The 72089-nt window shown below is 39.9% G+C and overlaps 1 protein-coding gene across 1 annotated transcript; it reads right to left on the reverse strand.

Moving 5' to 3' along the window:
* Positions 1-12887: 12887 nt before the first annotated feature.
* On the reverse strand, positions 12888-42967 carry LOC125411839 (uncharacterized). Its single transcript, XM_087910351.1, has 9 exons — positions 42741-42967; positions 40266-40350; positions 33556-33646; positions 31171-31297; positions 21442-22184; positions 20393-20483; positions 16517-16629; positions 14760-14886; positions 12888-14192 (listed from the first exon to the last, which is right to left on the reverse strand). Exons 3-9 carry the CDS (start codon positions 33583-33585, stop codon positions 13114-13116), a joined length of 2310 nt encoding a protein of 769 aa, XP_087766477.1. The 5' UTR covers positions 33586-33646; positions 40266-40350; positions 42741-42967; the 3' UTR covers positions 12888-13113.
* Positions 42968-72089: the final 29122 nt, after the last annotated feature.

The following is a 72089-nucleotide window of genomic DNA, read 5'->3' on the forward strand; positions in this document are numbered from 1 at the left end:
AAAATACTGTGACATGATACTCTCCAACACCACACTGTGACTTTCCAGGCTCTAAATTCCAATATTAGGAACCCAGTACAAGAAGATACATTTCTTTCCTCTCATTTTGTTTTTGTTTTTATTTTATGGATTGTTGAGACAGGGTTCCACTATGTAGCTCTGTCCTGGAACTTGTTATATAGATCAAGTCGACCTCCAACTCATTGAGATCCACCTGTGTAAGCCTCCCCAGTGCTGGGGTTATAGGGTTTGCCACCAGTCTTATCAAAGGCACTTTTCAGAATGCTGTATTTACATCACAGAGTGTATATGTCTCAGATGGAAAATTAATGGTGGATAAAAAGTTTACTTTTAAATGTTTGTTTAAAACCATACCTGTGAAACTCACTACATATATATTTATGTGTGGATTCAATTAATATTGAGGGCATTCCTTTCAAGACTAATTAATATCTAAAAGCTCTCCAGAAATACCAAGTTCCCAGTTCTATGCGACACTCTTGAGTAAAGAACACAGAAGTTCCAATGCATAATTGTAAATGTGAAAAGTTTTGTTGATTCCAACACACCAACGAGAACTATGTCAGCAAATATCAACAGATAAATATTCTACAAGAGTATTTTTATAAGAATGTTTTGGCAATCATCACAAGATCAATGAAAAAAAGGGATTAGTCCACTTCACATGATCTAACATTACATGAACTAACTCAAAAACACGTTTCCTGTTGCAATTCATGCTAAAGGTGCTTTTAAGATAAAATGCAATTTTACCAACAAAAGTAAGACATCCAAGCAGAATTTGAGAGCCGGCTTCTTTATAAACAGTAGAGAAACTGATCAAACCCCTGGTCCGTTCCCTTATGTCCCAGTCCTGCAGCTCCTCTGACCTTAGAGGTTCCAGCACAGTTGGTCTGCGGTTCCACCACTGCGCTGCTGACTGGTGACTTTCCCAGGCCGTTCCATGCGGCGATTGAAACTCAGGGGTGGGGGTTCGTGTCCCCACGCCACAGTGTCCTCTGTATCCAGATCTGCACAACGGGATTCCCCATGGTGCAGGCTCCCTAGCAACAAGAAAGAATGGGTACTTCTGGGGTTGACTCCTCTGTTCAACTTTCCTGGACTCACTCACTGGGTGTTTTAGCTTCTCTCCTTTAACCCTTCGCATTCTCCAAGCTTCCTCTACACCCACCCAAAGGTCAACCTCTGTTTCAGGGTGAGCATTCCAGCCACACTGAACCGTCCCTCCCATTCTTGCCTTCCACATGCTCCTGCTGTCAGATTGCCTTGGACCTGCTCTGCACAGCCTCCCATATGCTTGCTGCCTGACTAGACCAAAACTGGATCTACTAGGACGCTGCACCCCAATATCTGACCCCCACACGGAGTTCTGAAACCTTCCAGATCAACAATGGGCAGCCTAACCTTGACTTGACTACTAGAGTCCCGAGCTACAGACTTAACTCTAATGGTAAAAGACTACATTCAGATGCCAGGGTCCCATCGTCAACACAAACAAGACAAGTCAAAACCAAATACTCCAATTGTGCCTTGGGAAGAGACATTTTTAGAAACTTGGATTTTGGGGAAAAAAAAAAAGTGTCTCCAGGATGTTAGCGCATCGCTAACAGCCCAGTGCCGAGTTTATTCCGCCGTATACTACTTGTCACTAGATGGTGTTCTTGTCATTTTACTAACTCAAAAACAAGTTTCCTTTTGCAACTCATGCTAAAGGTGCTTTTAAGATAAAATGCAATTTTGTTTAAATGCAATGGTGAAAGCAGAGACTTTCGCTGTCCCAGATGCAGGAAATAAGCACGGTATGTGGTCCCAGGCCTAAAAAGTCAGTTAGATCATCCTGTCTATGGCTCTGCCTAGCATTTATTGGTCACAGAGGCTCCAAAGGCACCCAAAACGTAAGTCTGTATGAAGAGCCAAAATTGACATTATATTCTTCCTGTTTGTTCTTTTTCTTTGCAATGTAGAGTCTCTGATCGTGAGTAATGTTATAATATGAAATGTTGAGGATCATCTAGATTGTTTCCAGTTTCTGGCTATTACAAATAAAGCTGCTATATACATAGTTGAGCAAATATGACCATCCTTTGGATATATGCCCAAGAATGGTATGGCTGGGTCTTGAGGTAGGTTGGTTCCCAGTTTTCTGAGGAACTACCACATTGACAAGTTGCTGTACAAGATTTCACTCCCAACAGCACAGGAGTAGTCCCTTTTTCCACTAGAATGAGCTGTCACTTGTATTTTTTATCTTAGCCATTCTGATAGGTGTAAGATGAAATCTCAGAGTCGTTTTGGTTTGCATTTTCCTGATAGTTAAGGATGTTGGCTAATCAGGTTGATGTAAATTGCCTTTATTATGTTTAGGTATGTCCCTTGTACCCCTGATATCTCCAAGTATTTTATCATGAAGGAATGTTTGATCATGTCTAAAGCTTTTTAAGCGTCTAATTAAATGAACATGTGGGCTTTTTCTTTCAGTTTGTTTATATGGTGGATTACATTGACAGATTTTTGTATGTTGAACCATCCTTGCATCTCTGGGATCATGCCAACTTGATCATGGTGAATTATCTTCTTGATGTGTTCTTGGGTTCCATTTTGAGTATTTTGTTGGGTATTATTGCATCAATGTTCATGAGGGAAATTGATCTATAATTCTCTTTGTTGAACCTTAGTGTGGTTTGGTTATTAGGGTGACTGTGTTATCATAAAATGAAATTGGCAGTGTTTCTTCTGTTTCTGTTTTGAGGAGTACCAGCATTAGCTATTTTTGAAAGTCTGCTAAAATTCTGTACTAAAATCATCTGGCCCTGGGATTTTTTTTTAATTTGGGAGAGTTTTAATGACCACATCTATTTTCTTAGGTGTTATAAGTGTATTTATATCATTTAACTGATCTTTATTTAGCTTTGGTAAATAATATCACATATATTGATAAAATTGTACTTCTTAAAATTTTTCTAATTTTATGGAGTACAGGTTTTATAAATATGACTTATTGGTTCTTTGGATTTTCTGTGTCTGTTTTTATGCTTCCCCCTTTCGCTTTTGATTTTGTTAATTTGATATTCTGTTTGTGTGTGTGTGTGGTTTTTCGAGACAGAGTTTCTTTGTAGCCTTGGAACCTGTCCTGGAACTAGCTCTAGTAGACCAGGTTGTCCTTGAACTCACAGAGATCTGCCTGCCTCTGCCTCCCGAGGGCTGGGATTAAAGGTGTGTGCCACCACGCAGCTAATTTGATATTCTTTTTGTGTCTTTTAGTTTGGATAAGAGTTTGTCTATCTTGTTCATTTTCTCAAAGACCTAATTTGTTTCATTGGTTCTTTGTATTGTTCTCTTGGTTTCTATTTTATTAATTTTAGCCCGCAGTTTATTTCAAGCTGCATATTCATCTTAGGTGTGAATAATTCTTTTTTATGCTAGAGCTTTCAGGTTGCTGTTAAACTGCTAGTATGGAATCACTCCAAAATATTCATGAAAGCACTTAGTGCTATGCACTTTCCTTGTAGCATCACTTTCATCGTGTCCCATAAGGTGGGTATGTTGTCTGTTCATTTTCATTAAATTCTAGAAAGTCTTTAACTTATTTCTTTATGCCTTCCATGACCCAGTAGTAATTAATGCAGGAGACAGATGTTCAGTTTCCATGAACATGCAGACTTTCTGTTGTTTCTGTTGTTGTTGAAATCCAGCTTTGATCCATGGTGGTCTGCTAAGGTACAAGGGGTTATTTCAATTTTTAATATCTGTTGAGACTTGCTTTGTAACTGAGTTTATGGTCAATTTTGGAACAAGTTCCATGAGGAGCTAAGATGAAAGTATATACTTTTGTGTTTAAGTGAAATGTTTTGTAGATATGTTTGATTCCATTTGATTCATAATGTCTGTTTGCGCCATTATTTACATTTTAGTTTTTTGTGGACGACCTATACACTGGCGAGAGTGGGGCATTGAAGCCTATTAATGTGTAAGTTTCAGAATATGATTTAAACTTTAGTAATGTTTCATTGCTCTTGCATTAGGGGTAGAGATGTTGAAAATTGAGACATCATCTTGGTGGATTTTTCCTTTGAGGATTATGAAGTGTCCTTCCCCATCTCTTTTGGTAAATCTGCTTGAAGTCTACTTTTTAGATATTAGAATAGCTAAAGCAGCTTGCTTCTTGGGTCAATCTGCTTAGAAAATATTTTTCCATTTTACTCTGAGGTAATATTTATCCTCAATGTGTGTTTATTGTATGCAGCAAAAGAGTGGATCCTGTTTTCTGTTAGCCTTGTTTATTTATTTATTTATTTATTTATTTATTTATTTATTTATTTATTTAGGTTTTTCGAGACAGGATTTCTCTGTAGCTTTGGAGCCTGTCCTGGAACTAGCTCTTGTAGACCAGGCTGGCCTCAAACTCACAGAGATCCACCTGCCTCTGCCTCCCGAGTGCTGGGATTAAAGGCGTGTGCCACCACTGCCCGGCAGCCTTGTACTCTTATTAGGGGTTGAATATATTGACAATGAGATATATTAATGACAAATGATTAATTCCTATTATTTTGATGGTGGTGTTGTTTGTGTGTGTATGTGCTTCCCTTCTTTTGGTTTTGCTGGTGTGATGATGTGGGATTCCCCTCTATATGCTGTGAATAGGTTTTATTACCACTGGTTAATAAGCAAGTTGCTTTCATCTATGGCAGAGTAGAATTGAACTATGCTGGAATAGAGAGAGAGAAGGCAGAGTCAATGAGATAACATATTGCTGTTGAAGGAGAAAGACACCAGAACCTTACCAGTAGGTCACAGCCTCATGGTGACACACAGATTAATACAAACGGGTTAATTTAAGATGTAAGAGTCTGCTAGGAATTCATCTAAACTATTAGTCAAACAGTGTTGTAAATAACATAGCTTCTGTGTGATTATTTGGGTCTGGGTGGCTGTAAAATGAATGAGCATTCTCCTTTTAAAATTGTTTATTTCCGGTGTTTTCATGGGTATAGTTAACCTCCTTGGAGTTTTCCATCTAGTACCTTATGTACAACTGGATTGGTAGATAGATATTGTTTAAATTTGACTTTGTCATGGAATATCTTATTTTCTCCATTTATGGTGGTTGACAGTTTTGCTGGGTATAGTAAAATGGGCTGCCATTGGTGGTTTCTTAGAGTCACATCTGTACAGGCCTTTCTGGCTTTAGAGCATCTGTTGAGAAGTCAGGTATAATTCTAATAGTTCTGCCTTTATGTTACTTGAACTTTTCCCCTTGAAGCTTTTAATATTTTTTATTCTGTATGTTCAGTATTTTCATTATTATGTAATATGGGAACTTTCTTTTCTGGTCCAATCTATTTGGTACCCTGTAAGCTCTTTGTACTTTATCAGCATCTCCTTTAGGTTTGGAAAATTTTCCCCTATGAGTTTGTTAAAAATAATGTCTGGGCTCTTGAGTTGGGGTTTTTCTCCTTTATCTATTTCTATTATTCTTGGATTTGGTCATTTCATTCTGTTCCAGGTTTCCTGAATGTTTTGTAAAAGGAATTTCTTAGATTTAGTATTTTCTTTGACCAACCTATCTATCTATTCTATCATATCATTAATGTCTGTGATTTTTCCTTTATTAATGATGCTTCTGTCTGTAGTTCCTATTTACTTACCTAGATTTTTCACCTTCCAAAATTCTCTCAGTTTTTCTTCATTGCTTCTATTTCAATTTTCAGGTCTTCAACAGTTTTATTCACTTCCTTTACCTGTTTTATTTATTTATTTATTTATTTATTTATTTATTTATTTATTTATTTATTTTCTGCAAGGGATTTATTTCCTCCAATTGTTAGTTTTCCTGGCTTTCTTCATGGTTTGAACTTCTGTCAGCATGACCTCTAGGCCAGCATGGAGTCTCCAAGTAGCTAATTAGCTTGGCAAAGGGCCTCTGCTTGTGTTGGGGGTGGGGCAAGTGATGAGGTGGGGAATGGGGATTAAGGATAGTATGTAGTGTCACAGAGAGTGGAAGAGAGTCTTTAGACTGATGTGGCATGCATCTGCTTTTCCAGCTTGCAAGATCTGCACCTGTTCTTCTGATTAATGTGCTATTCACTTGAGCATTGGATATCTGCCCATTTTTTATTTTTATTATTTATTTATTTATTTGTAGAGGCAGAATAGCAGGGGTGGGTGGTAGAGCTGGAAGAGAGTTAGAAGCTTGTTTCTTTCAGATCCTAACAGGGGGCATGGGTGGGTTAAAAGGGCAGATAGGTCTCTTATCTGTTCTGACTCCAAGAGCTGTCTTACAAGGGGAGAATAGTTGTCTGGAGATGATGGTAAAGCCTTGCTCCAAAATCCCAATGGTATCTTCTGTGATTCATTTCTAGGGGTATGCCAAAGGCACCAAACAGCATTCTTACCTGCCACTGACACCTAAGTACTCTTAGGTGTGCTGGATCCTATGATTCCAGTTATAGATCAGCCAACAAAGCAGCCTGAACCTGTTGAAGAGCCTTTTCCCATTCCCTGCCCCATATGAAGTGAGCAGCTTTCTGGGCCACTTGGCTATTAGACAGGAGTAACACATGGAAGTAAAGATTCTTGAGAATTTTTCTGCTTATTCAAAGCAGACAAAAATTTAGTATGCCTTTTGTCTATTTGGTGTCTGGAAACACCATATTATTACTTATTAGTTAGTACCAAAAAGTCCATATGAGTCATGCCACCATAAAATTCATTTTGCCCATGCTAACCATTACTGGCTAGGCAATTATGGAAATGTTAATAATTGTCTAAGCTTTGTCTGTGCTGCTCATTACAATAACTACAACCACCTTGCCTTTGGTGATTTAGTGTTGCCATCTGGCCCCTCCTATCTCAGGGGCCCTATTTTTAAGAGCAAACCTATTGTATTTAATTCATTGAATTGAGCAGCAACCACTGACACCTCTGAGGCTGAAACTTAACTTTTCAATGTAGTTCAGCCCATTTTATAAGGAGGTTTCAGTTTGATTTTGTGCAACTAATGACTCCTGAACGGAAGATTCTCTTCCAGAGCACAATTAGAAACCTTTATACCTTATTCAGATTTGGAGCCAGTCAATTTTATCACTGAGGTCTTTTTTGTCCTTTACGGTATTTTAAGAAGTCACTTTTGGCACCAAAATCTGTATTACTCAGGGCTCTCTAGAATAACCGATCTTATAGAATAAATTTCTGTGTATCTGCCCCCTACATTTCTCTCTCTCTCTGGATCTATATCTACATATCCCTCTATATATTGATAAATAAAAGAGAATTTATTAGAATGACTTAAAGGCTGCTGTCCAGCTAATCCAATAACGGTTGACTGTGAACAGAAAGCTAAATAATCCAGTAGTTGATCAGCCCACAAGGCTGCTTGTCTCAGCTGGTTTACACTACATGCTGAAATTCCAAAGTAGGTTTCAATGCCGGTGAACAAATGGATGTATTAGCAAAACAAGAGTAAGCAGGCAATGAGCAAAGTATTTTTCATCCAGAAAACTTTTTTTTTTTTCGTCCTTGTATAGGCTTCCAGCAGATGTGGTCCAGATTCAAGGTGTATGTTTGATCCTCAAGACCTGGATCAAAGGTGTGTGTCTTTCTCCCTCAAAGGTATACTGATTCACCTCAAAACAAGCCAAAATAATAAATAATCTCAGAATTGAGGTTATGCCCTCAATTTCAGAACTGTAGTTCACTCCAGATGTAGTCAAGAGTAACCATCACACCTAGTAATGTCAGAAGCTATATCTCTAAAATCTCAAGAATATGTCCACCCAAAAACCAGCTGAACAAAGACAGAAACAATAAGCACACCAGAGTAGATGGAAAAAAGCCCACAAGGTTTCAACTATAGAGTGACAGGCAACTGGAAAATGTTTATAGCAGCGAAAATAGTGTCTCCCATGGATGAGCACACCAATTGCTTCTTTAATACCAAGTGCTCAACCCTGAAAACAAGTAACATTATATGGACTGAGTAGTTTATTTAGATATATATGTATGTAGGAAGATATGTAGTATGGAAAAACAATAAAAAGTTATGGATTTGAAGGAGAGCAAAGAGGGCATATGAGAGAATTTGGCAGGAGAAACATCAAGGAGATATGTTCTAATTACATAATAAGCAGAAATTAATAATATGTAAACAGCAAAACAAGCCAGGTGGTGGTGGTGGCACATGCATTTAATCCCAGCACTTGGGGGGCAGAGGCAGGCAGATCTCTGTGAGTTTGAGGCCAGCCTGGTCTACAAGAGCTAGTCCTAGAATAGGCTCCAAAGCTACAGAGGTCTCTTGAAAAAAACAAAAAAAGCAAAACAAAAATAAAACAAATGAACAAACAACAACCCAAAGTAAAACCAAAATGAACAAGTTATATACCTGCCAGGGAAATTAGGACTAGGACTCCTTTCAGTTTCCATGCTGCCCGAGCTACAATGTTAATCATCAGGAACAGAAATAACTAATGTTGGCATAAATGTGGGGAAAGGAAGTCAATACACTGCTCTGTGAGTGAGAACTAGAGAATCAACTTCTGAAATCAATCTAGATGTTTTAAAAAATGAATAAAAAGTATTGTGTGACCCAATTAGAGAATTGATGTGATACTATTCCTGTACAGACAATGACAAACATCTACTTATCATAGATAAGGAAACACTGACAAGCCCAAATTGGGAAGACAACAAATTCTAACCTGGTAAACCAATGAGCCACCTTTTTCTTTGTAGAGTTGGATTGTCTGTCTATATGTCTGTACATCAACAGTAAGGATGTATGAAGTAGCCTCATGAAATATGTCTTACAAGTTAAATGTAACTTATGTAATTTAAGTAAATATGATTTTACAATTTGAACAGAGGTTTCCACATGGGTAAAGAGTGCTGCTCCCAAGACACCAGAACTATTAAATGAAACTCTCTGAACCAGCAGCTACTGTCTATCATGGAGTCCCCATTGTCACACCAAGCAAAACAGGTCATTGTCAGTGCTTTCTTAGTCACCGTAAGTACATGGTGGTGCTGAAAACTCCAAACATTTTGGTTGCAAGAGAGCCATCTTGAACTTATGAAGGAAAGCTCTCTGCTGGCTATTGTAGCCCTGCAACATCCTGTGTGGGCTCCAGTCAGGGAAAGGATGTCAATGGTCTTACCACTGTAACCTGCAATGTACAATAACAAGCAACATAAGATGCATGCAGTGGTGCAATACTGGCACAACTGCTTATGGGCATAATCAGCCTTAATCTCAATAGGACTCATTCCAGTTCCACTGAAAGGAATTCTTGCCTGAAATAGCAAACATGGTAGAAGATCATGGGTTGAGATTACTGGTTCAAGGGCAGAATATAACATTTTGTTAATGATCATATTACTAATCTGTTATTAAATTATTCATCATCATTAAGATTTGTACTATAAACCTTAGTGAAGGAAGTTTCCTCATACATTCGGCAGTAAATAATCCACACTGAAATTGCTATTCAAAAAGTACCGAGAACAAACAATTCTGGAAGAATGAGGCAATTATTACATCATGGTTGGGGGAGAGTCCCACTTTTATGTGTATGGGTGTTTTGCCTGCATGTGCTTATAGAGTATATACATGAATTATGTGCATAATCCAGAAGGCATGAGATCCTCAGGTACAAGTCATACAATTGGGAGCTACCATGTTAAATGATGTGGAAGAGCAAACACTGAACCATCTCTCCAGCCCTGATCTTAGTCATTTGTAAACTAAATGAATACATGTACATGTTGTCACATTTGCACCTTAACTGTACAGCTTCTCATTGTCTTGATATTTGTGTGGTTTGACTATAGTTTGAAGATTTTGAAGGTGAATAAAAGATGAAAATTTATTGGAATATTTTGTTTTCTTTCATGATAAATTTTATGTATACTGTTTCAGTACCTGGCAAAGGATTAGTCAAAATGAATGTATTTGGGGGTGGAACTTCCAATGAATAGTAAGGTATGGGGATTATATATGGTTCACTTCTCTATGGTGTCAAAAGCATGCCTTTTCAGTGTACAACAAAATTAGAGGAAAAACAAAGGCTTTGTCACAATTTTGATATTACATTCTGTCCCTATGATTCTTTTTGAGACAGGGTTTATGTAGTCCTACCAGTCCTGGAACTCAGTATGTGATCATACTCAGAGACATCCTTCCAACTCTGTGTCCTGAGTGCTACTGGGATTCAAGGTGAACAATACATTGAATTGGGGTGGCTCACTTACAGTTCAGACGTTTAGTCCATTATCATCATGGTGGGAAGCAAGGCAGCATTCAGGAAGACAATGTATTGGAGGCTAAGAGTCTTTACATTTTGATCCTGTTTTAGTGTCAAAAACCAGGAGGAAACGCCAAGACATTGCAAGGCAAAGTTTTATTAATGGTTGGGTCTTATTTTCAGTCTCCCAGAATAGTAGAATGAAAACAGCCAAGATTAAAGGCAAGAGTAGTTTCTTTGTATCAAGCAAGAAAGTGATTAAAGAGTGGAATTTTGCAGTTATTTTTATGATCATGGGAATGGTACATGTTTATGGACAGAGAGTTAACAAACCACAAAACATCTTATGGTCAGTCAATTCTCAGAATAATGAAAACAGTTTATGATGTGTAATTCACAATGTTATTGAGGAAAAACTGCCCAAGAGTTAACCTCTAGCCGAGGTTAACATTGTTTAATTAAATGGAAAAGTGAAGTCAGCTGTCTTTAATTTTTAACAAACCAAAGGCAACAGGAAGTAAAGTATCTCAATGAGAATAGCTTGCAGATGACAACTCAAAGCCTGTATCCACAGTGACACCCTACCTCCAACAAGGCCACAACCACCCCAACAAAACTATATCTCCTTAAAAATCTCACTCCCTATGGGGGACATTTCCTTTCAAACCACTGAATTTGACTGCCTAGCCCCTAAAGGCATGTAACTATATCATAATGCAAAAAAAATGCAAAAGATCTTACTCTATCACAGTCTAAACATTTAAAAGTCCAGTCTCTTCTGAGTCATGTAATCACTTTCACTGTAATAAAAAAAAAAAACCACATACATACTTCCAACATATAATGACACAGAATATGCATTACCATTCCAAGACACAGGGAAGCAAATGTGGAAATACTGGACCAAAACAAGACCAAAAACCCATCAGGTATTCCAAACTGCATTTCCATGTCCAATGTCAAAATGTTCTTCAGAGCTCCAACTCCCTTCAATTGTGTTGATGGTAATACACTTCCTTCTCATGGGATGGTCCCACTCCCTGTTAGCAGCTTTCTTCAACAGATATCTCATGACTCTGGCATCTCTAACATCTTGGGGTCACCAAGGATATACAGGCTTCTCCTTCAGTTTCACACAATAACCTCTCTGGGCCTCCATTCGGCACACCCTGGACACATGTGTGGCCTTAGTGAGTTTCGTTACTCAAGGAGGAGGGTTCCACATACATTTCTTCTACCCTTGAAGTCAGAATTATGAGGTCAAAGCTGCTGCGTTCTCTTTCTTACTGGGATTGGAAATGGCCCCTTCACCATATTTGCTTTCAACAATTTCCTTTATTGCCTAAGGCTGGTTGTTCTGGAATCTGCTTTGTAGAAAAGGCTGGCCTCAAACAAGACATTTGCCTGGCTCTACCTTCCCAGTGCTGGAATTAAAAGCATGTATCAGTACACCTGGCTGTAAGTTTCTTTTAATTTTCTTTCACAAGTTGGAAACTTATCTGGGTAGGATGATGTCCTGAGGTCACCACTCCCATTGTTCATTTTCTAGCTCCTGGAACACAGAATTCAACTCCATTCCTAGTGCCCTTTTCCTTTGCAAATTGTTCTACATTTTGTATTTTTTCTTGCTAGACATGCTCATTTCCATTACAAAATATTCATTAGAGTTATCACTAATAGCTATATTGTAGAGTCTATATGAGGCTGTTTTGAGATGCCTTCTGTTAATGAAATTAACAAACTCCAAAACTTCCCTTTATCCTCACAGAGAAACTTTGGACAAGGGCAAAAGGCAGCTACATTCTTCATCAAAATATCACAACAATCTCTAAGACACATACTAACATTTTTTTACTACCCAATCCAGGTACTCATATTAAAATCACTTAGTACCACTGTCTTCCATGCTCCTACCAGGATGTCCCATTAACCAGCACTTAAAACAGATAACTACTTTTTAAATCCATAGTCCCAAGGTCCATATTTCTTCAAGCATTGTCAGGCCTATCACTGCAATACTTCTGTCCCTATTAGGGTTTCTGTTGCTGGTAAGAGACCCATGACCATGGCAACTTTTTACAAAGGAAAACATTTAATAGGGATGGCTCACTTATACTTCAGAGGGTTAGTCCATTATCGTCATGGTAGGAAGGCAGCATGCAGGGTGACAGGGTGCTAAAGTTTAGTCCTTACATCTTGATCCAAGGCAAAAGGAAGTGGACTCAGACACTGGGTGGTATCTTGAGCATACACGAGTAGACCAATGCTACTCCAATAAAGCTACATCTCCTAACTGTGCTGCTCCCTTTAGTGGCCACTTTCTTTCAAACCACCACAACCATGGATGGTATTAATATGAAATTTAGGATACTGAGCAAGGTAAATGTTTTAATTATAGCTTTCCCCAGGTGGTTGGACAGATAGCTTAATGGTTAAGAGTACTGGCTGCCCTTCCAAGGAACCAAGCTTCAATTGCTAACACACACACACACAACCCACAACTACCTATAACTCAAGCTTCAGTGGATCTGATACCTTCTTTTGGCCTCCACAGGCAGGAGCATACATACAAGGTAGAGGCATACATGCAGTCAAAATACCTAGGCATTTTTAAAAGCTTTTCACACAGAATTGTAGGATTTTAATTTAACATAAACTCTTTAATATTTTCCTAAGACTTTAAGATTCTTTCAAGGTTTTTACAATTTTACATTTATGTTTTCATCATGTACACTGTTGTGATTTGTAACACCATATAAATGCTATGTCATCTTATTTACAACAATATTTCTCTTCAGTATGAATCTTTTGATGTGTTTGAAGAATTGAACACTCAGTAAAACAAACCTCACATTCCTTACACATGCTGTCTCTCCCGAGTATGAACTCTGTAATGTGTTCTAAGAGTTGAACACTGGGTGAAGGACTTATCACAGTGTTTGCATTTGTAAGATTTCTCTCCAGTGTGAATTTTCTGATGTACTTTAAGATATGAGCTGCTAGTAAAATATTTGCCACATTCCTTACAAAAGTAAGTTCTCTCTTTAGGATGAATTCTTTGATGTATTTTCAGATTTGAATACCGGGTAAAGCATATGTCACAGGTTTTGCATCTGTAAGTTTTCTCCCTAGTATGATTTTTCAGATGTGCTTCAAGAGTTGAGCTCTTACAAAATGATCTGTCACATTCCTTGCATTTGTAAGGTTTCTCTCCAGTATGAACTCTCTGATGTCTTTTAAGATGTGAACTCTGGGTAAAGGATTTGTCACATACTCTACATTTGTATGGTTTCTCCCCAGTATGAGTTTTCTGATGTGCTCTAAGATTTGAGATCACTGTAAAAGATTTGTCACATACCTCACATTTGTAAGGCTTTTCTCCAGTATGAACTCTCTGATGTCTTTCAAGACTTGAGCAATTGGTAAAGGATTTGCCACACACATTGCACTTGTAGGGTTTCTCTCCAGTATGAATTCTCTCATGTATAACGAGGTTTGAGGGGAAATTGAAGAATTTACCACATTGCCCACACTGGTGTAGTTTTTTCCCTATGTAGATTGTTTGGGGCAAAAGATTGTATGCCGAGTTGAAATTGTCACCATATTCTCGCTGTCTGTTTTCTCTCTTTGCAGTGTACAGCCTCTCATCTTGAGTAATATTAGAACATAAATTTAAAGACTCCTCACAGTTTTTAGATTTATAAGGTTCTTCTCTGTGCATGCTTTCATGTCTACCTAGGATTGATGAGTTCATAGAGGCATCCCCGTGATTGCTGCAGCTGTAGATTAAATTAGAGTTTTCTGTAGCTTCTCTTGTTTTATAAAGTGCATATTTGGAGTGGTCATGAAGCATTTTGACAAGGTCATTACAACACTGACAAGAATCCTTTTCATTCTTCACATGTTGATAGACAGGATCACATATCCAATAGTTCTCTAGAAAAAAAATACAATTCAGATTACTAGAGCTTGTTCCAAATCAAACATTTGATAAATGACTGCCTCTTTAATTTTTCTGTTAAGTCGACCTGCAACTATTTCATATAGAGCTCCCATTAGTCAACATATTTTTTCACTATTATATAGATTCTTACAAAAAGAGAGTGACAGCCTTTGTGCAAGATGAAACAAATATTTGAGAACTCAGTAATTAGTCCTTGGGATTATATTTAGAATACACATCTTTATTTTTAAATATTATGTTCTCAGATAATGATGAAAAAAGTTTAATGCAATCCCAGGTTCATAGTGTTTGTACTTACTAATGAACAGCCATGAAAAGTACAGTTCAGATAATCTGATTCCTATTAAGATTAAAGGCTTACTTAAAAGAAACAAAGAGTTTATTTTTCTTTTTCAGGGATCATAAAAATGTTTTTTTCCTACTACCAAACTTTCCATAGTCTCCTCTTATTTCCATGACAGTTTATCAGAGTGCTTACAACTGTAAAGTAGGGACATAGAAAACATGAGTGAGGAATTCTACAAGAAAACTATGCTCACCCACAGAGATCAGGTTGTTATAATTCTCCAACATCACATCAACATACAAAGCCCTCTGAGCAGAGTTCAGGCATTCCCATTCCTCGTGGGAGAAGTTGACAGCTACATCACAGAATGTCAACAGACTCTGAAAGACAAAGCGCAGTTTGACCAGACAGATTTCTTTATGGATATAAGGAGATTTAAGAAAATTATGGATGTACATGAGTAAAGACCACTACTCAAATAATGATTTCTAACATAGTCACTCTATAATGAATGTCCTAACTCTATGAAACAGGATTGACACAATATTCTTACAAGCAATATGCATAAAACCAAAAACAGATTAATGTTTGCACATGGTTATCTGCTATGGATGCTGTGTTTATGTCATGAAGGATTAGAGTGTACCAGTCTCAGAAGAAAAGTCTGTGATCAGGAAATGTGCTTTTAAATATTGTGTCTATATATAACTTTTTGAATGGTAAACACACAAATAGCACAGGAACAAAATCCAAGTATAAACAAATGGGATTACGTAAAAATAAAAATAAAGTTTCTGTACACGAAAGGAAACAATCAGCAGATCACTCAGATACCCACAGATTGGGAGAGAATCTGTACCAGTGACAGTTTAGGGACTCATACCTAGAATTTAGCAAAAATTACAGAAATTAAATTCCAAGGACATAAACTGCCAATCAACCAATGGGCAAATGAACTGAATAGATTATATTTCAAACACAGAAACAAATGGTCAATAAATGTTGCAAAAAGTGTTTAGGATCCCTAAAATGCCATTATGGAAATATAAACAAAAACTACTTTTAAATATTGCCTCATTCCAAACAGAATGACTATCATTCGCCAATCTGATAACAAATGTTAGAGAAGAAGTGACAAGAAAGGAAACCTTATAAACTGTTATTGTGTTGTGTGTGTGTGTGTGTGGGGGTGTAATTTAATAAACTCAAATGGAAATCAGTTTGAAGATTATTAAATTCTTAAAGCTAGGAGTAAAAGTGGCCCCAGTCCTTTCACTATTGGGCATAAGGCAAGAAAACTTCACAGTTCACTATAGAGATATTTACACCCCATGCTTACTGTTGCCTATTCACCATAGCAAAATATTGGAATCAAACTAATCATGCATCAACAAATGAATGGATAATGAAAATGCAATAATGAATAGATAAGAAAAATGTGATACTAGTCAGTTGAGGAGAAAAATATAACAAAAATGTGAAGGATAATGTGGATTTAGAATGTGTAATATAAGAGAGGCTATAAAGTGCCACGAGAAATCACATTTTCCCTCATATGCAGAATCTAGTCAATTATATGTGTTTATGGAAACAATGTTTATTAGGACACAGTAGAACATAGAGTTAAGAGGACAAAAAAAGGGTGAATATCAGGTGCTGAGATAGGACTGCATGCAGTTAATGAACAAAAGCAATGAAAAAGGATATAAAAATAATTGTTTTTCTAGTTCTAATTCTGTCACACTTTTAGGGGAAAGGGATAGAAGATAATTATTACAAAATATATTCAGGATTGAAACATGAAAGTCGATGTAAGGTTCCAGAGCTTCTCTCCCCCAATGATTACTATAACTGTATAAAAGTACATAGAGTTGTACAGTCTTGCGGTCTGGTTAATTTTAGAATGTGAATTTTTCGTTGTTTGCAACTGTTTTTCATAATAAAGTTAAAAAAGTACCAGAAGCAGAAAATTAATGTCTTAAAATAAAACATTTCCAGATAGAAACTGACATGACCAATGACCTGATACATATGTCCTGGAGAATCAGCCATTTCTTGTTTCTCCTCTTTGAGTTTCTCTTTCAGGAACAATAGACGGCTTGCTGAATAGATGGCTTGCTGTCCTTTCATATAAAGGAGTCAAACAGAAAAAACAAAATTTAGTAAGGAAAACTGTTCAATAACAATGTAACCACATGAAAAAAAACCCAAGAACCAGGATACTTCCAGGTGTCTGGTCAATGGTCTCAAAGCCAGGAGAGCATGAAACCACATTTAAAGCTTATGGAAAAAAATCACTGTCAACCATATCAATACTCTCAGATAAAAAGGTCCACAAAAGAGCCATAGATTTTTTTTAAAAACAAAACTACCAATGAGAAGCCAGTATATTATATTACAGTAATGAAAACCACTTGGAATTGTCATGACAACAGACAACAGGAGATAGCAATGGGCAGACAGTGTAGACAGAGTTAAATAGTCTATAAATATTCTTCCTGATTCTTATCAAACCTCTCTCGACATCATTTTCAGGAATGGACACATTAACACTAAAATGGTGTAGAAGTTTTTCTTTCTATGTGTTGCTTTCATTGATTAAATAAAGAAACTGCCTTGGCCTTTTGATAGGCAGAAACTTAAGTAGGCGGGAAAAAGAGAACTGAATGCTGGGAGAAAGAAGGCAGGCAGAGAGAGCCACCATGGAGTCGCCAGAGTCAGACATGCTGAATCTTTCCCGTTAAGCCACGACTTTATAGTGACATACAGATTATTAGAAATGGATTGAATCAAGATGTGGGAGTTAGTCAATAAGAGGCTAGAGCTAATAGGTCAGGCAGTAATTTAATTAATACAATGGGTATAAGCTATCTGGGTGGCAGGGAGCTGGGTGGGATGCAGTCCGCTCCCCCTTGCACTACAGAGTGGCACCCAAAGTGGTTGACTAACTCCATGTAAAACCTGAGAGGGCTTTAAAAGGAATTCTAAACACAAATATAGAGTTTAGCACAGCTTTTTGCTGTGTGCCGGCAGGGTGCTGCAGAGAAATTTCCCGACTCAGCAATAGCAGCAGGAAAAAAGCTGCGCCATTTTAAAAAGACGGCTTCCTGGGCTGTGCCAGAAGTGTGAACTCTATAAAGCATTTCAATGACATTTGTGGGACCTGGGTGTTTCTGTGTCCACTAGGTTTGGGAGGAAACTAGCTGAGACCATGCCTGTGACTCAGCGCTCCTTGCCTGTGTAGGCGGTGGGATCAAGTTTACTAGGCATGCACAAGCAAGAGAGCATGGCGGATTTCTGCTGTCATACACAAAGATGTTTCCAGGCTGTGCAGTGCTCTGGCAGATTTGGTTGTAACTAAGATGAAAAAGCTCATTCTCAGAGTTAAAGTGCTGACTGTGGCTCCTACCTGGCAGCTCCAGAGCTAGCAGAAATGGTACGTCCACCACTCTGAAATTGAAGAGAGGTGAAGCCAACATTCAGAGCAGCTGTAACCAAGCTGCTTAATATTTTAAAAGTTCTTCAAGACAGTGGAGAATTACATATTCACAATAGGACAGATTCAGACATAAAAGACCTCTAAATGGGTCACAGTGTTGGATGGGTGTATGTTGGCTTGGGAGAGAGAAGAAAAAGAATACAGTGAATGAAGTTAATGCTTTAAAATAAAGTTAATGCCTAAAAAAAGGGAGTAAAGTCTTTTAAGAGACAGAGTACAGATAGTTATAGATAAAAAATAAAAAGAAAAATAAGCCACGTAAAAATGGAAAATTCACAGAGGGCCTGGATTCTGTATATTATTGTGTTTTCTTTAAATTTTTTGACTGTAAAGGAGCTAAGTACAGCAAGACTTTTCATTGTGTGGACAGCTAAGCCAAACCAACATGTATATTATAAAGGTATTATGACTTCAGAATTTGGGTCTAAGGATATGATGCTTTGGAAAAGAGGTTCTTCTTTTGTTTTCTCAGAAGATGAGAACCTGTGAATTGCTTCCAGACCAATAATATGGTTTCATGGACCCCGCCCTCCTGAAAGGCTGCCGGAAATACCCTCAAAAAAATTACTTCATTCAACTGCCGACTGAAATGAACCTAGCAGACAGGTTATACCATGAAAGACCTGAATAACAGCGCCCCCATACAGCAAGAAGCAGTTTGGAAAGAAAAAACTGCGCTCATATTCCCAAATATTGTTTATAAAAGTTCTATCTGTATATGTATTTCTGATCTTGATTAAGGTATTGTGATTGTGTAGTTCATTTAAAAATGTACTGTATACTTAGGAAATACAGGTTGTTAGTGGATAATCATTGATAATAGTCAAGCTTGTAGTTATGTTAGTTAGATTTTCTATATATAGAGAGATATATTTCAGTCAGATAGACATTCTTCATATCTTTCAAAGACTATAGAATATGGCATTTAAAATGTTTTAATAACTTAGGGCTTTTCATGACAATAAGACATGTCTACTCCTGGCAGCACCAATCTACTTCAAGAGAAAGATGGGCATCAAAGAGGCTCCTTATGGAGTTGGTTAGCCATTGGGCAAGAAACTGCTCTTGCCTGGACTGTTGCATAAACTGGACACAAAGAACCCACAGAGAGAGGACTGCTGAACTTGCCTAAAGGTGAGATGATTCTTTGGGGTTCCTGCTGCATGAAAGAGTCTGCAAGACATTCTGCAGGATACAGAAGAAAGTGACTGAACTGTCTTTGAAATTTCCTGCTTCATTAAAAAGTCTGCTGGATACTATGGGCCTATAGGCTGAAGATGGATGCCCCAATGGTACAGAAAAACTTTGGGTGACTGTCCAGGCAGTGAAATGTCTCTGTCATTTCTAGAGTTTTGGAAGTTTCTTACTTCTTGTTTACTTAGGTAAACTTGTTTACTCCTTCTGGAGTCTTTGATGGAGTTGAGGAATCGATAGTTATAGTTTTCCTTAGTTATAATAGAAGATAAAATAGATATAAATATTGTGACTGTAATTCTTGCTTGATAACTTTTGTTATGTGTAATTTTACTATGTTAAAGTTAAAGTGTTCCTTTTTTTTAAACAGAAAAAGGGGAAATGGTGTAGGAGGTTCTTCTTTCTATGTGTTGCTTTCATTGCTCAAATAAAGAAACTGCCTTGGCCTTTTGATAGGGCAGAAACTTAGGTAGGTGGGAAAAAGAGAACTGAATGCTGGGAGAAAGAAGACAGGCAGAGAGAGAGCCCACCATAGTCAGACATGTTAATTCTTTCCCAGTAAGCCAAATCTTTCCCGGTAAGCCATGACCTTGTGGTGACATACAGATTATTAGAAATGGGTTGAATCAAGATGTGAGAGCTAGCCAATAAGAAGCTAAAGCTAATGGATCAGGCAGTAATTTAATACAATTTCTGTGTAATTTTTTCGGGTAAAAGTTAGCCGGGTGGCCAGGAGATGGGTGGGACACAGCCTCTTTCCCCTCATACTACACTAAAAGGTAGAGAATGTGCTCGCACACCAAAGCTCAAAACTATCTGAAAACAATAAATAAACCTAGAGGTATTAAATTTCATCCTTTTATATAACACATTAAACCACAGAAATGAATTTCACTTAATATTTGTATGACATGATCAGTGACGTACATCAATATGGATAGTATCATTGATATGTATACTCAAATAAAATTTTATTTGCCTCCTAGTATCAATTCTTTTGCACAACAGCTCCTTTCAACATATCTGTTCATACCTAATATAGGCATGCTATATTAGGATAACCATGAGCTCTTTCTCAGTGGATGGAAGTCTCCAGTATTTTTAGTGAAACAATGTGTCAAAACTGATTTCACATCCCAAGTCCACATTCACCTGAAACTCTTTCTACTCCTTCAACAATCCCTGCAACATACCAGGATCCTTAGACACTGTCTCCTCCCTCTCCATTTTTCTGGGTTTTTTGTTCTGCTCCATGGGTGGCCAGGTCTGGGTGATCAGTGAGACCTGCACATGAGAAAAGGATTCTTTAGAAAGTACCTGGATTTCTAACGTAGTACTGTGCATAGTAGATAAAAAGAAAACAAAACAAGTGACTCTCCAATTGTCATGCAATGTTAGAATATTTAGGAAGTATTTTCAGTTAGTGTAACTGGAATCCCATCTCCATTTCATAGCTCAGTCAAAATTTAGGGGCAGAAATTAACTAAAAGATTGAGATGTGAATACATTGGTGAGGTTCTGAATTATCATACGTCCAAGATGATGGAAGCCTCACACCTCCCCAGGGACACAAAGGAAAAGAGAACATTTCATGAAGATTTTCCTTATTCCTCTGAGGACTGGAGATATGATTTAGTGGTTAAGAGCAGTGGTTGCTATTCCAGAAGACGAGGTTTAATTCAACACACATATTATCTCACGATTTACTGTTAGTCCAGTTTCAGGGGATCTGATGCCCTATTCTGGGCTTGTTCATGCCCAGGGACCAGGCAGACACATGGTATACAGAAATACATGCATGCAATGTTACCACAAACATAAACACATAAAAAAATTTCCACTATTTTGCAGGATTTAATGTTTATATAAACCCTGTGATGTTTTCAAAGATTTAGACCTTTATTAAAGGCATTCACAAGTTTCTTATCTTTGTGTTTCTATTACGTATACTCTTGAGATTTGTAAGCAGAGAATTTCAGATAAATGGTACATCACATTATTCACAATGCTATGTTTCTCTTCTATGAATTTTCTGATGTGCTCTGAAGTAGAAGCATCTAGTAAAATATTTGTCACATTTCTTACTACAATGTCTCTCTTCACTAGGAACAATCTGCTGTGTTCTAAAATATGAGTTATAGACAAAGGATCTGTCACATTCCTTACGTTTGCAAGGTTTCTCTCCAGTATGTATTTTCTGATGTGCTCTAAGAAATGAGATATGAAAGGATTTGTCACATACCTCACAATTATAAGGCTTCCCTTCAGTGTGGATTCTGTAATACTCTTTAAGATTTGACTTTCCAATAAAGGACTTTCCATATTTTTTGCGTTTGTAAGGTTTCTCTCCGGTATGCAATTTCTGGTGGTTATTAAGTCCCATGGACTGACGAAATGACTTTCCACATTCTTTGCATTTGTAGGGTTTCTCCTCAGTATGAAGTCTTTGATGAATTTTAAAGTTTGAGCGTCGGGCAAAGGATTTTTCACAAATATCACACTTATAGGGTTTCTTTCCAGTATGAATTCTCCGATGTACACTGAGGTTTGAGGCAGTATTGAAGCATTTCCCACATTCCTCACACAGGAATGGTTTCTCTCTAATATAGATTGTTTGCTGCATAGGACTGTAAGCAGAGCTGAAACAGTTACCATATTCTCCCTTCCTGTTGTCTTTCCTTGCAGTATAGACTCTGTGATTTTGAGTAATGTTGGAACATAAATTTAAAGATTTCTCACAGTCTCTAGATTTGCAAGGTTCTTCTCCAGCGTGCATGCTTTCATGTCTATCTAGGTTAGATGAGTCAACAGAGGCATTCCCGTTATTACAGCATCTGTAGTTATTAGAGTTTTCTGCAGTTTCACTTGTTCTATAAAGTGCACATGTGGATGGGTCATGAAGCATTTTGCCAATCTCATTACATTGACGAGACTCCTTATCAGTCTTCACATGCTGGGGAACAGTGTTACACATGCCATAGTTCTCTGGAAAATGAGTACAATTCAGATTAATAGGGCTTGTTTCAAGACAAATCATTTGATAAATGACTCTCTTCCTAAGTTCTCTCTTAAGATAAGTCAACCAGCAACTACTTAGAATAGAGCTCACAGTACTTGACCTCATATATGGATTTTCACAGCGAGAGACTGATAGACTTCAAGGAAATTGAAACAAATAATTGAGGAATCAGTAATTCCCCTTGGGAAGAAGTCCACTGACTGATTATATATAGAATACCTGTGTGAGACCCTGCCCTCCCTGTTCCTTGAGGCCAAAACACAGGATGCACGTAATGTTTACAATGTTTACGCTAACCAGCTAAGCTTCCTGCTAAGTTCTGTGCTTGCTTCTGCTACAGCCTGGTACAATAGCCTGAGGGGTCTATTTAACTTTAAAATGGTAATTTCTCAACCTGCCTAAAAGAAGCTCAGGCGCCAAGGCCCATCTACCCTGTCTGATACTGCCTTGCACCCTCACCACCTGCCTGCGGACCACCTGCCAGCAGAGAAGCTCTCACAGGCACCAGTTTCCCCAGCCCCCTCTGGGTGGGAGGAGCTTTTCTTTACTGGGGCCAAAAGTATTTAACCCTGGATTAAGTTGAATAAATTGGGCATTCTCTTCTTGAGGATGACTCGAACTCTGTATCTGTGTGTGCGTCTTCTGTTTTAACCCCTAGGAAATATAGAACTCGTGGGAGGTGGGTGGCGTGGAATGGCGACCCCCACATACCCGTGTGTATTTTTAAATAGTTTTATCTCGGAAATTGTTAAAGAAGAGTATAATCCAATCCCAGGTTCAGAGTGCAGAAGACCAAATGTCTTTAAAGATTCAAGGCATATATAAAAGCATCAAAGGTCCCCCCCCCTGCAAAAAAACTACATAGACTCTTCAATAATAATGGATGCAAAGCAAGGATTCTGTCAGACATCAGAGGCTCTAGATCATCATTTCTCAACCTGTGGGTGGTAACCATCTGAGAAAACATATGTCTGATGGCCTTAGTAACTGAGATATCACTTAGTAGCAAAGTAACTAGGTAGCAAAGAAGTAGTACTCAAAATAATTTCATGGTTGTGGTCACCACAATGCAAGCTGTTCATTACCAGGTCGTAACATTAACAACAGTGACAACCGCTGCTCTAGATCATTAGTGGCAGGGCTACTACAGAAAGCCATTGCTTTTTCTTTCCACCACTGACACACATGCAAGGTAGGCAATTACAGAATAATTCTACTTCATGGATTCACATTAGGTTTATAATTTGTCAGATTATTCCAATATCAGCATACTCACATAAAATTGCATTTTGTACTAGTATTGTCTCTATAATTCGGGTGCAATAAGGCTCAATGTCTTCCAACATTTCCAATAGACTGAATGCATCCTGGGGCCAGGATGTTACACTAATTTAAATGATCAGGAATCCTTTTAAGTGGAATTGGATAAAGCAAAAAACCTATTCTCAGTCCTTGCTTTGCTTTCACTTTCACTTGAAGTCATTACTGTTGCCCTGCACAGTCACTATCCTACTCCAAGTGTGGTTACTCTCTCCTCTCCACATTCCAGGGCCACCTCATTTGCTCCAGATAGGTGACCAGGCCTACCTTGCATATAATAATCCACATGTTCTGTGAGGTAGCCCATGACCCCTGCTAGAATTGTTAGAAGGAATACAGACAACTAACACAGAGCTCTGCTCATTACATGAAGAGAACACAAAGTAGAGGAATACAGGAATGATTTCCCAGTTGCTCTTTCCTATCAGAATCTTCAGCATATTTAGGAAGAATTTTAAGTTTCCATACTCTTAATTTTTCTCACAATTAAAACAATGGCAAAGGCAATGATGGACAACCTGTTTTAAGATATGGGTAAAGACCAGAACCGGAGTGGGACAAAACCAGCTACCTAGGACAGAGAGCGAACAAGTTCCACCAGGAGTAGAAGCCAGGAGCAAATCCAGAACTGGGAACCAACCCGTTTCCTGGACCCTGGTGGATCAGGATTGAGCCAGTGACCAAATCCAGAGTCAGAGATCTCCAGTGGAACAGGTACGGGGAATAACCGCTGAGCGAGTGAGCCTGAGTCAGAGTCAGAGATCACTGAGGGTCTGGATATGAATCTAGGACCTTCAAGGAAGTAGACCTAAGCCAACACCCCGGTGGGTCTGGGTGTAAGTCTAGGACCTCCCAGGAACTAGGCCTGAGCCAGGACCTCTGCCAGTCTGGACATGAGTGAACCTGGGAACTCTGAGGGAATAGAAAGGAACCAGTCATCTTGGCAGGGCCAGGCATGAGTCTGGGTCCTCAGAGGGAGTAGGCCTGAGCCAGGACCTCTCTGGGTCCTGGCATTGGTCTGGGACATCAAAGAGAATAAGCAGGAACCTGGAACCTCTGCAGGTCCGAGTGTGAGTCTGGGATCTCTGATGAAGTAAGCAAGTCCTCTGAGGGTCTGGACGCACCGGAACCTAGAACCTCCGAGGCAGAAGACCGGGGCCAGAAACCTTTCCAGGTCCAACTCCAACCCAGGGACTTCTGCAGGAGGGAATCCAGACCAAGATTTACAGATACAGGTCAAACCTAGTAACCTAGGCCACATTTGCCCAGAGGCAAGGAACTCCACCTTAGGCAACAAATTCCAAAGGACTTGTTCTGGAGGAGCTACCTAGGACAGAGAGGGCCTGAGGAAACAAGATCCACCAGAAGCAGAAGTCAGGAGCAAAACCAGTCCTGGAAGCTAACCCATTCCCTGGACACTGGCAGAACAGGACTGAGCCAGTGACCTGACCCAGAGTTCGGTATCTCCACCAGAACCGGAGTGGGACAAAACCAGCTACCTAGGACAGAGAGCAAATACCTCCAGTTCCTGGAGCCAACCAAGTCCCGGGACACTGGTGGATCAGGATTGAGCCCCGATCCAGATTCAGTGATCTCCACCAGAAGAGGTTAAACTCCAAGCCAGGGACTTCTGCAGAAGAAGATCCAGACCAAGATGTACAGAAACAGGGCAAAGCTGGCAACATAGGCCAAAGAAGGCCTGAGACAGCAAACTGCAAGTGAGTAGAACAAGACACAGGAGCACTGAGCTATCTCCAGGAACACCAACAGGGTAAGAAGAACTTTGACACAGACTGTACCACAAGGAACAACCATCTGAGCTTTGGATTCACTGGCACCTAGAAGATTATTCAACAGAATCTCAGACAGCCCCAACCTAAGGTAAGATCACATGCTACACCAGAAAGACCTGAATAACACCAGTAAAACCTAAAGTCCCTACAACAGCAAGACCTGAACAACTCAATATGGATGAACCAGAAGAAAATGAACTAAAAAGTAACTTCAAGAGAATGTTAGAAATTCTTAAAGATGAAATGAGAAATTCCCTTAAATAAATTGAAAAAAAGACAAACAAAAAATTGGAAGATATCAGCAAATCACTTAAAGAAAATCAAGAAAAAGAAATCAAACATATGAAAGAAACTATTCAGGACTTGAAAACTGAAATAGAAGCAATAAAGAAAACACAAGGCGAAGAAACTATAGAAACAGAAATCACGAGAAAAAGATCAGGAAACACAAACGCAAGCCTGAACAACAGAAACAAGAGATGGAAGAGAGAAACAATAAATCTAATAAAAGCTTAACCCAAAATATCCAGGAAATATGGGACACCATTAAAGGCCAAATCTTAGAATAATGGGTATAGAAGAATAAGGAGTTCAACTCAAAGGAACAGAAAATTTATTTAACAAAATCATACAAGAAAACTTTCCCAACCTAAAGAAAGATATGCCTATGAAGACACAAGAAGCTAACAGAACACCAAATAGACTGGATCCAAAAAGTCTTCTTGCCACATAATATTCAAAACGCTAAATATACAGAGAAAGAAAGAATATTAAGAGCTGCAAAGGAAAAAGGCCAAGTAACATATAGAGATTAACCTATCAGAATAACACCTGACTTCTCATTGGAGACAATGAAAGCCTGAAGGTAGTAGACAAGTATTGTGCAGACAGTAAGAGACCATGGATGCCAGCCCAGACTACTATACCCAGCAAAACAATGTCAATCACGATAGAAGGACAAAGCAAGATATTCCATGACAAATCTAGATTTCACCAATACCTAGCCACAAACCCAGCCCTACACAAAATACTAGAAGGAAAATTCCAACCCAAGGAAGGTGGCTACACCAACAGAAACACAGACAATTGATGATCTCATAACAGCAAATCCCAAAGAAGAAAAAAACACACAAATTAACATCACCAACGATGAAAACTAAATTAACAAGAGATAGCAACCACTGGTCATTAATATCCCTTAATGTAAATGGACTCAACTCACCTATAAAAAGGCACAGGCTAACAGATTGGATAAGAAAACAGAATCCATCCTTCTTTGCATACAAGAAACACACCTCAACCTCAAAGACAGACATCATCTCAAACTAAAGGGTTGGGAAAAAATATTCCAATCAAATGGACCTAAGAAGCAAGCAGGTGTAGCTATCCTAATATCTAATAAATAGACTTCAAGCTAAAATCAGTCAAAAAAGACAAAGAAGGTCATTTCATATTAGTCATAGGGAAAATCCATCAAGAGGAAATTTCAATACTGAACATCTATGCCCCAAAATACAAGGGCACCCTCATATGTCAAAGAAACATTTCTGAGGCTTAAATCATACATTAAACCCCACACAGTAAGAGTGGGAGAATTCAACACTCCCCTCTCACCACTGGACAGGTCAATCAGATAAAAAATGAACAGAGAAATAAGAGAACTAACAGATGTTATGACTCAAATGGACTTAACAGACATCTATAGAATATTCCATCCCAACAGAAAAGAATATACCTTCTTTTCAGCACCTCATGGAACCTTCTCAAAAATTGATCACATACTTGGTAACAAAACAAACCTCAATAAATACAAAAAAAACTGGAATAAACCAATGTACTTTATCAGATCACCATGGTATAAAACTAGAAGTCAACAGCAATACTAACTGTAGAAAACCCACAAACACATGGAAATTAAACAATGTTCACCTGAATCATCAATGAGTCAAGGAAAAAACAAAGAGAGAAATCAAAGACTTCCTAAAATTCAATGAAAATGACCACACAACATATCCAAATTTATGGGACACAATGAAAGTAGTGTTAAGAGGAAAGTTCATAGCACTAAATGCCTACACATAAAGAAGCTGGAAAAATCCCACACTAGTGAATTAACAGAACATTTGAAAACTTTAGAACAAAAAGAAGCAAATTCACATAAGAGAACTAGACAGCAGGAAATAATGAAATTCAGAGTTGAAATCAACAAAATAGAAACAAAGAAAACAATACAAAGAATTAATGAGACAAAGAGCTGGTTCTTCGAGAAAATAAACAAAATAGACAAACCTTTATCCAAACTAACTAAAGGCAGAGAGAGAATATCCAAATTAACAAAATCAGAAATGAAAACGGGGACATAACAACAGACACAGAGCAAAATACAGAGAATCATCAGGTCATATTTCTAAAACCTATACTCCACAAAATTCGAAAACTTAAAAGGAAATGAACAACTTTCTGGATAAATATCACCAAAATTAAATCAAGACCAGATAAGCAAATTAAACAGACCTATAAATGCTGAAGAAATAGAAACAGTCATCAAAAGTTTCCCAAACAAAAAAAAAGCCCAGGACCAGACGGTTTCAGCTCAGAATTTTACAAGATTTTCCAAGAATTAATATCAATACTCTTCAAATTATTCCACACAATAGAAACAGAAGGAACGCTGCCAAACTCTTTTTATAAGCCTACAAATACCCTGATACCAAACCACAGAAAGACATTACAAAGAAAGATAATTACAGACCAATCTCACTCATGAACATTGATGCAAAAATATTAAATAAAATACTGGCAAATCAAATCCAACACATCGGAACCATCATTCACCATGATCGAGTCGGCTTCATCCCACAGATGCAGGGATGGTTCAACATACGAAAATCTGTCAACGTAATCCACCATAAAAACAAGTTGAAAAATGAAAACCACATGATCATCTCATTAGATGCCGAAAAAGCTTTTGACAAAATACAATATCCTTTCATGATAAAGGTCTTGGAAAGAGCAGGGATACAAGGAACATACCTAAACATAATTAAGGCAAAATACAGCAAGTCAAAAGCCCACATCAAACTAGATGGAGAGAAACTCCCAGCAATTCCACTGAAATCAGGAACAAGACAAGGTTGCCCACTCTCTCCTTATCTATTCAAAATAGTTCTTGAGATCCTAGGCTAGAGCAATAAGACATCAAAGGGAGATCACGGGGATACAAATTGGAAAAGAAGTCAAACTCTCACTGTTTGCTGATGATATGATAGTTTACATAAGTGATCTGAAAAATTCCACCAAAGAACTTCTACAACTCATAAACACTTTCAGCAATGTAGCAGGATATAAAATTAACTAAAAAAATTCACTAACCCTCTTGTACACAGAGGATAAAAGGGCTGGGGAAGAAATCAGAGAATCAACACCTTTCACAATAGCCACAAATAGCATAAAATATCTCAGAGTAACTCTAACCAAACAAGTGGAAGACTTGTATGACAAGAACTTTAAATCTTTGAAGAAAGAAATTCAAGAAGACATCAGAAAGTGGAAAGATATTCCACACCTTTGGGTAGGCAGAATTAACATAGTAAAAATGGCAATCTTACCAGAGGAATCTACAGACTCAACACAATGCCCAGCAAAATCCCAGCAAAATTCTTCAAAGACCTCGAAAGAATGGTACTCAACTTCATATGGAAAAGCAAAAAAAAAAAAAAAAAACCACAGGATAGTCAAAACAATCTTGTACAATAAAAGAACTTCTGGAGGCATCACAATCCCTCACTTTAAACTCTACTACAGAGCTACAGTACTGAAAACAGCCTGGTACTGGCATAAGAACAGACAGGAGGACCAATGGAACCAAATAGAAGACCTGGATATCAATCCGCACATTTTTGAACACCTGATGTTTGACAAGGAAGCAAAAAATATCAAATGGAAAAAAGAAAGCATATTTAACAAGTGGTGCTGGCATAACTGGATATCAACATGTAGAAGAATGAAAATAGACCCATATCTATCACCATGCACAAAAATCAAGTCTAAATGGATCAAAGACCTCAACATAAAGCCAGCCACACTGAACCTTATAGAAGAGAAAGTGGGAAGTACACTTGAACACATTGGCACAGGGAACCCCTTCCTAAATATAACCCCAGCAGTACAAACACTGAGAGAAACAATTAATAAAAGGAACATCCTGAAACTGAAAAGCTTCTGTAAAGCAAAGAACATGGTCATCAAGACAAAACAACAGCCTACAGAATGGGAAAAGATCTTCACTAACCCTATATCAGACAGAGGTCTGATCTCCAAAATATACAAAGAACTCAAGAAATTAGACACCAAAAGATCACATAATCCAATAAAAAAAAATGGAGTACAGACCTAAACAGAGAACTCTCAACAGAGGAATCTAAAATGGCTGTGAGACACTTAAGGAAATGTTCAACATCCTTAGTCATCAGAGAAAGGGAATCTCTGAGATTCCAACTCACACCTGTAAGAATGGCCAAGATCAAAAACACTGATGACAACTTCTGCTGGAGAGGTTGTGGGGAAAAGGGAACACTTCTGCATTGCAGGTGGGAATGCAAGCTGGTACAATGTCTTTGGATGTTAGTATGGCTATTTCTCAGAAAATTAGAAAACAATCTTCCTCAAGACCCAGCAATACCACTTTTGGGTATACACCCAAAGGATGCTCAATTGTGCCACAAGGACATGTGCTCAACTATGCTCACAGCAGCTTTGTTTGTCAGAGCAAGAACCTGGAAACAAACTAAATGCCCCTCCATCAAAGAATGGATAAGAAAAATGTGGTACATTTACACAATGGAGTAATGGAGTATTATACAACAAAAAAAAATTAACGACAGCTTGAATTTTGTAGGAAAATGGATGGAGCTAGAAAACATAATTTGAGTGAGGTAACCCAGGCACCGAAAGACATTATCACATGTACTCACTCATAGGTGGTTTTTAAACACAAAGCAAAGAAAGCCAGACTACAAACCACAATCCCAGAGAACTTTGATAACAATGAGGACACTAAGAGACTTACACAGATCTAATCTACATGGGAAGTAGAAAGTAGAAAACTACACGATCTCCTGGGTAAAGTGGGAGCATGGGGACCTTGGGGGAGGTTTGAAAGGGGTAGGGGAGGAGCAGGGACGGGAGCAGAGAAAATTGTAGAGCTTAATAAATAATAAAAAAAATTAAAAAAAAGATATGGTTGAAAACCACTTAAGCTACTGAGTTTCTGAATGCATTGTGAAACTAAAATAAAGGGTGCATTTTAGTAATATTGCATACGTATTTTAATAAATAAAGCTTGACTGAAGTTCAGAGAATAAAACAGTAGCACTGATCAGTCTTATAGACTAGGCGGCAGTGAATACACCTTTAAAACCAGTAGCCACAGTAGTTTGCCTAAGAAATCGGGCAGTAGTTGTTCACGCCGTTAACCCTAAATTAAAGAGGAATGTAAGAAGGGAGAAAACAGCTCTTACACATGGGCTCATTCTGAGATTATTGGATGTAGGATTGCCATTTTGGACTGAGGTAAAAGTAAGAGCCAGTGGCTGACTGTTTTGCTTTTCTGACCTTCAGGTTGAACATTTATTTCTATCTCTGGGTTTTTTTTTAATCATGTTACAGTCTATGACACCACTAATTATGTAAAATGTTAAAAAAGCAAAAAACAAATACCAAGAAAAAGAATTTTTCTACTACCACGCATTTCCTCGTTTCCTGTGGCTTCCAATGCAGCCTAACAGACAGTTAACGACCTATAGCCTGAGTTGGAAATTCTATAAGCAAACGTTCTCACCTACAGAGACCAGGTTGTTGTAATTCTCCAACATCACATCAATGTACAAATTTCCCTGAGCAGTGTCCAGGCATTCCTTTCTCTCCTGGGAGATGTTCACATTCACATCCCGGAATATAAACAGACCCTGAAACAAAGGGCACAGTTTAATCACATAACACCAGGAAATTTAAGGAAATCAGGGATATCGAAGATGAGAGAAGACAAACACTCAAAAAGATGATTTCTAATAAAGTCACACTCTATAATGAATGTTTTAACTTTGAAAGCAGGATGACATACATAATAGTTTCACAAGCATGTCCCTGCCAAGAAGATACACATTTAAGGTCTGAACACAGTAATCTGTATGTTATGGATGCTGAGTTAGGTCACATTGGTATTGTCCATGCCTCAGAAGGAAAATTCTTGATGAGGACATGTGCTTTTTAATGCAGTACCTGAAGATCATGCTAAAATATTGATACTGAATCAATACTGTCTGTACTTAGGTCTTACATGACTCTATCCTAACAGGATCAGTTGGGGGTGTTTAAATTCTAGGTTCAAAGCCCCATCATTAAATAGTAAAGGGATAGATACAGAAGACATAATTCATGATTGACTGGATAGTCAAAGACTTTGGGCTTTTCCCAACAGTAACAAGGCGTGTCACACTGCATACTGCAAATTTTAACTTCAATATATAATAAGGTCAAGTAGTCTATAGACTTAATTTCATAATAATATTGAACCACTTTCAAGCAGATAGAAAAATCAGCATCAGTCACATTTGATATAATCCTAATTTTTCTATAAATATTAAGAAGCTGACTTAAACAAATAACAATTTCAGAAGTTTTGAAGAACATTTCACTTCAGTTGCAGAATTATGAAAATTGATAGAAGTCTTAAAAACACATCAAATAATGTTTAAGTTACAGCTCACTGTGTACATATAAGTGTAGTTACTTTGGATGCATTCTGGAGTGACATAGATTTTCTGTCAGTAAATGAAGATATTAGATTATCTTACACAATGTATAATAATCCATTTAAAATGAATCAAAAACTCATTTAGAAACAGGCAAACAGAAACCAAGAAAACTTAGGGACTACACATCCGGACACTGAGGTGGGCAAGAACTTACTGATTAGAAGAAATAACAGGATAGGAACTAACCCAAGTATTAACAGATGATACGCCATGAAGATAAAGAGTTTCAATACAAATCAGCAGATCACATAGCGACTACACAGAACGGGAAAGAATCTGTACCAGTAGCATTCTGGATAGCAGCTCCTATCTAGAATTCACTGAGAATTACAGAAAGTAAATTTCAAGGAAATAAAACTGCCAATCACCAAGTGGGCAAATAAATTGAAGTATCAAATATATGAAATTCAAATATCGAAACCCAAATGATCAGTGAATATAGCAAAATGTATTCAAAATCCCTAAAATTCACCAAGAGGAATGCAAACTAAACCTACTCTGACATACTGCCTCAGCTAACCTGACAATACATGTTAGAGAAGATGTGGAGAGAAAGACGCCCTTATTCAGTGTTGGTGCGTGGGGGAGGGGATGGAAATTAATACATTCCAATGGAAATCAGTTTGAAGATTATTAAGCAATTAAAGATAGAACTAATGTATGACTCAGTTTTTGACTCCTGGCCATATCCCCAGGAGATATTTATACCCGATGTTTACTACTGCTTATTCAAAAAAGAATAAGAACATGGGAATAACAACATTGGAATCAACCTGTCTATCAACAGATGAATGAATAATGAAATGGTATAAATATATTGTGAAGTACCATTCACCTGAAGAGAAAAATTAATAATAACATGCAGGAAAACGGTTGGACTTAGAACATGTAATAGTTTGTAAGGTCATACAGTATCAGAAAGAAATCGTGTTTTCCCTTACATGCAGAATCTAGCCAATGGAATGTGTTTGTAGAAAGAATACGCATGTGGGCACAGTGCAACAAGATAAGTAAAGTTAAATATCAATATTGAGGTAGAACTGGATGCAGGCAATGAACATCAGTTATGAAAAAGGATATAAAGCTGAGTGTTTTTCTAGCTCTAACACTGTCACATTTTTTGGTTTTTGATGGTAGATAAGTGCAAATATATTGGATATTAAAACTATAAAATCCCTTGTGTGGCTCCAGAGCTTCTGTTTGCAGTGACTACTCTAACTGTACAAAAGTACATTGAGTTGTACAGTGGGCCTGCTTAATTTTAACATGTGATTTTTGTGTTTGTTTTTATGTTTGTAATATTTTTCATGGGAAAGCTAAAAAACAAACACTCAGAAGCAGAAAATGAAAGGTTTCAAGGTATCTCATACTACAACATTTCCATAAAAAAGGAGGACATGACTACTAACCTGGGGCATGTTTATTGGAGAATCAGCCATTCCTTTCTGTTTCTCTTCTTTGAGTTTTTCTTTCAGGAACAATGAATAGATGCTTACTGCCCTTTCACATTAAGGGGTCAAAAAGAAAAACAAAATTAATACTGAAAGTGATTACAGAACAATGTCAAACCACACAAAAAGATTCAAGAATCAGAATACAACCAGGTGTCTCATCATGATCCAAAACTCAGGAGGAGAGTGTGAAACGAGAGGTAAAGCTTATAAAGAAAATCACCACCAACAGCACTGTTGCACACAGAAAAATTCTATCTTACAATTGATGAAGACATGAGTGCATTTTAAGACAGTTATGAATTATCACAATTGATTTCACAAATGCAACACTGCAGATAATAAATTACAGGCAGAACATACACAGAAGATTCAGAGGAATTAAAAGAGAACATGGGAAATAAATTTCAAATGAAGAATAGATAAATACCAGACAGAGAACTGGGAACTAATCATCCATAGGCAAGGCAGCAAAGCATTAATTCTCACAGAGAAGAAAAAAGAATACTATGAATAATTCAACCAACCAGAAACAGCATCAAAAAAAGAAAGAAAGAAAGAAAGAAAGAAAGAAAGAAAGAAAGAAAGAAAGGAAGAAGAAAGCAAGCAAGCATAGGGAATAAAATCCTTATGAACAAATAATTTAGCTGCTCTGGAAATCAATATGGAAAATTCTCAATTAAATCAACAAATTCTCAAGTTAAATGAATTTAGCACATGACCCAGATCGTCCACTCCTTGGCATATGCTCAAAGGACTTGACACCCTACTTCACAGATACTTGCAAGTCATGCTCATTGCTGCTCTACTCACAATAGCTACAAAATAATAATGAATGTCCTTCAATAGACAGGGAGAGTGAAAATATGAAATATGATTCAGCTGTAAAGAAAATTGAAATCATGAGCTTTGCAAGTAATTGGATGGATGCAGATAAGAGCATATCGAGTAAGGTAACCCTGACAGAGAAAGATGGACATTTCATATTCTCTCTCATAGGAAGCTCCTAGCTCCAAATCTTCAGATTTAAACATACAACCTGGAGTGATGCAGTAAAAAGAAAGCACTATGAGATGTGTGGGGATTAATAGTTGGGAATAACAGGGAACAAATGATCTAAAGGGGGAAATGGAAACAAAAAATGCCGCTAATACATAAGTCTGTACATGCAGAAACCTTTAGAATGAAAACAAATACCATATCTGGGCTGATGATGTTCCTCACAAGAGCCAGAGATTTTCATACAAAACCACCAAAATCAGGCATGACACATGCTTTGTAGTTTGTTTAGGACCAGCCTTGACACAAAATACCTCTTACCAGGCAGAGGCATGGGGATTTAGAAACATAGTAAAGAATATGAAGACGCAAATAAAAATAACAAAATGGAGAAACATATAGCATAGTATCAGGAGGGAATTCCAGTGACTACTGAAATTTGCCAGCATTTAATTTTCAATTGCTTAAAATATCCCTGACTCCAAAAGGCAGGAATAGGACAAAAGACTGCATTAACACTATAAAAGGAAATGAACACACCAATTGAAGGTCGTTGGCTACATTCATAATTAAATATTCTGTTGCTAGAACCAAACAAGTCATGCTCATACCCTAGACCAAAGCATTCTGTAGGCAAACCACTCCCTGGGTGGGATCCATTGGGAAATGAAACTAAGTTGGATCCTTAGACTTCTGATTGAGATAGGAACAAACAGATCTACTTCGCTATTTCTGGAGTAAGAGGTCTGGCTATATTAGCCACACTTGTTGAGGACAATAGCCTTGAGAGAACAGAACTCTCTGACCTTTGGTAAATGTGGCAACAGGCTCACATTTTCGGGTCTCCAGGCTCCTCCTTCTCTTTCTCTGATCTACATCAAGGGGGACCCTTTGTTTGAGGTGGAAGCACAATAACCTTGAAGGAACTAGAGCTAAGTTGCAACTCTCTGACCTTTGGTTAATGTGAAAATAGGCTCACATTTTCAGGACTCCACAGTAGTTCTTGGTCACTGATGTCCAAGATACTCAACTCATTATAGGCTATTGCTGTTGTCCAAGTTTGCCTCCCAGAGGTAGCTGAGTTCCTACTGTTGAAGACGCCATACACTGTGGACAAAAAAACCTCAGAGGACTCGAGATAACTGACCTAAACCTCCTCCCTGGGAACTAGCTTTCATGGTAACAGAAGGCAACAAGCATCCTTTCATAGGTGGGAGCCAACCGACAGTCCTATCCAGCTACAACATCTCTGAACCACAGCAATGATCTGCACTACACGATAGCCTAAAGCAGCAAGAGCAGCACACAAACCTTGATGGTAACCACAGCTTCAAAGTGGATTTAAGACCCTCTCAGCAAGAGGGAAATCATGGCTGGCACTGGAAACCTAGCTAGTTTCCCTAGGGTTACTGAAGTCAGGAATCTTCAAGGAGAACCTACAAGCATTACTTTACTAAATCAAAATAGTTCCCAACGGCATAAATATTTTCCTTACTCCCACAGATTAATGTAGTCCCAACTCCTCATCAAGGGAAGTTCTTTATCAGTCAAAATGCAGACATGTGATGCTCAGTCCCCACTGACACAAAAGCAACATAACTCCTTTACCTCAGGCTCAGGGTTCACTGAGAAAGAGGCAGGAACATTGTAAGAGCCAGAGAATCAGGACATTTACTGTGAGACAGTGTCTCCTAGAAATGTCAGAGAAGCTACAAGCATCAAATCTTACAAAATGGCTGCTGTAATATGAGCTTAACAAGGACAACACTAAGAGACATGCTAACATGGAAGGGAGAAAGCTCACTAGGCCTCAACTCTAGTCAAATATGAAGGAATTCTGAGAGCTGGAGAAATAGTCTACCCCAGAGAAGAGTGCACCATACGGTTATCCAATACCAAATGTTCATCCCTGAAAACATACAGACTGAGTAGGTTATATTTTTTTACACATAAACATACAACAACAATGAAAGGAAAAGGTATTAAAAATAATAAATACCTGTGTAAAGCCAAATTTTTGGATCATTTAGACAAAAACAATTTATAATATTTTCTAGTATTATTACTCACATAAGTAATGTTAATAATAGGTTCCCAAAGAGATGGCTCAGTGGTTATGCCAGCATGTTGGTCTTGCAGAGACCCAGTTTCCATTCCCAGAACCCACATACTGACTCACAAGTGTCAATAACTACATTTCTAAGATGCACATGAAATAGTCATGCACTCAAGCAAAACACTAGTATACATAAAATACATAAATCTAAATTTAAAAATGAGCAGTAAATAGTAATCAGAAACGTTAGAGAGAAAGGAAACAAAATAAAAATTCCTTGAATGAACTAACCATGCAGAAAAAAGTACAATGAAATCTTTGACTCACTGAAGATGCTAATAGAACATGGAAAGGTGATTTATACAGATGGAAAGGGACATAATTTTGAAATTTACAGTATTTCTGGAAGTGGTTATATGATCAGTTCAAACATCAAGACATTTAACCTTCCTACAAGATACTTCAGAAATCATAAAGAGAAACCTAGAAGTCATATTGATACACAGATCCCCTAGGTATAGAGAAGCCTGAAGAAAATGATACATGTCTGAGATAATCCAGTGTAATTCCAGATGACACTGCAGAGCCAACCAATAGCATCATGGGAGAGGAAGACAAACAGCTCAATGAACTACAGCAGCAGATCCAGACCCTGCCCAATAGCAATGACCCTGTCAATGTCACCAAAGACTACAGAGGTCTGCTGCAGACTAGACAGTCTCCTCAAACAGAGGTATTGGGAAAAGTATCTATCCGCATATGAAAACATGAACTGGGTTCAAATCTCTCCACACATAATGAATTAAAGACTTTCATGTATGACCTGAAACACCGAATCCTGCAGAGTTAACACAAAGGGGGCAGCACCTGATACAACAGCAGGAACTGACAAATAATATTGTACACAATAAAAAACACTGAGGGAAAAAGTAATAACTAAAAGTATGAAGAGATGGGCTGCAGAGATGGCTAAGAGGCTAAGAGCACTGGCTGCTCTTGTAGAGGTTTAGAGTTCAACACCCAGCAACCACATGGTGGCTCACAACCATGTATAATAACATTTGATGCCCTCTTCTGCTATGTGCATACATAATAAAGAAATCTTTAAGAAATAATTTCTAGCCGGGTAGTGGTGGTGCATGCCTTTAATCCCAGCACTCAGGAAACAGAGATAGGCAGATCACTGTGAGTTCGAGGCAAGCATGGTCTAAAGTGTGAGTTTCAGGACTGTTAGGGATGTTTCATGGAAAGCCCATCTTGCCTGGCGGTGGTGGCACACGCCTTTAATCCCAGCACTTGGGAGGCAGAGGCAGGCGGATCTCTGTGAGTTTGAGGCCAGCCTGATCTACAAGAGCTAGCTCCAGGACAGGCTCCAGAGTTACATAGAGAAACCCTGTCTCAAAAAACAAAAAAGAAGAAGAAAAACCTGTTTTGACGCCCCCCCCAAAAACAATCATGAAGAGACAGCTTACACAGCAGATATATTTATTAGCTATCCATTTATACGATAATGAATAAAAAGTCAGAATCTATTTTAAAAAGCAAATGATAATACAATCAATAAATACATAAATGAATTTAATACACCATGCTCAACAGTAGCTGAAATAGCCAATATGAATATATTAAAACCTCTACATTGTAGGTCATAAGATAATGTAAATTTAATATACAGAGATGCCGATTCTCCCTTGTCAGTTTTTACAGCCAAGTTCCTGAACAATAGCAAATGCATTTTTTTCAGTAATTTCTTGAAATGTAAATGGATAATATACCCTAAGCAAATGGTGCAAACAGACTACATCATTTAAAAAAAAATAAGAACTGAATTTAAAACATATATTTTCTTTTTTAGGTTTTTCGTGACAGGTTTCTCTGTGTAGCTTTGGAGCCTGTCCTGGAGCTCATCCTGTGGACCAGGCCTACCTCTGCCTCCTGAGTGATGGAATTAAGGGCGTGCCCCATCACCCGGTTCAAGGCATAGATTTCCTACCAAAATTTTATCTACTACCTGGCTCAAAACATAGATTTCATAACAAAATTTTATTTCATATCTAATGATACAATATACTAAGAATTTTTTTTGGAAATAGCTGTAAAGACTACTGATGATCATAATTAAGATAGGGACAAAAAATAAAGACAAAAGTATCAAAATACAAAATAGAGAGTATTAGCAAACTATAATATGACTCTTTAGTTATAGACAGTCCTTGATCAACATGGTTCATATAACAAAACCTAGATGCAGATATGCACAACAGAAAACAGGATACAGAAAAACCTGTGAAAACTGGCACATTGCCATCTGTTCTATTAAAACACCAAGATGCCAAGAAATTCTTATCACAATACGGAAGTCAGATATTAGGATGAGTGATCAGAGAAACAGAACAACAGCCACTAACTTCTTACCTCTATGAACGAATACTCAGAGAGAATGGGGGACAAGATGCTGTCTCCACCCACCTATATTTCTTTCTTCGCCTCCCTAGTGCTGGGATTAAAGGCGTGCACCACCAAGGCCCGCCTGGCTCAGTTTCTCTTTAAGGCTGAACTCCCGTTCTTCCTGCTTCCTCCTAAGTGCTGGGATTAAATAAGTGTGCCTGGCTCCTATGGTTAACTAGCAGCTTTTGAACTCCAGGCAAGCTTCATTTGTCAGAACAAATATATACTTCACAATCCTATTGCATAGTTTATAGAAAGTAATCTTGAAAGTCCAGGAAACAGCAAAGAGCCAGGAAATACTACGAGGAACAAACTTAGAGGTGATCTCTATGGTATATGACATTTACAGCAGTGGACATCACCCGGAATTATGACTACAGACATTAGGAGATATCAGCGGGAAGACGGTAGATGCAGTAGAAGGAGTGTAATCTTCTATAAATATATACTTCCATGGTCTTTTTTTAATTTTTTAAGTTTATGGAGACAGAGTTTTTCTGTGTAGCTCTGGCTGACATAGAACTTGCTTTGTAGACCAGAGTGGCCTGAAACTCAGAGATCTGCCTGCCTCTGAGTGCAGGGGTTAAAGGTGTACACCACCAAGCCTGGCCAAAATAGCTCCATTTTTTTTTTAGCTGATTTTTTCAGTACAAGGTTTCTCCAGGACGCCTTTGCTGTCCTGGAACTCACTGAGATCCACCTGCCTCTGCCTGCTGAGTGCTGAGATTAAAAGGCCTGTGCCACCACTTACTTTCATTCTTATCAAAACTCAGTTGGCATTATTTTCAGGAATGGAGAAAAAACACTAAAAGGCAGAGAACGTGGCTAGACTACCAAGGCTCAAATTTTCTGAACACAACAAAGCATTTTCTTTCACCATTTTAAAATTTATTAAAATCATACATGAAAACCAATGAATATGATGACATGCTATGAAGGGAAAGACAGCAACACTCAATGTATAGTGAAATACAATTTTATTTGCCTGCTAGTGTCAATTCTCCCTCAGAACCTCTTCTCATACCTATAAGATAATCGTGAGGAGATTTTCCTCAGAGAAAGTCTCCCAAATTCTTTCTAGTGAAAGAGAATGTGACAAAACTGATCTCATGTCCCACTTCCACGTGAACCCCTTACCACTCTTTCACCAATGCCTCCACCATACCTGGATCCTCAGCTACTGTCTCCTTCCTCAGCTACTTCCCCTTGTTCTGCTGCAGAGGTGAGCAGGTCTGGGTGATCAGCATGCCCTGTAATTGAGAAAGAGATTGTTCAGAAAGAATCTGGATTCCTAAAACAGTACTGTGCTCAGTAGATGAAGGATGAAGAGAGGATTCTACAAATGGGTCCAAGTGTCCTGCAATGTCAGAATACTAGAAACATTTAGAAAGTATTTTCAGTTTTGCGTAACTTGAATGCCCCTTCCAGTCACAGCTTAGTCAGAACTCAATGGTAGAAATAAAACTGAATGATTGGGATGAGGTTCTGTGACGTTCTGAATTCATCACAGACCCAGGGTGATGGAAGCTTCACACCTCCCAAAGGGAAACACACAAAGAAGAAGGAACATTCCTTGAAATGTTTTTTCCCCTCTGAGGATTTCTCTTTATTCTGTGGGATGTGAGACTCATTCACACAAAGCTCACACGCTTGCAGATTGGTTTGTTCAGAAACCCCAAGGACCAAGGGAGACTGAAAGCTAACTATTCTCTACCAGAGAAACCAGATCCCTGTATTCTGTGGCATCCAGTCCCAGCACAAAGCCCTCTCAGCAGGCTTCAGGCATTGCTCCTCCGGCTGGGAGAAGTCCAGTTTCAACAATGGCTGTCAAAAGACCACAAAGTAAAAAACAAGGGTTTGAATGGTTGTGTAGGGGCACACCTTTAATCCTAGCTCTCAGCAGGCAGAGGTGGGTGGAATTCACTTAGTTCCAGTCCAACCTGTCCTACAGGGCGAATTTTTTTTTATTTATTTATTATGTATATAGTGTTCTGGGCACCAGATCTCATTATAGATGGGTGTGAGCCATCATGTGGTTGCTGGGAATTGAACTCAGGACCTCTGGAACAGCAGTCAGGTCTCAACCTCTGAGCCATCTCTCCAGCCCTACAGGGTGAATTTTTGGCCAGACACTGTGAGTTCAGTTCTCAAAGAAGCAAACACAAGAATCAAAACAAACAAACAAACAAAAAAGAAAAACCAAGTTTGGTTGGTCACATGTCCATGGGCAGAGTGCTTTTTCTAGAACCAAGGAGACAGAAGACTATTCTAGACGTTATTCTGATGTAGATGAGTGATTACAATTATTCAATACCATCCTTTCCTTCCTCCCTTTTTTTTCTTTTTTGATTTTTTTCAAGACAGGGTTTCTCTTTGTAGCCCTGGTTGTCCTGAAACTTGCTCTGCAGACCAGACTGGCATTGACCTCACCTGCCTCTCTAAGTGATGGGATTAAAGGCCTGTGCCACCACCACCCAGTTTAAAATGCCTTTGCTAACTGTGAGAATACTGACACCCTCAAACAGCATACTGTTTGTTTCCAGACTCCAAGATGCAACACTACCAACTCAGCGTAAAAAGATACATTTCATTTTCTTTCTTTCTTTCTTTCTTTTTCTATCTCCTTCTTTTGAGAGGGTCTCACCATGTAGCTATGCATGTCCTGGAACTCACTATGTACACCAGCTGGTCTCAAACTTACTGAGATTGGCCTGTCTCTGTCTCTTGAATGCTGGTATTCAAGGCCTGTGCCACCGTGTCTGGCAAAGACACTTCAGAATGCTGTGGTTACATCAGAGCACATAACATCAGATAAAAAATTAATGCTAAAAAAGTTTGCTTTTAAATGTTGGTGTTTACAACCATACCCGTGGAGCTTGAAAAAAAAATATTTTCAGAGTCTATCAAATCTGCAAGCATTTCTTTGAGGACTATTATCTTAAAGTTCTTCAGGGATGTGGGCTCCTCAGGTCCAGGAACTACGCTCCTGAATATGTAAATGGTTTAACAGGGAAATTAGCATGGATGAATGTGAGTTTCAAGAGTTTTGTGCTTTCCACCATAACAAAGCGAATCGAGTTTGCAAAATCAACCATTCTACTAGAGGTTTTTTCGTTTGTTTGTTTGTTTGTTTTTCAAGGCAGAGTTTCTGTGTAGCTTTGGAGACTGTCCTGGAACAAGCTCTTGTAGCCCAGGCTGGTCTCAAACTCACAGAGATCCGCTTGCCTCTACCTCCTCAGTGCTGGGATTAAAGGCATGCGCCACCACTGCCTGGCGCCAAACTATTCTTATAAGAATACTCTATCCGGGCGGTGGTGGAGAACACCTTTAATCCCAGCACTCAGGAGGCAGAGGCAAGCAGATCTCTGAGAATTCGAGGCCAGCCTGGTCTATAAGAGCTAGTTCCAGGCCAGGCTACAGAGAAACCTGTCTCGAACCTCTTTCCCCCCACCCCCCCCACCCCCAAATAGTTTGGCAACCAGAAGGATTGTCCAATTGATTTTACCTAAAATTTACCGACAAGGGAAGAAATTCACAGGACAACTTTAGAGTCAGTTTCCTTAAGTGCAAAGAAACTGTTGTCCGCCCCCCCCTCCCCCGTCCTATCCCTGCAGTGTCCCAGCCCCGCAGCGCCTCTGACCTGGGAGGTTCCAGGGCCGCCGGGCTGCGATTCCCGCCACTGCGGGGCTGACTGCTGACTTTCCCAGGCCGACCCGCGGCGACTGTGGCTCCGCGGAGTTTTCGCGTCCCCGCGACACCCAGGTCTACACACGCGACTCCTCACGGTGGACGTCCCGGAGCAACGACAGCGAATGGGTCCTCTGTGCCACTGACTTTAGCTCAGCAGTCCACTTCCTGGTACTAACCCACGAGGTTTCCCAGCTTCCGCTTTCGTCACTCCTCTAAACCTGCCCATGCGCCACTTCCCCTACATCCAGCCAATGAGTTACATTCTCTCATAAACTGCTTCCCTTCCAGTGTCTGTATCCCCCCGCCCCTCTCAAACGGTCCCTCCCACTCTGTCTCAGGCCGCCTTCCACACAGCTCCAGCTGTCAGGCTGCCCTGGACCCGCTCAGCACAGCCTCCCCACATGCTTGCTGCCAGCCTAGAGCAGATCTAGGTCTAGTAGGAGTCGGCTCTCCATATCTGACTCTCTTATCCGAAGTTTTGACCACTCTGTGTTGAAATTGTTCAGTCCAACGCCTCGTTATGGGATTTCAGTTCCTGGCCTATAAACGCATACAGAAAAAAAAAATCACCCCAAAACATAATGCTAGATTCCATAACCCAAACACAAACTATGATGAAATATTGTTCCCCCAAATTTCCATGGCTGTGTCCTCTAAGGAGACCAAAGCACATAAAATATGAGAAATAGAAAACACACACACACACACACACACACACACACACACCACAGAAGTATTCTCAATAAGGTCAAAGTACATAAAGAGGAAGCGAACTCCTGAAGTGAACGAGGACAGGAATGAAGTGATTGGAGGACAAGAAAACACAAGCAAATGACTTGTCCTCGAAAAATGAGGGTAATTCAGCCTATGCACGCCTTTAATCCCAACACTTGGGAGGCAGAGGCAGGAAGATCTCTCTGAGTTCAAGGCCAGCCTGCTCTACAAGAGGTAGTGAAACAAGAAGTGAAAAACCGCAATGAGCATAATCAATGAAAAGCTTCCACACCAGACTAGATCAAGAAGGAGACAGAAGATCGGGGCTTGTAGACAAGATAAGAGGATCTGTATCACTTAGTCTAGTAAGATGATAAATTAGAAAAAAAAATCAGATGCTCCATGCAAGTAGCACCGGTAAAATGTGAAAGTGAAATTCCAGCTGCATCTTCTACACTGATATAAAACATTATAAAACTTGATGCAGTAACTTTTCCCTTGGAGAGCATTCCTGGGAAGTTTGATAATCATTTCCTTCATGATGCAAATGCAGTGACACTAAGAGCCACCTTTATCCTGCTCTCAAAGTTCTCCACCCTTAACAGTCAAAAAGCTGGAATCCCATGATTAGCAACATCATCAACTTTGAGTGGGAAAGACATTTCAGGAACTCTGGATTTCCAAAGGAAATAGGTGACAATGTAAGCTGCTGGTCTAAACACTACTGGCAGACAACGCTTGACTTCATCCTCTGCTGTAGATTTTACCACTACTTAATGATCTTATTTTGTTAACTGACAAATGAATTTGTCTCCTGGGAATCATGTTACTGATGCTTTTGGATAAAAAAGATAACATTCCTTTTGAAAATGCAGTAGTGAATGCAGACTTGTGGCTATCCCAGATGCAGAAAATAAGTAAGGTGTATGAGCTCAGTCCTAAACAAGTCAGTTATACCTTCTCATTTATGGCTCTGGGAAAATGGAGGAGGAGAAAGAAAGGGAATAAGGGAGAGAGTAGGAAAGGCTAAGACATATCATTCTCTAAACTCCATACAGCTGTTGCAATAAGCAGCCCAAAGAAATTGTACTCAGCTACACTGGCTTCACACAAAATCAGTCCAGTCATAATCAGTCTAGGAAGTCTTATCTCTCAGATGTTGGCTACATAAATAGTCTTTGTGGGCTGGGTGGCAGTAGCGCAGGCCTTTAATCCCAGCACTCAGGAGGCAGAGGCGGGCGAATCCCTGTGAGTTCGAGGCCAGCCTGGTCTACAAGAGCTAGTTCCTGTAAGACTTTAAGACAATTCTGAAGCCATTTCTAACAATTCCAAACCCTCTCAGCCTCCATGCCTCAGTGCTTCCCCTCCTCCCCTGGGAACCAAGGACCTAACAGCTACACACGCACGTACTCAGTTCCTGAACAATTACCCATATACGTATGTTTAGACTCAGTCCCCTGGGAAACGGGGTCAAAATGACCTCTTACCTCATCTGATCTGACAATAGCTCTCCAGCCAATTATTGGTATTAGCCCTTTTCGAATAAGCCAATCATAATGGTCAAAGAATCCCTTCTCCTTTAAAAGTAGACTGTACCAGCTTTTTGAGGTCTCTCGGCTTCCCGAATGCTGAGGGACCCTGTCATAACAGAATTAATAAAATCCTCATGTTTTTGCATTGGCTGTGGTGTGTGAGGTGGTCTCTGGGGGTGACTCCTTCTTGGTGTTTGGACACTAGAGTCCAACATTCCAGTCCAACTAGGATGGTTATGCAGGGAAACCGTGTCTTGAAAAACCAAAAAGAAGGCTTTATGAAAATAATTCTTTAGTTGTGTATGTTCTCTTGAGCACCCCATGCTCCAACAAAAATCTTCAAACCCAGTTTCACACATGGCCCTTGCTGGTATCAGTGGTCCTCCATAGAAAATGAATGGATAGAACAGCAGCACTAGATTTGTTGGGAGTATGATTCTGGGTTGTAGGAAGGTAAAATGGTGGCATACTTATGTAAGTGAAACTGAAATAGAATTTTTTTAAATGACCAAATGACTGTAATTTCTTTCTCTTTCTTCCTTCCCTCTCTCCTCCTTCCTTGAAATCAGAGAAATCTGCCTGTCTATCCATCACAAGTGCTGTAATCAGCTGGGTGGTAGTGGCACATGCCTTTAATCCCAGCACTCGGGAGGCAGAGGCAGGAACAGGCAGGCAGATCTCTGTGAGTTGGAGGCCAGCCTGTTCTACAAGAGCTTGCTCCAAGACAAGCCCGAAAGCTACAGAGAAACCCTGTCTCGAAAAAAGCAACAAAAAAGTTCTGTAATCAAATATGTGTGCCTTCACAATTATTAGAAATTAGAGTCAAACTCTAATTTTGTTTTTAGTTGTTCTTTAACTAGTTTTGGTGTCAGGTAATACTAGCTTCATTCATAGTCCAGGCACCTCCGTTCCTTTTCTACATCAAGTAGATTCAGTTCTGGTTATTCTTTGAAGATCTGGGGAGAATTTTGTGGTGCTCAGTCTGCTACTGGATTTTTTTAGAGAGGGTCAAGGGAAGAAATTTATTACTTCTTCCATCTCAGAGCTGCTTATAGATTAAATTTAAATTGTTTATTTCTTTTTGGTTTGATTTTGTTATGTTGTAAATATCTGGAAATGCATTCATTTCTTTTAAGGTTTTCAATTTAGTTGAAAATGAGTATTTTAAGTCATTAGACATGAGATCTCTGCATACACTCACATCTACTAGGCAAAGTTAGCTTGGGTACTTGTCAAGATATGATTGGAATTACTTGGCACAAGTGAGAAGGAAACATAGAACACGCAAAAAAAACCATTTAGGGGTTTATTAGAGGGAGCATGTACAGGTCTTGGGAAGTCAGTGTGCAGACAGAGAGAGAGAGAGAGAGAGAGAGAGAGAGAGAGAGAGAGAGAGAGAGAGAGAGAGAGACTCCAGCTTTTAAAAGCTGCCTAGCACATGTGTACAGGGGGTTGAGATGATATGTCATGTGCTGATGATGGGGCTCATACATGCACACAAGGACTAAGCTGAGTCATATGTGGATGATGCAACCACACATGTATATGAATCACTTGGGGGCCCTTTAATATCCCTGGGGGCATTAGTCATATAGGTATTAAGAATTATATCAATAGTCATCTATGTTTGTCATACTTATAGTTAAACTAATCAGGTTCTTTAGATACATTGAGATTATATTCTGCATAGATAGATAATCTTCAACCACTTCAAATAGCTGTAGAAAATGGCATTTAAATAACTTAGGGTTCTGTTGAAGTGAGATACAATTGCTCCTGGCAGCACCTCTCGAGTCTTAGCAACAATGAAATTACCTGGTGTGAGTGAGAAGGAAACATGGAACATGCAACAAAACCACTTAGGAGTTTATTAGAGGGGCTGCTTACAAGCCTTGGGATCAGTGTGCAGAGAGAGAGAGGGAGGGAGGGAGATGGCACGTTCAGCTTTTAAAAGATGCCTAGCACATGCACACAGGGGGTTGGCATGATTATGTCACACACTGATAATGCAGATAACAGTCAACTCACACATGCACACAAGGATTTAGCTGAATCATACATGGATATAATCATGCACGCATGCATGTAAGCACACGGAGGGGGGCATCTCACCTGAGGGCCCGTCTGCATGTGCTCACCTTTAGAACCCAGAAGTGTAGACTTATCTGTGGCTGAATAATTTCAACAGGGTGTCTGTAGCTTTGGAATGTGTTCTGGAACTCTGTGGACAAGGTTGGCCTTGAACTTACAGAGATTATAGGCATGTGCCACCACTACCTGGCTCAATGATCATATTTATGGAAGAAAAAATAACACTTTCTGACATATAACTTAACATATAACATTTTTTTATATAGAATATTTAGCAAAAAAAAGTCCCATGAGTTGTGCTACGTATTACATGGAGAAGAAAGAGAAAACACTACTTTAATCAATATTATTTCTTCTACTTTTACCAATATTATTTAGGCAATGATCATTATTGCCTAAATTTTCTTTGGTTTAGATAATAAACAAGAGTTAAATGCTTCTGTCAAATACATCGACCACTGCAACTAATGACTTCAGAATTATTACCTTAACAGCAATAATGACATAATCTTGTATGTATATTCTTATTCATTTACCTTCCAGGAAAACTTAGCTACAGGATAATTAATGGTTGCTTTGGAAAGAATTTAGGTTTGAATTTCTGAACCTCACTGGTAATGGCCTTAATGTTATATTTCTTAGGCATCTATTTTTACCAAAGGTTTATTTATAAATGTTTATATGTATATAATATGGAGTTATAGATATGTTTATTTTTCAAGTTTGATGATATACCATCTGCTTGTATTTGTAATGGTTGTTCTGTTTCTTTAAGAGACAAGCCACGCCCACTCCCTCCCCCATGCCCTGAGGCAGGCTGATCTTCAGCTTCTGGCCTGAGCTCACTCTGCTTTCTGCCTTCCTTTTCAGAGAGGCAGCTTCACTTGTGCCTCTCTCCCCACTTCTCTGCTTCCACCCTTCTCTGTCTCTTTCTCCTCTTCTCTCTCTCTGTCCCCCTTCTCCCTTTCCCCTTCATAACCCCCTGAAAAAATATTCAACCTCACTCTGCATGCTGTGTCTATCCATGTCTCCGTCTCCTGCCTGCCTTCCATGTGTCTCCCTGCCTGGGATCAGCCACTACTCGGGGACCAGCAGTCATCTCTTCCTGGGACTGGCTGCCCCCAGGGTCCGCTGCCTGCTGCCACATGGCCCGCTACCACCATTTGGGACCTACAGCGTTTCTGCTGCCTACTGCTGCCGGGGATCTTGCAGCATTTTTAAAAAATCATAAAAGCAGGGATGATGAAAATTTTGAGAGGGTTTGGGTGAGGGTAGGACAGAGTGAAGACAAGCTCTCCTAGTAGCCCTAATAGAGATCAGGCCTTAGTCTTTGGTTCACTAAAATGGGACCGAGGTAGACAGTCCTCAGGAAAATCACAACTTCAGAGCAACCAATCAATAGACACTCCACAGCCTTTTGCTAGCTCAGCAGGTGCCCTCACAGTGCCCTGATAACTAAAGATAGCTTTCCCTACCCCAGCTGCTGGAAGGTCCCTAACCACTAGGCCCTCCCACCAATCAGGCCCCAGACTAATCTTTCCTCCACCAATCAGTCCCAGATTAATCCCTCTTCCCTGGAATTCCCTTAATTCCACTTAAAAGGAGCTTGTGACTTCCTTTGGGGGTCACCAAGTGCCATTCCAAGTTGGAATGAATAAGCCGCTCTTGTTGTATACTTGGCTCTGGGCTGCTCTGGGACCAGCAGCCATCTCTTCCTGGGACTGGCTGCTCCCAGGGACCGCTGTCTGCTACCACGTGATCCGCTCCCACCATTTGGGACCTACAACATTTCTACTGCCTACTGCCGCTGGGGATCTTGCAGCATTTAAAAAAAAAACATAAAAGTATTTACTTATGTTTTTGCATGCATGCACATATGTCTGTGCACTCCATGTACGCAGTACCTGCAAAGGCCATTAAATGGCAAAATTGAACCTGGGTGATTTTCTTTCTTTCTTTCTTCTTTCTTCTTTCTTTCTTTCTTTCTTTCTTTCTTTCTTTCTTTCTTTCTTTCTTCCTTTCTTTCTTTCTAAACATTTCTACTTCCTCCCCTCCTCCCAATACCCTCCCACTTCCCCCACTCCCTCTCCTCTTCCCTCTCCAGTCCTAAGAGCAGTCAGGGTTTCCTGCCCTGTGGGAAGTCCAAGGACCTCCCCCCTCCATCCAGGTCTATAAAGGTGAGCCTCCAAGCAAACTAGGCTCCCACAGTGTCAGTTCATGCAGTAGAATCAAAACCCAGTGCCTTTGTCCTTGGCTTCTCAGTCAGCCTTCATTGCCAGCCACATTCAGAGTATTCAGTTTGATCACATGCTCCATCACTCCCAGTCTAGCTGGCCTTGGTGAGCTCCCATTAGATCAGTCCCCTTGTATCAGTGGGTGGACGCACCCCTTTTGGTCCTGACTTCCTTGCTCATGTTCTCTCTCCTTCTGCTCCTCATTTGGACCTTGGGGTCTCAGTCCAGTGCTCCAATATGGGTCTCTGTCTCTATCTCCATCCATCGTCGGATGAAGGTTCCCTCTGATCCTGACTTCCTTGCTCACGTTCTCCCTCCTTCGGCTTCTCATTTGGACCTAGGGAGCTAAGTCCAGTGCTCCAATGTGGGTCTCTGTCTCTATCTCCATCCATCGCCAGATGAAGGTTCTATGATGATATGCAAAATATTCATCAGTATGGTTATGGGCCAAGGCCATTTCAGGCACCCTCTCCTCTGCTGCCCAGGGAACAATCTGGGGACCTCTCCTTGGTTCTGGGAACCCCTCTAGAATCAAGTCTCTTGCAAAACCTAAAATAGCTCCCTTAGTTGAGATATTTACTTCCCTGCTCCCATATCCATCCTTTCTCCCTCCCTCCCATCCCATTCCTCCAAGCTATCCCAAATCCTCCCCTTCTCCCTTCTCTCTAACCATCTCCCCTTACACCCACCCCCCACCCCTAGTGCACACAAGTTTGCCTGAACCTGGGTGATCTAAAAGAGCAAACAGAGCTTTCATCCACTGATCTTTTACACACTTCTGCTCAGTGTCAAATATAGCATATATCAGTAGAAATTGAAAAGTAACAAATGAATGAAATTTTAGCATCTTAACACATGCATGTGCATATACATTAAATTATTTATGATTTTAAGAATGGGTTTGGTTTTAGAAGAGAGTTAATACTTAGATAGAAGAAGTACTTATTTTAATTCTTTCCAATTCTTTCTCAATGGCACATTCAAAGTCAGATTAACACTTAGAGTTATACCTGCACATTATAGACTTGAGATTTCATTCCTTCTTCAACCTAACTCCAGCCATCTTTTCCTGAGAGGTTTATATTGAAACACCTTAGTACTGTAAGATTCATCTGTCAGGGACCAACTTCCAAAAAAAAAAGACCCTTGCCAGGGATTTAGAAAATATTAGTAATGAATATGAAAACATAAATGAAAATAATAAAACAGAGAAACACATAGGATAATATCGAGAAGAAATTCCAGTGAGTACTGAAATTCACCTCTGTTTAATCACCAATGGCTTAAAATACCCCTAGCCCCAAAAAGTAGGAGTGAAAGACCTGGATAAATCCGGACCCCTCTAGCAAAAAAAAAAAAAAAAAAAAAAAAAAAAAAAAAAAAAAAAAAAAAAAAAAAAAAAAAAGAAAGAAAAGAAAAGAAAAGAAAAGAAAAAAAGAAAAAAAATAGAGCCAAAAATCTAGGTTAGCCGGTTCAGTGACTTTGTTTTAGGAACTAGCTGAAGATAAAGTTAGATTGTAATTTTAAGAATAATCTTGTGAAACAGGGAGTTACCCCCTTGTGATTATCACTGGTATTTTCAGAATTTTTCAATGATCGCTAGTATTTTTGGAATTTTCCAGTGTCGCCCACCCTACCCCCTTTGGATTACTGGGTTGTGTTTTTTTTCCCCTTAAATACCCTTCTCCCAGCTACTTGGCTTCGAACTCTCTACCCCTGCGTGAGTTTCGGCCCCAGAGCAGTGGTTCCTGTCAATAAACCTCATGTGATTGCAGCAAGGATGGTCTCTTGTGAGTGTAAAGGAAAAAAATATATATACCACCCTTGATGCTGGAATGCAGGGCCTTAGAAATAGACAATTCAGGCCCCTTGCTGTAAGGGAGGGGAAGGGAGCCTTTTGTCCTGTGACAGGATGTGAGTCAGGATAATTACAGTCGGCCATCAGGTCTCCAGCTAGGAAGGCAGGAAGAGAAAAGAAAAACAGGTAGTACAACCCCCTCCTTGGTATCCAGGTGGGTCTGGACAACCCCCTCCTTGGTATTTAGATGAAAGGTCAAGAATGTGCCACTCAGCTTAGCCTTATTTAAATTGACCAATGAAATGAGTCCCCATAACCACGCTTTTCTTGCTTCTGTACCCGTGCTTTTGCTCTCCTATAAGAACCCCTCACCCCCAACCTGCGGGCGCGCAAGTCCTCCAAGACTTTGTCGCCCCAGGTACCTGCGTATCCAATAAACCTCTTGCTGTTTGCATCCGGCTGCGTGTTTTCGACTGATCTTTGGGCACAGGGTCTCTCCCGAAGGAAGATGCCCTCGGGAGTCTTTCATTTGGTGCATTGGCCGGGAAGTTGAGGCCCCTATCCCAGAGACCGCCGAATCACTGCCGGGAGGTGAGGTAAGCTGGCCAGAATTCTATGTTCTATGTTCTATGTCCTGTACTTCTCTTATGTCTTTTGCGTCTGAATGTTGCGCTGCGAATTTGAATTTGTTCGATTCAGCTGGGTCGGTTTGTATTTTGGCGGGCCTCGGAAAGGAGCTGACGAGTTCGAACTTTCCCCCCCCGCACCCCGGAAGACGTTCCGAGGGAGTTTGGGAGCCCGATTTTTCGGGCTCATTTGTCTGAACCCACAACCAGAGTCGGACTTTTGTCCGACGGTATGGGGTTCGTTTGTCTGAACCCACGACCAGAGTAGGACTTTTGTCCGAGGGTACGGGGTTCGTTTGGGAGGCGAGGTGTCCGGAGCCTCTTCGTAACCTCCGTTTGCGCAGCGTGTTTGATTGTCGGTCTGTTTGTCCTATTGTGCATCTTTGTGGTTTGCTTGTTTGTTTATTGAAACACCAGCAGGGGGCAGTCTCTAACTACCCTTTTTAAGCCTCACTACAGATCGGCACCCCCAGCGCAGCGGCGTGCGTGGGAGGGCTAAGGGAAGCCCGAGCGCCCAGGCCTGAGCGAGCGCCGGGGGCGCTGAGGGCCGGCAGCCTGCCTGGCCTCCCGCCGCCGCTGCGGAGAGCGACGTAGCCCGGCCGGCGAGCCAGGGGCAAGTGGCAGAGTCCCCGCCCACGACCGCCCGCCCTCGGCCTGCGAGCCACCGCAGGCGGGACTCCAGTGGGGGAGGAGGCAGCGGCGACTGAGCTGGGCCCGGCCCCCATGAGCTGGGAGCGCCGGGCCAAGCGCTCGGGCCGTCTGTGCGGGGGGGGGGGGGGGGGAGGTCAGCGGCGCGGGCTCAGGCGGGCTCGGCGCGTCCCCGCCGCCCCGGGCCAGGTGAGCTCCGCCGCGCGGCGCGCATTGTTTTGCGGGACCGAGGACTCGAGCCTCACAGGGCCCCGCAGGCTGGCGCTCCTCTGCGGCCCCGCGCGCGCTTGCCCACCCGCCGCCGCCTTCCAATGTCTTTCTCCCCGCGCGGCCCCGAAGGCACGCGCGCTCCCCTCCCCCTCGCCGTCTGCGGGCCTGGTCATACCCGTGAAGCAACTTAAAGTCTTTGGTTTGTTTGATGTCTTTGTCCTGTAAGACTTTAGAGATATGGCCATAAGCATAAGGGTATATTTCAAAAAAAAAAAAAGAAAAAAAGAGTCAGCCTCAGCCCCAAGCACGTGGCTGCGGAGTAATTGCTATGACCTAAAGAGGTTAACAATCTTTTTTTCCTCAGTGCCCTGGGAGCTGTGTGCCTCAAACCTTTGGTCAAAGCTGGCCAAGGCTTAACTCCACCTATGAAGAACTCTTTCAGATCCTATGGGTTATAAATATTATAAATATCTGTCATCATTTATAGAGGCTGGTTACAAATTATTGTTGGTTAATGTTAAAAAAATTGCTGGTCTCAAATGTTTCGTACTGGTACAGGATTTTATGTACTGTTCTTATTTAAAAATTATCATTGGTTAATGTTTTATTTTTAAAAAAGAGCCTATTGTTGGTCTCAAATGTTTCACACTGGTATAGGATTTTATATGCTGTTCTTGTTTAAAATATAGCCATATATCCCCACTGAGAAAAACCACAAGAAAGACTTTGGTAAGAGTTTTTATGTTGTCTAAAAAGCAAGAGAAATTTTTGTTGTGTTGTCTAAAAGCAAGGGAAATTTTGGTTAAAAAATATGTAAACAGATGGGCCTTATCTAGGTCCCCATGTATGTTTTTAAGGTCAAACTTAAAGCAGGTAGGGAGCAACTGACAGTCCATCACCGCAGGGCTCTGCCATCTATGTTTTTTGAGCATTTAAAGGAGGCAGAAAAAATGTTTCATAAGTGAGAGATGGAGAAAGAGAAGCATGAGAGAGAGAGAAAGAGAGAGAAAATGAGAGAGAGAGATGGAGGCAAAAAAAAGAGGACTGGAGGGATCATAGACAAAAGGGAAATTTGATAAAATTTTGGCCACAGTGATAGAAAAAAAAGAAAAGATAGAACCTAGACAGATAGGGAACCTGGGCAACAGAAGACCAAAGATGAACATGGACAGGCACCCCCTGGACAAAGGACGATATGCTTATTGCAAAGAAAAAGAACATTGGGCAAGAGCAACTGGACAGAAACAATATCTGTGGACCACCTCACGAACTGTAGATTTGGGGAGAGGACAAGTGACTCATTCCTTCCTGGTTATCCCCAAGCGTCCTATATTTATTAGAAAGAGACTTGCTAACGAAGTTGAAGGCCCAGATCCGGTTTACTCGAACCAGGCTGGAGATGTTTAAAGCCTTTTGTTGACAGATCCAGTGACCTTCGCTCCCCCTGCTGTCCTCCATCCCGCTACCCTACTGCCTGAGACTGATGACATCTCGTCTACTCATCAATGCGCTGAGAAGCTGGCACCAGAAATGATCTGAAGGATCAGCCTTGGCCTGAAAGTCCGAGCTGGTGTACGGATGGCAGCTGTTTCTGTTGCTAGAACAGAGCAAGTTAAGCTTACACCCTAGACAAAACGTTTTGTTGGCAAAACACTCCCTGGGTGGGATCCAAAGTTATCCCCTTAAGGGAACTGGAATTTTGTTGGATCCTTAGACTTTTGCTTGAGGTAGGAACAGATATAATTCTCTAGTCCTGGAATACAAGGTCTGGTTATTAGCCATGCCTGTTGGCAACAACCTTGAGAGAGCAGAACTTTCTGATCTGCTTCTAGGTGGAATCTTTGTTTGAGGTAGAAGCACAATAACCGTGAAGCAACTAGTGGTGAGTTCCAACTCTTTGACCTTTGGTCAACATGGAAATAGGCTCACATTTCTTTGGTCTCCACATTCACCTCAGGATGTAGGACCCGTATCCCTAGACACAGTTCTACCATATCTGGAGGAATCACTCCTTCTACCTGTGTGGCTTTGTTGAAATATCAGCCTGAGTCTCACAAGAATGGCTTTTTCAAAGGAGAGTACAATCCCAGAACCCTGTTGCCCTTTATGGCCCTACCTGTAAGTTTGAAAGGAAAACTCTCCTCTGCCTCCTCCCTCCCTGCTTGAGCATGATTTTCTCAGGTTAACAGGCCCACAGGCCATGTGCACGTGGAATGGGTGTGGTCCCCAGAGAGGGCACAAAGATAAACATAAATTCATCTGTGACATCACCACCCTTTGGAACTAAATGAACATTTTCTGTGTCATTAATGACACTGAAGCCTTTCCAAAAGTTTCCTGCAATTTCAAATACCTACAAGCAATTAAAAGTTTCTGACTTGTGCTAAAATTCTCTGCAGAGCCATAAACGTGTGAAAAACCATTAGTGTTTCCAATGTCTCTGGGGCAGAGAGTGTCCCCACTTATAAACAACACATGAAGCATATGTCTGAATCTTTGAGGACTCACATTGTAGAATAATGTTATCAATTAGGTATATAGTCCCATTGGATCGTGTCCATTTGTGAGAGAACTTTTACTGCAGATTCCTCCTCTAGTTTGTCACAGTCCCTTAAATTAACAAGGCTATGATTAGAGATATGGAACATCAAGTGAACAGAACAATTAAGAACATTGTGCCCTGGAGTATTAATCAAATCTGTTACAGAATGTTCATGCACATCTACACAAACTATTTGTAAAATGTGTTTGAGAGGAGTAATTCTGCATTGGGAAGAACACTGGCAATACCCTCTTAATGACTTAATCTTCCTTGGAGACTTCATTAAGGAAGTCTACCATAGAAAGTAAATGTGATGAATAATTATTGTTTTTAAAGTACAATTTGGTATATAGTAAGTTATATACATATAAATATATTAAGATATTACATGTACAAGTATGTAGACATATACATATATATTTACAGTTATCTATCTATCATCTATCTATCATCTATCTATCTATCTATCTATCTATCTATCTATCTATCTATATATGGGGCTATATATCTATGTAAACATATTTGAAGTATATGTCAGGAATAGAAAATATTTTGTAGACCCTAAGGTCTAAGGGGGTTAAACATGGACATAAAAAATAGTCCATGCACCTAAATTTTGTAATCAATTATATTCTACAACAGAAGAGTGTGGGATTGACTTTTCTGATAAATGCTGTTTAATGTTTGCCTTAACAAATTAAACATTCATCTAACTCGCAGTCAAGTTAAAGATGTGTTTGGGATCATTTAGGAACAAATACTCATCTTGCTAACATACTGTGAACTCAGCCCACTTAAAATTAATAGACTTTTAAAGAAAACAATTCAACTAATATCACTATGCTGTAGATTCCTGATGTACTGTATCATGCACTACTCCTTCATGGCTTATTCATTTTCCTGATGCAGAAATATGTCTGTATGCAGTGACTACATCAATGACCACTGGCTGAGGCTGAAAGCAATGAGCATTAGAAACAATGCCCTCAACATAACATAATGTTGAAAGCAACACATGGTTATATATATATATATATATATATATATATATATATATATATATATATATGTGTGTGTGTGTGTGTAAAACACATGGCCATGACTTTTGGTGCTCGTCTGAGTTAATGGGGTCACAAACAATTTTTCCCCATGAGAGACTCTTGTAAAGGATTTGATAAGACAACAGTCATCTCTTCCTTTTCAATATCGCATTCGCTGTGCTGGCCAATAAATAGAAAGGATGGCCTTTGTTTAAGATATGAGAAGTCTTCAGATTCTTGGAAACAGATCAGTACCATGCCTGTGCAAACTATAGCAAAGATCAATTGCTTTTATTTTACTTCATATGACACCACTGCACAAGGGAATTTTATATAACATATGATATAGAAAAGCTAAAAACAGCAACATTGTTGTATATCTATAGGAGGAAGAATTATTGAGGATTCACTAGAAACAAAAGTTAGATTTAAGAAATGAATAAAAATTGATAGTAAAATGTGTGCAACGATTATCCACCTTGTTACCCCAGGAGAAATCCTATAAGTATGTATGTTTTAAAAATGTTTATGGGGACCAAGGGTTTGTTGGAGCTGTAGAAATTACCTCAACTCTTTCACTGAAAAATAGTGTTACATTTGCCATAATGGAATTAGACATCAATGTAATCAGAGTTCATAAAAATTAGCAGATACAATGAATTCCATGACAATAATGAAGAGATGAAAATAGAAATGTGCTATTGTATGGTGATATTTTATTTATGATCCAACAAATAAAACTTACCTGAAGATGAGAGTGCAAAGCTAGCAACACTAGCCAGCCATATAGGCCAGGCAGTGGTGGCACACACCTTTAAACACAGAAATTACACTAGTTAGCCTTAGAGGCCTGAGAGTGGTGGTGTTTGCCTTTAAAGCAACACTAGAGAGGGATATAAGGCAGGATGAAACAGGAACTCTCTTTTCAGTCTGAAGATTTCTAGAGGAAAAAGTTCTCTAGTGGTTGGCTACTTTTCTTCTCTAATTTTTCAGCTAGAACCCCAATATCTGTCTCTGAGTTTTTATTATTTGTGCTACATCATTGTAACATGTTTAGACTATAGAAAATAAGTTTAGTATAAATTTAAAAGAGAAAAATATATAAATAAGTATATAAATATATACATATAGTTCATTAAGTGTAACACAATGTTTACATTCTTGAACCTAAATCTATGTGCAAAATAACAATGCCATTCTGCTAAGCAGTTTAACAAAAAACTCCAGAAAGAATAATAAAGCACATTTCATATATATTAATATTGATGAGAAGGAATATAGATCAAAAGCAGACACTTTTATTTTTTTTTCATGGTGACCCGAGGCCGTCCGGGCTCCCTGACAAGTGGAAGATAGACATATACACCATGTGGAGAGAGCTTGGGTATAGGATTTATTTACAGGAGGGTGGGGGGAGAAGAAGAGTGAGGGAAGGAGAAGAAAAATGAAGGAAGGGAGAGAAGCAAGGAAGAAGGGAGAGAGGTTGCCTCTCTATAAGAAGGGTGGACAGAGAGAGGGAGAGAGTGAGAGACAGACAGTCAGAGACAGAGAAAGATCTGCTTGACTCAACAGGAGGGGGGAAGGGGGAGATTGCAAGTGGGCAGGGCTTGTCTCTTAAAGGGAGAAGGTAACCAGGTTACAGGCCAGGCCAGCAGATGTACTTTTACAACTATGCTTGCTGCTTCAGTCTCTGTGAGTTCGTGTGTGCCTTGATTTGTTGATTCAGAGGGCCTTGTTCTTCTGGTGTATCGAATCCCTCTGGGTCCTTTTTTTTCTTTTCTTTTCTTTTTCTTTTTGGTTTTTCAAGACAGGTTTTCTCTGTGGCTTTGGAGCCTGTCCTGGAACTAGCACTTGTAGACCAGGCTGGCCTTGAACTCACAAAGATCCGCCTGTCTCTGGCTCCCGAGTGCTGGAATTAAAGGCATGCACCACCACTGTCCAGCATCCCTCTGGGTCTTACACTCTTTCTACCTCTTCTGTGGGATTCCCTGAGCTCTGTGGGGAGAGATTTAATTTAGACCTTCCATGTAGACTCTCTTCCCATGTGATATCTGACTGATATTTGTTTCTATCTGCTGCAGGAGAAAGCCTCTTGATGTTGAGTGTTAAAGGCACTGACCTATAAACATAGCAGAATATCATTAGTAGTCATTTTATTGATACTTATTATTATTATTATTATATTATTATTATTTTTGGTTTGACAGTAGGTCTCTGGGCTATCTAGTCCCTGGTTCTTGCTTATTAAAGCAGCGTTTGTTATGGGTTTCTTCTTGTCCTTAAGGTAGGATGGAGCATTTTTAGACTGTATGTCCAAGAGAGGTATAACTCAATCTTGAAGTATATCTATTTACAATTTAATATGGAGGTTTATTTTGGGATTAAATGCCATTAAACCTCTTAGAGTCCAGCTAAGATTCACTATAGCATGTGAAAACCTGGAAAATTGACTCTCAGGGGTAGAACAAACTGACTGACTTAACCATGTTCCTCCTGTATGTTTCTTTATTCCTTGGGGGAAGAAGAAAAAAAGAGGTGTTCTCTACAATGCTTTCAGTTTAAATGGGCATATAGACAAGTAACTATTCCGTAGATGGTAACAATAATATCAAACATGCATTTCACAGAATCACAAAACCCAGTGGATCTGGCAAAGAGGCACCTTGTCACAGAGAGGGGACCTGGATGTGGAGCTCCCCAACAGCTGGGAACACAGAATAGGTAGTCATAGCAACCCAGGGGCTTGATTTGTATTAGTGTCTAGCTGCTTGTGATAATTAACTGTGACCCAGAGATCTTCCTACTGGCACCATGGACCCACAATGCTCACAATCAGAACAGCTGATTGATAACAGCTTACCCCAAAATGATAATTTAAAGACATGGGTCTCTTCTTTGTTTCTACAGCTTAGAATGATAACTGTAAACTCCAGACCTAGGCCTATAGAAATGGCACATCTGGCGAATGTGCTAAACAGATCAGGAGCCATTATCTTCCCCCTGACATAGATTACCTGGTTATTTCATAAGAATGCTGGGAGAAAAAAAAGTGACACACAATCAGTGCCATATTCATACTTTTACTGAAATAAACCTTTTATCTCTTTACCTAAAATCTAGCCTTTCCTTCTAGAATTCCCTGATGATTTAATTCCTTTCTTCATTAACTTTGTCCAATAAGGAATTCACCAAATGTGCACTAGACACTCCCACCTTCAAACTGACAGCCATAAGTCTCATTCTCTCTCTCTCTCTCTCTCTCTCTCTCTCTCTCTCTCTCTCTCTCTCTCTCTGTTAAAACTTTTATCTGATTTCTATGGGGCAAAAAATTCCAGTTAGGGTTGGGGAATTGCTGGTTATAAGGGTATATATTACTGGGAACATTTGTTACAAGGGAATAAGGGATAAGAAGAAAAGAAGAATAAAGAAACATGGATAAACAGATCCTGTTGTGAGTAGATTTATTAACATTCACATTTTAGTTCCTTTTGCTTATTGTGATGTCTTTAATTGAACCTTGAGAAGGATTCTTATGAGCTGTACACTTAATACCCCATTATTCCTGGGCTATAATCTTATGTTATTTGACACCAAGGTGAAGGGTAATACCGAATATTAGTAATTTGTTAAGTTAGAACAGACCAGTAGATTACACCTTCCTGAGCCTGCTGTTAGAGCACACATACTGTCTCTCTATTTGCCATGACTCATACGTACTTTTTTAAATACTGGCTATTCATTCATTATGTTTCCAGGAACCAAATAGATAAGAAGCATAATTTTTTTAAAAATATTTTTATTGATATTTATTGAGCTCTACATTTTTCTCTGCTCCCCTCTCTCCCTCTCCCCTTCCCCTTCAACCCTCCCCCAAGGTCCCCATGCTCCAAATTTACTTAGGAGATCTTGTCTTTTTCTACCTTCTACTTCCCATATAGATTAGATCTATGTAAGTCTCTCTTAGTGTCTGCATTGTTGTCTAAGTTCTCTGGGATTGTGGTTTGTAGAATGGCTTTAATTACTTTATGTTTAAACCATCTATGAGTGGTTCTGTGAGTCTTTCTGTGCCTGGGTTACCTCACTCAAAATAATGTTTTCTAGCTCCATCCATTTTCCTGCAAAATTCAAGCTCTTAATATTTTTTCTGTTGTGTAGTACTCCATTGTGTAAATGTATCACATTTTCCTTATCCCAGACCCAAAAAGATGAATATGGTATGTACTCACTCATTAGTGAACTCTAGTCATAAACAAAAGACATTAAGCCTATAGTTCACAAGCCTAGAAGAGCTAAATAACAAAGGTGAACCCAAAGAAAAACAAGTATAAATCTTCCTGGAAATTGGAAGCAGACAAGATCGCCGGGCAAAAGTTGGGAGGATTGGGGTGGGGGTGAGGTTGGGGGAAGGGGAGAGAGGGAAAGAGAAGGGAGAAGGGAAAGACTTGAAAGAGCTTTGGGGAGTGGGAGGGTGGAGATGGAGGAAGGGCAGATATAGGAGCAGGGAAGCAGATATCTACATTAAGGGAGCCATTTTAGGGTTGGCAAGAGGCTTGGCTCTAGAGGGGATCCCAGGTTTCCACGGGGATGTCCCCAGCTAGGTTCTTGGGCAGCAGAGGAGAGGGTGCCTGAACTAGCCTTTCCTCACCATCACACTGATGATTATCTCGAATATCACTATAGAATCTTTGTCCAGGAACGGATGGAGATAGAGACAGAGACCCTCATCAGGGCAAAGGACTGAGCTCCCAAGATCCAGTTGAAGAGCAGAAGGAGGGAGAAGACAAACAAGGAAGTCAGGACCGCGAAGGGTTGGTCCACCCACTGAGGCAGTGTATCTGTTCTAATGGGAACTCACCAAATCCAGCTGGACTGGGACTGAAAGAGCACGTGATCAAACTGGACTCTCTGAATGTGGCTGATAATGGGGGCTGACTGAGAAGCCATTGATAAAGGCACTGGGACTTGTTTCTACTGCATGTACTTGCTTTTTGGGACCCTAGTCTATTTGGATGCACAGCTTCCTACTCCTGGATGTAGGTGGGAGGGCCATGGACTTCCCACAGGGCAGGATTACCTGCCCTCTCTTAAGGAGGGAAAAGGAGGGAAAAGGAGGGAAAAGGAGGGAGGATTTCGAGTGGGGAAGCAGGAGGAGAATGGGAAGAGGGGAGGAAGTGTAAATTTTTGAATGGAAAAAGAAAACATTCAAAAAAATTTGGATCCTTCAACATTCTATTATAGATGGAGGAGGTATCCACAAGCCACATAATTTTCTGAGAATCTAATGGCTATGAATGGCTACAGAGAAAGGGCTGATATTTTCAACAAGGTAGTCTCTAGCGAATTAGGATGATGAAGGGGTACAGAGGAAAAGAAATGAATAAAAGAGGGCAATGAATGGGAATTTAATCAGTATACATTTTACTTATATGTGAAACTCACAAAATAAAAATAAAAGTAAAAATTACTACCCACCTGTGATTTATCGTCACATGGCTAGAACAGGCAGTCATTACATTCCATCAATATAACAGGCATAGAAAGGCAAGGAACACATAATGTTAATTGCATTTTTTTAATTTAAATTACTGCTTGGCCCATTAGCTCTAGCTTCTTATTGGCTAACTCTTACACCTTAATTTAACCCATCTCTATTAATCTGTGTATCGCCACGTGGCTGTGGCTTACCGGATGAAGTTCCATCTGGTGTCTGTCTGCTGTGGAGGCTCCATGGCTTCTCTTTGACTCCACCCCTTTTCTCTCAGCATTCAGCTTAGTTTTCCCTGCTTAGCTAATTTCTGCCCTGCTATAGGTCCAAAGCAGTTTCTTTATTAATCAATGGTAATCACAGCATACATAGGGAAATCCTACATCAGATAGGGACCGAGGGATGTAAGGAAAAACTGTAAGTCAGCATTCATTTTAAAATGCTAACGGGCATCTCACTGTGCCATTAGTCCTGGGTTTGAGAACCTAACAATCACAAAAATGCAGAAAGAATGGGAGACCAATGGGGCTATAACATGTGTCGTCCCATTTATCACACAGGTGATTATGCTCAACTGGCTGCTTAAGGAGGTATCCCAATTCCCATCTATATCACTCCCTGGTTCTTTTTTTTTTGAAAGTAATTTTATTAAATTATAAAAGTTTCCATTTATGCCCCTCTTCCCAACACCCTCCCACTCCCTCCACTCCCTCTCCTCCTCCCTCTTCGTCCCTAAGGGCAGTCAGGGTTTCCTGCCCTGTGGGAAGTTCAAGTTCCTCTCCCCTCCCTCCAGGTCCAGGAAGGTGAGTATCCAAACAGACTGGATCCCCAAAATCCAGTATATGCAGAGGGAACAAGCCAGTTGTCAATGGCTTTTCAGAAAGACTCCGGGCCAGCCACATTCAGAGAATCCGGCCACATTCAGAGAATCTGGTTGGATCACTTCCTCGTTCAGTCGCAGTCCAACTGGCCTTGGTAAACTCTCATTAGATCCCTCCCCTTGTATCAGTGGGTGATAGCATCCCTCGCAGTCCTTATTTCCTTTTTCATTTTCTTCGTCCTTCTGCTCCTCATTTGGACCTTGGGGGCCTCAGTCCGGTGCTCCAATGTGAGTCTCCGTCTGTATCGCCACCCATCGCCAGATGAAGGATCTATGGTGATAAGCAAAATTGCTACATCCACGGCTGTCTCGCCAGTGTAGCAGAAATGCTGACTGGATGGGCAAATAATGCCGGCAGGATTGGGATTTGTGCTTCCAGGAGCTGTGTGTTCCAGGCGGGTCCCTGGTAACCAGTTGTGGTGTAAAGCTACCTGAGTTGCCATTAGTATTGACTCGACCTGGCTGTCCTTGGAGCCATATGTGTGTCTTTTCCCTTGTCTGTGTGTTCTTTGTGATTCTTGCATATTGCTAACAGATCAGACTATTCCAGGCAGTTGCGGATACAAACAAGACTGCTAAGGACATTTTTGAATTCTGCTCCGCTATTAATCAAAGCCTTAAAAAATAGCCAGTTCTGAAATTGCCAGAATCATCATTAGGACAATTCCTTGATGATATGGAACAAAAGGAGTTAATTTTACTAGGATACATCTTAGAAGCTTTAGGCATTTGCCTGAGAAATGTGTGCAATTGTAAACAGAAGGCCTATGAAACCTTTCTTATGGGAAGAAAAAGACCTAGCCTAAACTGACAATATCTGAGCCTGAGAATTGAGAAGGGAGGAAAGTTGAAGTTAGTGATATAAAGTAAACTTCAGAAAGACTCAAGACTATGTATTAGAATTTTCCTAGCAGAAAGCTTTCCCAGGGAGATAGTAGCCTTTTTTCTTTCTCACTCAGGCACACAAGGTCACTTAGCTCAAACCAACCATCCACCTGCAAGCTGATAAAGATAGTCTAGCTCAAGGGTAGTGATCTCTTTGAAGGCAAGAGGAGAGAGTTTGTTTTGTATAGTGTGAGAAAGCAGAAGTCCTTGTGCCCAAGTCAAAGCATCTTCAAAGATTCTTTTTGTAAATTATTTTATGCTGTTCTTTTCTGTCTTATGATTTGATGATGTATGCCTTTGCCAAGTTCTTTGATTGTAAAAAATATATAATCCTGCACTGAAGTAAGTAAATCGCCACAGCATGCCTCAATATTGAGAGTGTCTGTGTGTCATTTTTCTTCGCCGTATCCTGATCTCTCCTGTGCCTTCGCCCTGATTCCCTACGGTCTGAGTGGCCCCCCTGAGCCAGTCCGTAGCACAAAATATTCATCAGTATGGTTATGGGCCAAGGCCGGTTCAGGCACCCTCTCCTCTGTCCAGAGAACAATCTGGGAATCTCTCCTTGGACCTGGGATTCCATATATAATCAAGTCTCCTGTAAACCCTAAAATGACTCCCTTAGTTGAAATATATTCTTCTCTGATCCCATATTCATCCTTCCTCCACCCTCCCCCCATCCTGGTCAACCGAGCTTTCCCCATTCCTCCCCTACTCCCTTCTCTCTAACCCTCTCCCCGTCCAACAACCCTCCCACCACCCCCCCCCCATGCACCCGAGGTTACCTGGGACTCTTGACTATTTCCTGCCTCCTGGCGGATAGCTAAATAATCTTCATCAGGTTCATCTTCTTATTTAGCTTCTCTAGGATCACGAATAATAGGCATTTTTTATAAAAGAGTTATCTTATAGAACTTGAGAGTAGAACTACAATTCCTAGGACGTGTGAAGAGTCTGGGAGAAAGAGGGGACACAGAGAGTTTCATTAGATGATTACTAACGACTCGTAATTCTTATAAATCACCAACTAGGAGAAAATTAATTAGAGATACTGCTGACTCCCCAGGCTTTCATTGTCAATTGCTCTAAAGTGGACATGAAGTGGCAATTACCATTCTGTAGGGAGGTGAGATCACATAGTTACCAGTCTTTATCTTCCCTTGCTGTGTACTTCCCATATATCCAAATGGATTGTGGAGACTATCACATGGATGCTATCAAACTAGTATCAAGACTGAGTCAGGTAAGCATTTTCAATTTAAGTTTTGGGTAGTCAATAAGGGAAGTGAGCCTTGAGTTTTCACTATAGTAAGCAATATATTTAGGAAAGAACAAACCAATTACAAAAATCATGAACAAAGAAATGAATTCTAAGACATGAGGTAGCTGTGGCTGGAAAGATGGCTCAGCTGTAAAGAGTGCTAAATACTCTTCCAAAGGTTCTGAGTTCAATTCCCAGGCACCATATGGTGACTCACAATCATCCCTAATGAGAGCTGGTGCCTTCTTTTGGCCTGCAAGCATAGATGGAGGCAGAACACTGTATACATAATAAATAAATAAATAAATCTTTAAAAAAGTGTTTTATAAATAAAAGACATGAGGTATCTGAGTAAAGAAATTGAATATCATAAGACATTATGACAATTTCATTGGGATTCATAGTTTAGTTACTTGATAATGACTTTTTAATATAATCAAGCTAAATTTTTACATGTTTGAGGTCTATAAAGCTGTCCTGCTACTCAGATGTTATGAAAGGAAACAAAAATTTCAAAGTTGTTATAAGCTCGGCTCTTAAATTATCATGGTGACAATAAAGGGAAGATTAGGGAGGCTAGACTGAAGGATCATAGTTAAGAGCACTTTCTACTCTTTCACAGGACCAGGGTTAAATTCCCAGCACCCACAATGACAGCTCACAACGGTGTGTAGCTCTAGCTCAAAGAGAAATTTCTTGCTAGTGTCCCCCACTTAGTTGTTATAAGCCCAGCCAGCTCCATGCAGTGGGGCAGGGAGAGGCAGAGGCAGAGGAAAGGAGGAGAAGAGAAAGTCAGGGGGAAGAAGACAGGAAAGTAGAAGGTGGAAGAGAGGTAGAGAGAGAGAGAGAGAGAGAGAGAGAGAGAGAGAGAGAGAGAGAGCTGGGAAGATGGAAAGAAGAGGAAGCCAGGGTTAGGAACATAGAGTGGGGGGATTAAGGAAGTAGAGGGAGGAAGAGAGATGTTGAAAGGTGTGGGAGGGAGTCCAGGAACATCTAACACCATAAGCTAGATTCAGACTTATTAATAAATTTCAGTTTTCTTTTACATGTGATTGACAAAAATGAGAAAATTTACAAAAAAATTCTTTGTGGAATTTTCATGTTGAGCTTCAAGACAAAGTCCTACCACTCATGGCCATGATTGCTGTTGATAATCTTTATATTTGCTTTGAGGATCAAAATCTGGTTGGGTGGTTCATGCTGGTCCATTAAAACTCACAAGTCAAACACAGCCATATTTTCAATGTTTCTCACAAATGCACTTCTGAGTCTGGAGATTATTAGAATGACCTTGTCCTTGGGAGTGTTTCTGATTATCTTCCAAATATTGGAAATAATGATAAAGATTCTACAATTTTATCCCCTAAACCCTGGAAACTATCAATTGTAAACTGTAAATGGTAAAAATAGAAAGACACAAATAATAAGAGTGTTAGAAGGAATGTTCTTCTGGTATGTGGTATCTACCAGACCATGGTTGGCCTACTGGGGACAATATTCTTAGGGAAAATTGATTCTTCTTCTACCAGCAATTATCAATTACCAAGAAGTTCCCAGTTAGGGTGGAGCATTATGGCGTCCCCTCTCCATTCAGGAATTTTGTCTGGCGTCAAGTCCTGTGGCTTTTGTGCATGCTGCCACAACACTTAACAACAAGTACATATATTTCTAAAAGTGTTATGGTCACTTGACTCTGATTTGAGGACAGAGTTCAATGAAGAAAGTAAGGTCGGAGGTTATGATCAGGAAGGAGCTGGTGACATGGATTACTGTTTGTAGTTCACCATCTTGTAACAGTCCACCAGGATAGACTCAAAGCAATGGGGGTCAACCTCTTTCAGAGCAAAGATAAAACTTCTGTACACTGATATTTGTGTTGAATTAAAAAAAATTATATAAAGTACCTGTTTCATTAGGAACACCAACAGAAGACTACCTTCCTTAAATTCCTCATGTGTGTGAATGTTTTAAAAGGTCCTGTCTTCTCAGTTATAAATAGATACTAATTCATGACTCATTAGTAATGTGTTTTTTCTTAACTTTCCATCAGAGATCAAATAGTTAATACTTAAAAAATTTAGGGCAATTTATTTTCATCTCATGTGTGTGAATTTCTTTCTTTTTCTTTTCTTATCTTTTTTTGTGTTTTTTTCAAGACATGGTTTCTTTGTAGCTTTGGAGCCTGTCCTGGAACAAGCTCTTGTAGACCAGACTGGCTTCAAACTCCGTCTGCCTCTGCCTCATGAGAGCTGGGATTAAAGATGTGCACAGTTGTTGCCTGGCCGTGGATTTCTTTCTTTCATGTATGTGAATGCAGTGCCCACGAAGGCTACAAAGAAAACTTAGGAGGACATAAAACTAGAGTTATAGATGGTTGATAGCCTCCATGTTGATCCTGGGAGTTGAACCTTGTTCATCAAGAAGAGCAGCCAGGGCTTTTAACAGCTGAGTCATCTTTCCAGCCCCAAATCATTAATGTTTTTAAATAATAGTTAGAAACACAACAATTCACTTCATTTAGTTTCAAATTCATTTTTAAAATAAAGGGTAACAGATTTCTCCTTATTAGTCCTTTTCCAGAATTTTCTAGCAAATTTAGTACAAACTTGTGCAGGTTCTTCATGTAACGTGATTGTCAGTGAACTGGTGGTGTTCACATATGTGGCCAGTTTGCCAACCTTCTTCATGATGCAGTCTGATGCATGCCTGAATATAAACCTTTCCCATGCAATTGTTCAACAGAAGCCACTGACCAGTTCAATGTCAGGTATCTCTGTCAGATGATCTGCTGAAGATCAAAGGGCCTAAGGGAGGCCAAGGATGACTGTAAGCAAACTTGCCTGTAAGGCTACTTCAGGGTCAGGGAAAGTCACCGAGTCTAAAAATACCTCTTCAGTGAAGAGCCATACTGCCTGGAAAAGCCATCCAAAGCTCCACTTCTTTCTATTTCCCAGGATTCTTTTCAGGTAAATTCTTTCTTAACCAGTGATACTGAGTGCTGGACAGGAATCTTATGCCTACTCAATAAATGGTGCTTGTACAACTGTACATTCATAAGAAAGAAATTAGACCCGTTTCAGTAATCCCTGTGCAAAAGGTAACCAAAAGACCTTAATTTAAAACACCATTGCTCAAACTGCTAGAGGAAAATGCAGGGAGTGCTTGGGCAGATTCAGATTTATACTGGAACTCCCTGAAGGGAACTTTAGCAGCTCAGGAACCAGACCCCAGAACCAATACCCCCCCCCTCAAAAAGCAACAAGAAGTTGAAATGTTTCTTCATTGCAAACGAAACCATGAGCAGATTAAGCAGACAGCCCTCAGAATGGGGTCAAATCTTCTGCAGCTGTACTTCAGAGAGGGAGCAAATAAGAACTTTACAAAAAGCCATCATGAATCAACACACTTATAAACAAACAAATGAGCATATTGAATGAACTGATAGTTTTCAAGTGAGGAAACATTAATGGCCAATAAGTAATTAAAATGCCAACATATTTATTCATTAGGGCAATAAAAATTAAATCTACTTCGAGAATCCACCTAACCCCTAGACATAATAGCTATCTGCTAGAAATCTGAGGAGTAATGAAGAAGATTTAAGAAATGTATCTTATGCCTTGTATGTTGAATAAGCAAGAACAGCAATTATGGAAATAAGAGTGTAATGCTTTAAAATATTTCGCCATCAATAATGTCTGTGCACCATATATATGCCCAGTGCGTGCCCTTGAAGGCCAGATGAGGATGTTGGATCCCCATTAACTAGAGATACAAGCAATTGTGAGCAGCCATATGGTTGCTGGATTGAACCAGGGACTTCTAGAAGAGCAACCAGTGCATTTAACCACTGTGCCATTTCTTCTGTCTTTGACTAGTTCTCTCTCTCTCTCTCTCTCTCTCTCTCTCTCTCTCTCTCTCTATCTCTCTTTCTTTCTTTTTTAAAAGAAACAAACTCTCTTCCTTCATTATACATACCGAAGCAAGTTCCCACTCCCTACTCTCCTCCCATTCCTTCCACTTACTCTCCCACCCCACACCCATCCAATCCTCATAGAGGGTAAGGCACATTGCTTTTTGGAAGGTCCAAGGCCCTCTATACTATATAGAATGAGCAAGGTATCCATCGAAAGAGAATAGGTTCCCCCAAAGCCAGTGCAAGCAGTAGGGATAGATCCTGGTGAAACTGCCAGTGGCCCTTCAGTCTGTCCCAGCCATTCAACTGTCACATTCAGATGGACTAGTTTAATCCTATGCTTATTTCTTACCTGTCCAGCTGACAGTTGTGAGCTCCCATTAGCTCAGGTAGACCGTTTCAGTGGGTGTACCTATCAATGACTTGAATTCTTTGCTCATATTGTCGTTCCTCCCACTCTTCACCTGGCCTTTGGGAGCTCACTCCAGTGCTCTGATGCAGGTCTCTGCCTCTGTTTCCATCAGTTGCTGGATGAAAGTTCTATGGTGATATTTAAGATATTCATCAGTCTGAATACACAAGTCAAGATCAGGCCCCCTCTCCTCTATTGCTTAGGATCTTAGCTGGGGTCATCCTTGTGGATTCCTGGGAATTTCTCTAGCTCCAGATTTCTTGCTAATCCTATAATGGCTCCCTAAATCAAGGTATCTCTTTCCTTGCTCTCATCTCAGTCCTTCCTTCATCTTGACTCTTAAAAATTAAAAATAGAACTATCTTATGAAGTAGCAAGTCCATTGATGCTCATGTACCCAATTACTTCATATCCTCCCAAGAAGATAATTGCATACTGTGCTCCTTGCTGCTCTATTCAGGTTAGCAAGAAAATAGAACTGGCTAAGATTTCCATCAACAGATAATGAATAGGGACCTTGTGGTACAAGTACATAATGGAATTTCATTCTATTTTAAAGACAGATAAAATAATGAAAGTAGTAATAAATTGGGGTACCTAGAACCAGCCCAATAATAAGGTCAGTAATTAAAGTTAAGAAGGACAAAAACTTCATGCTCTCTTTCTCTCATATGTGGATCCTAGCCTATCGTCCCTTTCTTTTTCTCTCTATTGCTGTAGTAAGACACTGCGACAAAGGCAGATTATTAATGAAGACTTTGTCAGGGAGTTGCTTACATAAGTTCCATAGTGTTAGAGTCTGTAACCATCATGGTGGGAGCATAGCAATAGGCGTGCAGGCAGAGAAATTGCAGTTGTGACTGAGAGCTCACATCTTGAGACAAAGCCACAAGACAGAGAGAGAAACCTGAAAATGGCTTTTGTAACCTCAAAGCCCACCTCCAGTGACATATCTTGGACAACAAGGCCAGACCAACTAATACTTCCTACACAGTACCAACTGGTTACCAAGCATTCAAATATATGAGAATATGGTGACTCACTCTCATTGAATCCACCACGAAAGCAAATTTATGATGAGGTTTCTGGAATCACGAATAGTGTACTTTGATAGAATATCTGTACCACTGTTTGGTAGAATGGCTCTGTAGTCTACCATCACATCAGAATGTGAAACAATCTGTACATGCGGATCTCAAAAATGTAAGGGGCAACTGGCTCAGAACAACAAGGGTTAAGAAATGGAATATCATGAAACCCCACCACCCTGGAAAAAAAATACAAGGATGGTAGAGGAACATATAGGCAATAACATAGAGGAACAATAGGCAGGAGGCTTGGTCAGAGCCTTGGTCCCTTTCAGCTTTCTTCTTGGATACTTACAAGTCCGTGGTTCCTTGTGTGCTGTAGCATCAATTGTTTCCATGTTTTTGATGCTTTGGAGGTTTTTTCTTCTCAAGCTGGTCCTAGTAAAAACAAATTTAAAAAGAATATTTTGAAACTGTTCACTAGAAGGTCTTTTTTCTTTTTGGTTTTTCAAAACAGGGTTTCTCAGTAGCTATGGAGTCTGTCAAGGAGCTCATTCTGTAGAATAGCCTGGCCTTGAACTCACATGGAGGGGGAGGAGACCTTGAATGAATGGGATAGTTGAGATGGAGGAAGGACAGAGACGAGAACAAGGAAAGAGATATTTTGATTGAGGGAGACATTATGGGACTAGCAACAAATCTGGAACCAGAGAAATTCCCAGGAATCCACAAGGATGACCCCAGTAATAGAGGAGAGGGTGTCTGAACTGGCCTTGCCTTTTAGTCAGACTAATGAATATCTTAAATAACACCATAGAACTGCAACTGATGGAAACAGAAGCAGAGATCTGCATCGGAGCACTGAACTGAGCTCCCCAAGTTTAGCTGAAAAGTGAGAAGAGTGAGAATATGAGCAAAGAAGTCAAGACCACGATGGATATTTCACTGAAACAGTCTATATGAGCTAGTGGGAGCTTACCAACTCCAGCTGGACAGGGAAGGAAATAGCATAGGTCCAAACTAGAGCTAGTTCCAGGACAGGCTGCAAAGCTACAGAGAAACCCTGTCTCGAAAAACAAACAAATGAACAAAAAGAAAAAAAAAAAGAAAAGAAATTTTCAGGTCAATAATGCTACTAGTCACCACAAAGTGGCTATTATAGGCTGTTTCTGTAAACTCCATGGTGCTGTGGGATAATGTTCTTGTACACTGTAAAGATTTGTCACTCACATTTTTTTTTAATAAAACGCTGATGGCCCAGTAGCCAGACAAGAAGTATAGGTGCAGCAACCAGACTAGGAGAATTCTGGGAAGACGAAAGGAAGAGATACAGTTGTCATCCAGAAGCAAAGGAACCAAGATTGGAAAGCCTTACTGAGAAAAAGTACCAAGTCACACAGCTAAACATAGATTAGAATTATGGGTTAATTTAAATTGTAAAAGCTAGTTAGTAATAAGTATGAGCTAATAGGCCAAGTAGTTTATAAGCAATATAAGCCTTTGTTTGTTTCTTTGAGACTGAACAGCTGTGGGATTAGGTGGGACAGAAAATTCCATCTACACCAAGGCACTTGTTTAGGGTTAGAAAACATGATGCAAACCATGGACAACAGGGGTTCCAAGGTTCTAAGACAGAACAACCTATTAAAAAAAGAAAAGAAAGAAAATAAACTATTTTTTTCATTATACAAACCAATTCAAGTTCCCACTACCTATACCAGCAAGACAGGGAAGGAACAAAGGACAAAACTAGTCCCTTCGAATGTGGCTGACAGTTGCATGGCTGGGGCAGACAGATGAGCCACTGGCAGTGGCACCATGATTTATCCCTACCTCATGTACTGGTTTTTTGGAAACCTATTCTCTTTTGATGGATACCTTTCTCAGCCTAGATATAGTGGGGGGGGGGGGAGTGTTGGACCTTCCACAAAGCAATGTGTCTAACCCTCTATGAGGATTGGATGGGTGTGGGGTGGGAGAGTAAATGGACAAAATGGGAG

This window comes from Myodes glareolus, chromosome 1, assembly GCF_982192425.1.
Source record: "Myodes glareolus chromosome 1, mMyoGla1.1, whole genome shotgun sequence".
Classification (NCBI taxonomy): domain Eukaryota; kingdom Metazoa; phylum Chordata; class Mammalia; order Rodentia; family Cricetidae; genus Myodes; species Myodes glareolus.

Excerpts from the sequence above, each read along its gene's own strand:
- LOC125411839 (XM_087910351.1), bottom strand. The coding sequence starts at position 33,585 with ATGGCTGATTCTCCAATAAACATGCCCCAG. Across the intron at positions 20,484-21,441 it reads GGAAGCCTTATAATTGTGAG|GTCTCACTGATCACCCAGAC; the intron begins GTATGTGACAAA and ends TCTCATGTGCAG. Across the intron at positions 14,193-14,759 it reads TAACAACCTGATCTCTGTGG|AGAACTATTGGATATGTGAT; the intron begins GTGAGCATAGTT and ends TTTTTTTTCTAG.